Source organism: Plectropomus leopardus, chromosome 12 (genome assembly GCF_008729295.1).
Source record: "Plectropomus leopardus isolate mb chromosome 12, YSFRI_Pleo_2.0, whole genome shotgun sequence".
Classification (NCBI taxonomy): domain Eukaryota; kingdom Metazoa; phylum Chordata; class Actinopteri; order Perciformes; family Serranidae; genus Plectropomus; species Plectropomus leopardus.
Window position 1 is genome coordinate 16,875,512 of NC_056474.1, and position 72,089 is coordinate 16,947,600.

The window sequence follows — 72,089 nt, forward strand, 5'->3', positions numbered from 1 at the left end:
CTTGAGTTGAATTAGCAGCAGCATAAGATGATTTAATTTAATGATATTTGACACGCAGTCAAAGGGCTCAATTAGTGTGATGCTTGAGCATATTTGACACAATGACTAGCGAAAGTAAAAGCGCAGTAGTTTGCAAAGAAGTCACGTCCACCCCTCCCTCTGTCCCTCACTCCTTTCTCTCTCCCTCTCTCTTCTTCTCCTCTCCATCTCCCCTCTGACTCTGATTGGTTTTCTCCAAAGATAATTGGAGGCAAAATTTGATATGCTCAATGTCATGGACAGGAATGAGGTTTCACCGGCGTCTGCTGCCACCATGAAAAAGAAGGCGGTGGGCGGCAGCGGACGCAGCCACATCGGCGCACAAAAGGCTGCCGCGTCCAAATGCACGAGAAGCAACAGCAGCCAGAACTGCCTGGACTCTGGTTCTCCCGGCACACCGAGCGGTAAGCAGCCCGGTGCGGCCTGCAACGTCGTGATGGACGAGACGGAGGACGGAGAAGAGGAGTCTAAGTTTCAGCATCCGCGGTTGCGCCGAGCCGGGGGGAGCGGCAGCGGCGGAGGTGGAGGAGGAGGCGGCAGTATCAGGATGAAGAACTTTACGCCAGGAGGGGGAGCCGCGTCCTCGGGTTCCAGGAGAAACTCTAACAAGGATCCCTGCCACACGCTCACAGAAGACGCTCCAGCCGCTCCACGGCCCACTGCTTCCTCCAGAGCTACCGAGACCCAGACACCCTGTCCGGGCGATGCTGCCCAGCGCGGCGAGACCAGCAGAGCATCTGGGGCGGAGGCGTCGGAATCAGCGGTCGCGGTAGAGGTTTTAAACGCGACAGCGGGTGATGGTTGCAAAAGCGTCGCTCCAATTTCCAGCATGAAATGCAACAAAAACGGAGAATGCAGGAGGGACTCGGGTACCGGGAGCCTGCGCTCAATCATCTCCAAGCAGGAGAAGCAGACAGGAGGGTCGGGGAGGGCCGAGGACGGAGGGAGCGCCAAGCGAGGTGCCTGTAACTCGACCACCGCCAGCATGGACGGCTCGATCACACCAGGCGGGTCCCTGACCGGGGGGCAAGGAGGAGAGAGCGCAAACCCAGGCGCTACCCCCGTGTCCAGTGGTGTCCCCGAGAAAAAGGACTCCAAGGTGTCCTTCTCCAACGCACCGAGCCGGAAAGCCTCGTCCTCGCTGCACGGCCCGACTCAGACTCAGACCCAGCAGCCCAGGAACTCTGTCACTTTCCAGAAGCCGGAGGATGGACCGCCAATTGTGCCCGCCGAGGATGCGGAGCCTCGGGGCAGCCAAGCCAGCTTCATGCAGCGGCAGTTTAGTAGTATGCTGCAGCCTGGAGTTAACAAATTCTCTTTACGCATGTATGGTAGTCAAAAAGCAGTGGAGAGAGAGCAGGAGAGGGTAAAATCAGCTGGAAATTGGATTATCCACCCTTACAGCGATTTCAGGTAAGAGCTGGGGCTGCCATTGGTTGCACGTTGAAAGTCATGAGGGGCCGTATGGGTCCTCATTGCCATCTACAACTTACTTTATAGTGAGTAACCACTGCGACTCCATGGGAACACATGCATGCTTATTGTGCAAGACTACGGGCTGCTGAATTGTCATTTCATCCAACATGATTGAATCTGTAGAGATTTGAATCGATGCATTGCAACGAGCTGCCATTAATCCCCCAAACAACCTGTTGTCAGGCAAATGGACACGAGCAAAGAGTGTCCTCTCAAGGTTGTAAACAAATCCTATTCCAGTCTGCATGTACAGTAGCATGTCTGGGATGCTCAACAATCCCGGCCTGCTAACACATCTCCACTTTTCGTTGCAGCACGCTCACATTTAACAAAGAGGACAGCGTTATGACGCTAATTCAGGCTCATTTAAGATAACGTTATTTCTCAAAACTGGTTAATATTCGCCGTAGTGTAGGCTAAGCTCTGCGACAAGAGCCGTGCTGGCAGGATGTAGGCTATGCGTGTGTGTATGTGTGCATGCGATGCACTCAGTAATGGAATGTCACCTTGAGCCAAGTGTGCGAAAACCTCAAGCATGCTCACTGGAGACATATCCGCCTGTACGACTCCCCGGATCCTGCATTTTAATGACGGATGCGCTCTGTTTATCTCGGCTCAAACACCGATAACCCAGCTGGACATCCAGCAGCTATTTTGTCAGACAAAATATTTAGAGAGCCAAGAAGGCTCCTCGTGACTCTGGCTTGATGAATTAGCCTTTCCCCCCCGACATGTATTAGTCCCCGAATTGCATTTGGGTCAGAAAATCAGCAGGCTTTCCTCTCGGCTGGGCTGTTTGGTTTCAGCACCACACGGAGTGGACAGCTCCCGTCTAACACGTTTGAGCGCCTCCTTCAGCCCCCCCATTCACAGCCAGTCATGTTTGGCCCACATGTATCACATAACGCCGAGACACTGGACCACTAAAGCCTAAACTTGAGAGATGTCTTCAACAGCAGAGATGTAATTTGACGACAGGACACCTCTCTTTACCATGCAAATACCCCCACACGGTGTGAAGCTGCGCCTGCCCCCTCCGTTGATTCTTATGCTAATTAATGCATAGTTAAAGCAGCAAAGTTGCCTCAAACATTACCATCGGGGCGGTTATTGTTGTTGCCGTGAAGTGGAGGAGTCTGAGCTTGTTGCGTAAGTCGCAGTGTAATGACTCAGCGCTGCACCTGTCCTGCAGAGCCTCCTGTGACGGGCTCAAACCTCACTACCCTTACTCTGTCTGTCCCACTCACCACACTGCCACATCACCACTGCCACTAAAAAGCAAGACATTCTTGGTGTCCATATGTGCTGCAAGGTCAATAAGAGCTCCAAATGCAGTTCTGTTTGGGGTCCTGGAGACATTAGGGCCTTCTTTAACAGCTTGAGAAACACACCTAACATATTTTTTTTTATCAGTTTAATACTTAAGGGCTTTTCCTAATTTGATGAGAGTACGGACCTAGTTTAGTCTGCTACAGTAAATGACTTCTGTTTGGGGTCTCAGAGACCCTGGCTTCAGTGGGCATGCTAAATATAAATTGACATCTTTATTGTCCAATTATGTCGGAATTTGTCTTCGGCTCCACATTTTGTCAACTTTATTAAATGCCAGCTTAGTTGCAAAGGGAAGAATTATTGCTTTAATACTTTTTTACATATTGGGTTTTGATACGATCAGGAGGAATAGAAAAAGAGAAGCATTTGGTAAATATTTTCCAATCATATTTCCCCATACTTATTCTTTTTTTTCAAGCCAATGTCAATAAAACAGAAAGGTTAAGACAGGAAGTCGAAGGTTGCTTCCATCTTTTCTCTCATCACCTTTAAATTGTGACTTGAAGAGCACATTTACTTTGCAAGTATTAAGATCCTTTACTGATGAACATACCAACACCACGCTGTAAAAATACTCCACTAAAGGTTAAAGTCCTGCATTCAAAACTTTTTTCAAGAGTGTTAAAGGCAAAATGTACTTACAGTGTCAATCGCAAAAATATTGACTGTGCAGTAAAATGTTCTCTGTCAGTGTTTTACTGCTGCATTAATGTGTGTTGCATTTTACTGCTGGAGATGTTCAAGGTTGTGCTTGCTTATTTTAACTGCTTTATCTACTGTTGGGTAGCTTCATTTACAGCAATGCATTATATTCTATAAGATCACCATGCTTGAAGCATCTGTTTTGTAAGAACCACCAGTTAACTTTCATAGTGTCAGGAAAACAGTCGTTTTCAGCTTTGTGACAATTCATTTTCCAGCAGATCCAAGAAGGTTTTTAAATACTTTATTTATTTTAAAATGTAGGAGAATTTTCTCAACACATAATGGAATACTTCATCAATGTGTCAGCACATCTGGAGATACATGGTTTTCAGGGGATGAAAGATTGAAATCTTAACCCTTTGAAACCTGGAGTGACATCACTTTCCCTGTGCTGCTTTCAGTTGCCCTTTCACAAGTATTTTAACATTTAAACCCTGAGCAAATTGGTGCAATTTAAAAAAAAACACGGAATAAAAGGCAATTAGCAACTTAGTAAGAAATGTTCCAAGAAGTGCAAGAAATAAGTAGATTTAGAACAGGATTTTTTAAAAAAAAAAATCAGGGAAAATTGTCTAGGGGAAAAAGCTTGGGGAAACACTATATATTCATGGTTCTATAACAATAATCATTTATAAAATTATGTTACAGAATAATTATACATACTTAATTGACATATTTAGTTTTCTTTTTAAAAGAATTTTCAGGTAATTTATTTGTCCTTTTTTACTGATTTCTTGCTAATTTTGGGTCATTTCTTCTTTCATTGTTCATTGCCGTCTTCCCATTTAAAAAAATAAAATAAATCAAGCCCATTGGCTCAGGTGTTATAGGTTTAAAATGAGCCAAAGCTTTCAGACATATGTAAAAGGTACAATATTTACCTATGTGATGTAGTAGAGTAGAAGTATAAAGTTGCATAAAAAGGAAATACTCTGATTTTTACTTAAGCTTTAGTTATATTCCACCACTGTATTTTAGTCAGTCACAGACTAGAAAACCTACCATATACGTAAAAAACATCATCATTATGTTTAAAAAAAAAATTGTTGTTACTCTATGAGCAGAGACAGTCATATGACTAATTTTCTTACATTATAAGAATACAGAATGCATGAAAAGTACATTCTGGCCAGCTGATTTTACTCAAAAAAATCTGGAAAACTGATTGCTTTGAAGAATGTAAGTAAATGTAACTGTTTACTAAGTATAATTCTTAATTCCTATTTTCTTTATATCTAATTGTTAAGTTTTCTTAAAATAAAGTTATATTTACTTAATTGTGTGAAGATGTTGCAACCTAAAAATGACAAGTTTAATTTAATCTTAGTCTTTCTAATTGTAAGTAACTTCAGTTAATCAAGTTTACTTTGCTATGAATCTGTTTTTTGCTGGCCGCGAACTATTCAATCATATTTGTATTTTTTTTTAAACATGTTATCAAAACAGAACTCCCAGATTTCCTAACTTCATCACTGGCAAATCCTCTGTCCTGATCAAGTTAAGTCAGACTAACTTGGTTTACTGAAGTTGCTAACACTTAGAAAGAACAAGGTAGTTTCACTTGTCATTTTTAAGTTACAACAACTTAACAACAACAACTAAAATTAAGTAAATACAGCTAAATTTTGAGTAAACCTAACAATTAGATATAAAGTAAACAAATTAAAATTACTATTTGTTTTTCAAGGCAATTGGTTCACAAGACTATTTTAAGTAAGATCAACTTGTCAGATTTTGCAGTGTGGGGAAATTGTTCATGTCTCTTTATTATAGTATCTTGGAAAAATTAAGTTCAGCATCTCATTACTTTCAGCATGCTCAGGCAGGCAAAGTGCAGCTCCTGCACTTGGTTTACACTTTCCCATCTTGACTTAAGAAGTCTCTTGTGCCTATTGGCTTTCCACAGCAACTCCCTTTTCTTATCTGACTCTATTTTTGTCTTTTTTCCCTCCCCCTTCTTCCCCCCTCCCGTACTCCACACTTAACACACTTAACACACTTAACACACTTTCATGTGCACACCACAACTAAACACACACACACACACACGCACATATGCCTGCTAGGTTCTACTGGGATTTCACAATGCTGCTGTTTATGGTGGGCAACCTGATCATCATCCCCGTGGGCATCACCTTCTTCAAGGACGAGACCACGACGCCCTGGATCATCTTCAACGTGGTCTCCGACACCTTCTTCCTCATGGATCTGGTGCTTAACTTTCGCACTGGAATCATCATTGAGGACAACTCGGACATCATTTTGGACCCTAAAACCATTAAGAAGAAGTACTTAAAAACATGGTTCATTGTTGACTTTATCTCCTCCATCCCAGTGGATTACATATTCCTCATAGTGGAGAAAGGGATCGACTCGGAGGTTTACAAGACGGCCCGGGCCCTGAGGATCGTCCGCTTCACCAAGATCCTAAGTCTCCTGAGGCTGCTGAGGCTCTCCAGATTAATACGCTACATTCACCAATGGGAAGAGGTAAGAGCATACGTTTCATGACTGCCCCTCTGCAAATACTACATCAACTCTAATCACACAACTCTGAGCCACAGAGGAAGAAACACCCAATCTAGACTCTGTGATAAAAGGTCACTGATTTGCCTCCAATATGCTGATGTTGGCTCATGACCAAACCTACAATCTGCCTCTCTGTCTGCTCCGAGCGGCCTGCTCTCCTCCGCCTGGAGGCTTCATATTAATGTTCTCACCTGCCACCTGGTGAGAAATGTATAATGTCAACAAGATGTTTGAGCTTTAACAAACTTTGCATTCTAATTACTGTTATTGTCACACAAGCCCCCCTACCCCTCTGTCTGCCTGTCTGACCTGGTAGTCCCACAAGCGGCGTCAGGCAGTCTAATAAGCAGCCTATTACCAGGGTAAACACAGTTAATCAATTAAGATGCCAGAGGAAGAGCAGGTGGGGTAGAGGGTGAGGATAATATGCAGCACTAGAGGGCTGTTGACTGTGATTATATATGTCATTAATTGTTCATTTAAAGGGATCGCAGAGGTTAGAGAAGCTGGCGTTTCCCCCACAGACCCGACTTTGAGGGTGGGAGCTGTTGCTAGGTAGAGTCCCCTGCTTTTGGTAGACTGAACTCATCGACCCCGTCCTGCCCTTCCTGGCCTCTCAGCTTTTATTTGCTCTGTGAGGGATGCACTTTGTCGGCACGCTGCTCCAGCCTCTCAATCGGACTCATTCTTCAAATGGAAGGGGAGCAGCATAGGAGACAGGAGGTCCAGCGATGTCACAAGATCACTCGACTTCTCGTTTATGCCAGTATTGGCAGCCTGGTGTTGGCATTTTGCAGTGGTGAGAGCAGCGCAGTGGGGCTCGGCTGCTAACTTGACCTTTGGATAATTGGATTTCTGAAGATATGATGTGATACGCACACACACACACACTAGTGCATGATGGGAAGTGATACTTGGCATGCATGGAGAATGAGAGTGGTGGAGAGTGAGATACTGATGCAAGGAAAATGCCCAGTTTCAAAAGCCCAATCAGCTTGACTTTATCAGTCATAGTTTATTTTGATAAAATCCAAGAATCCCAACCCTAAACACACCGAACCAATATCAAAGAACTAGTGGTGACAAAGGCCAACTGGTGCTTCACTTCACATCATCTGTGTTTCAACCAAAATGTTACAAATGACACAGCACAAAGACCTCAGCCAACAGCCAACAAGCATGTTCATTCTGCACCTTCATGAGAGGAAATAACTGCATTCTCTCTGTACTCGCCACTCAGAAAGGGAAACTGGAACAATAATGCAAATAATCACAATCAGTTTCTTCTAAAGTTCCCAATGGCTAAAAACATAATCTTAACTTATGACAAGTTTGTATTGATCTCATGCCCTTTTGACTTTAGGCGTTTGCTTACTTCCCCACTTCTGGTTTTCTTTTCAAACACTGAGCTTAACAGCCAATCACAGTGATTTCACACATCGATGGGCTCAACACCGATTTAACATGCTGAACCAGCCAACAAGGGCCACGTTGTGCCAAAGATGCGGGACACACTGCCAAAACTAGGGCGACAGACACTCACCGACAGCACGACATTGACCAACAACTGACCATCGGATAAGGCCAAGACACCCCAAACTGACATCAGAGAACTAGTGGTGTAAAAAAGCCGACTGTTGTCACCACAAATCACGTTGCACTTGAAAACACCACAAAGCCTAAAGCCAACAGCCAACTAGCACGTACGTTTTGCGCTTGTGTGAGATGAAATAATTCTCCATAACAGCCGGTGGCAACGGTCTGTATTCGTCATTCAAAAACGGTAAACCAAAAGACTGGAAGGATGGATTCAAGACACTAGTTAGCCAGTTAGCACACTGAAAACACAACCTGATGTTGAAAGTACAAAGCATATTCACCATGCGCTAATGAACAAGAACACAAATAATTACAAACCATTTTTTCTAAAAATCTCAATAGAAAAAAAAAACGTACCTGATAGAGAATCTCAGTAATGAGTCCTAAACTCTTGAAATGAATTAGCATTTCAGCACCTTCAGTTCCCTCGTCTCAAAGTCAGTGGGTTTTTGGAAAGGGTTTTTGGTTTGATGCTTGAAATAAGGCACAAGCTTGAGAGACTTCCATGTTTTGTTCTCTGACATAAAATACTTAAATATGAATATGTATATATATTTATATATGTGTGTGTGTAAATATCCCACTCACAAACTTTGAAGCAGTTGTGTGTTTTAAGAAAGTATGTTTTAAAAAAGTTGCTAACGTGGCTAAATGAGACTACAGAATGTCACCATAGTGAACCACGCCGAACACGGCTTAACAACCTCATAGTGATAGCGATGCGTCTGTAGTGTGTATCGCTTTAGCATAGCAATAACATTTGACTTTGGGCGATTTCGTTTAGGCTTCAAAAATCGTGAAAGTGGTGTTCATTTGTGGAGATTATCTTGCTGAACAAAAAATATTAGTATCATAAATGTTTGTGTACTACAGAGCTTATTTCCTGCAATCCAAAATCCAATGGAAAAAGTCTCATAAGCTTTCTGTCAAGGGAACCAGTGCATCACAAAAACGTCATCCCTGGGTGGGCACTCTATATATAACAAGTTTCTTTCAATGTCACACCCTCTTGACTTTAGCCATTTGCTTGCTTTCCTCACTGCTGTTTCCCTTCTTGTGCATTGAGTTGAACTGCCAATCAGAGTGATTTCATTCACAGACAGGCTTCGCCAGCTCCTGCTGAATCGGCTAAAAAAAGGCGAACAAGGGCCAACAGGGCAGGACACACCGTAAAACTAGGGCAACTGATGCTCTTTAGCTGCCTGACATTGACCACCAGCCACTCGTTGGCTTGGTGTGTCAGGGCCCTTATTTCTTGTAACTATCTTGGAGCTGTCTATGGTGCTGAACATCCGCATTAGCCAGCACAACACGGCAATGTACAGTACAGTTTTCCCTCATCCATCCTCAGTGAAAACGATATGACAAATTACTCTATTTTGTCAGTTGCTGATTGATAAAAACTGACAGTGAAAACCCCATAAAGGTTAAAGCGGCATTTAGAAAGATCAGCACATGTGATTCATGTCCAGTCTCATTCCTCATCACTCCCATCACGGAGCATCACTTCTCCCTCAGCTGCACTGAGTAAGAAATGACCCATTTATTGGACCTCGCTACACGTCTTACTATAAAAAGTTTTTTCTACAGATTTAGACCTTATAAGGATTGTTGTGATATTAAATGCAGCTATTAAGCATCAACAAAGGTTGGCTTCACCAGGTCAGTCAGGTGATAGATGATTGGCCTAAGTGACTGTCCAGTGACTCAAAATGATTGATGTGTGAGACGACATGGACTACCAGTTGTTAAGGATCATGATGGTCCCTGTCCATCACTCTGTGGGTTTGAATTTGTGTATGTGTTGGCATGCCTGTCTGTCTTGTTAGTGTCTCTGTGCGCCTGCAGGCTTGCGTGAGTGTGTTGTATGTGTGACTGAACACTGTGTGCATGTTTGAGCCCATGACTGATATCATGTGTCCCTGTGTGACAAATCTCTTGCCTGCTCCTGCTGTGTTTGATGTGGGACTGATGGGAACCTGCCCCCCCTCTTATTCATTAATCAAACTTGGTATAATCCAAAGGAGACTGTGGAGCAGAGTGAGAAGTCAGTCCTGCAACTTAGACGTAAATTCAAGGTCTTAAAAGTGCTTGCACTCCGTGGCCTCAAGCGGGCGCCTGGGCATCAGCCAAAACAGTGACAAACACAAGGCTGAAGGTGATTGACTGCCATCATGTTGACAGAGCGCTGAAAAATAAATGTCAATCATATTTGGATCTTCAAAGTTTCTTTATTTCATTTGGACCACCATGATACTAACTAGCTTGCAAAATTACAAGCAACCAAACAGAATAAGTAAGTCATGGCTAGCTGACTAACCTTAGCTTAGATTACAGTTAGCTCTTTAGCCACAACTGCATTGCTCTTATAGTAGAAAGTGCTTTGTATCCTTGGGGACTATTTTTTATTTATTGGGGGAGGGGAATGGCTTGGTTGTGACTTATTTTTTCATTCTGACCCTCCCTGAAGCTACAAATATTTCTCCTTGAGCCGCCCTGAATGACATGAGGAAAATGCACGAACCTCCTTTAACTATAAATGAGCTGTTTGCTTTAAAACGTACCCTTTGATGTTCGAAAGTCAAAAGTTAAAAATGAAATCCTAGAGTTGAAAAAAGCTTTGGATTTAACTCTTGGCTCTTGTCATGCATGCTGGTTAGTTTTTGCAAATGGTAAATATTTGACAAAATTTTAATGGAGACATGTTGGATAAAGGGATTTAGATTAAATATCACTATTTTAAGCTCATTTGGTCAGTTTTTCTTCTGAAGGATGCATTCATGGCATATGATGTGTCCAAGGATCTTTGGAAAATGTAAAAAATCAAATGATAATTTATGTTTTTACAGTTGTAGGCTATGATAAATGGTGTAATTTTGGCAATTTTTAAAGAAAATGCAGGTTTGGAATGTATGTTTTCTCACAAAATTGGCTGTAAAATAAATACAAAATATATTTAAATTTATATGTCCCTCTTCTAAGCCAAAATAAAGTAACATAGATCCCTCGCTACAACTGTGCATAAAAAATTGTCCTCCTTTTTTTACGACATTGTTGACATTAGTGGACTCCATTTCTTAGATGACATGAGCTAATGTTGCCCACAGTTTGCACTGTAGAGGAGCATCAGACTGACTGTTATAGCCAACAGAGAACATTGGGGAAAGTCTCAGTTTTTAAGTGACTTACAACATGTAAAAAATGATTACTACTGATAAAAGTCACCTACAGCATCTTTAAGTGTTTGACAATACTATGAGAGCTACTGAGTAAACATCCAACATGTTCTCTATCTCCACATGTCTCAGCCCAGTTTAAACTCCCCTCTCTGTCGTTTCATCTTGCTCCAGATCTTCCATATGACCTACGACCTGGCCAGTGCGGTGATGCGGATCTTTAACCTGATAGGTATGATGCTGCTGCTGTGTCATTGGGACGGCTGCCTACAGTTCCTGGTTCCCATGCTGCAGGACTTCCCCTCAGATTGCTGGGTGTCCCTCAACAAGATGGAGGTATGTGACAAGGAATCATGTCTGCACATAAGATGCACACATCACTGCTGAACTAGATTTGCATCTTTTATTCTGAGTTGATTGGGAAAGAGCTAACGGTGGTCACAGAATATTGATTGAAGTTTCTGACTGCCGTCACAAAATATTGGCTGAATGATGATAAACTCTGCCTTGTTTTTACTAAAATAGGAAGCTTGGTGCTCTTGTAAGGAAAGAGGAATGACTTGATTCTGCATTTTAACTTTTGCATGTAAAACACCTTTATTTTAATTCCAAGGCCAGAAATGGGTTTATCATCCTGTCAATTTATCTTTGTTGCCACAAAATTAAATATGTTGCTATATTAGTCTCTTGTGCTATTGGTGGAACATGGGTCATTCAACATGGATGGAAATTTGTTAAAGATTGAGTAATCCCATTTCTTATTGTTACCCCGACTCATGTTTCTGCTCAAAACAGAGTTACAAATGGTAGTGGTTGAAATCTTTCCCTATGAAATGGGACAACCCTCTAAGAGCCTGATGCGTCTATGCTGGCGTTTACGCTTTAGTCTGTGGTGGCGGCGGGTATACAAAAATGAGGAAGTGCCATCTGTAGTCCGAGCAACATCCCAAGAGCCAGTGAAGTTTAACCTAGTTCATATACACATACTACATAGATTGTTATGATAAGGGCAGGTTGAAAATAGTCAAAGTATCCCTTTCAGATATTTCAATATGAACCAAAGTGGTGGGCCGACATTTCTATGCTGCTGGCGTGGCAAAAAATGAAGGGTCCTCTGGGTTAGTAGCGATAGTTACATGTACTGCAATTTGGCTCAGTATGGTCCACTTTGAAAACAGTGCACTGCACCGTTCAGGGAGCCATTATTATCCTAAGTAATGTTTGTTACAATTATGCTATTACTGATTCAAGAGGAAAAGTCAGCATTTTTTCCGACAAAGAAAATTACTCATATCACTGCCCTCTGTAGCAGCATTCAGCCAGTGTGCCAGACAAAACAACCGTAGGATACCAATGAAGAAGCTGTGAAAAAGAGACCAGAGAGATTGAAGCACACCTCCAGATCCTTCTGTGCCTCCTCTTCAGCGTGGTGGGGTGATGACAGGAAAGATAAAAGGGGAAAACAGAGGGATGGGGGGATATGGCCTGGCAGCTGGGCTCTTTGTTGCCATGTCTCTCTCAGAAAGATAAAAGCTGGTTGTTTATAGGTCCTGTCTGTGAGCCCAGCCTTTTACTGAGTGAGGGGAGACCACACTAACCCAGACATGAGGCACAGGTCCAAATGGGGCTTTAAACAAATTAGGTCCCGCTCCCCGACATGGTCAGGGCCTGCCAGGACTACTTCTAAATTTAAAAGTTGAAGTATTGACAGTAGTTGCTGTTATTTTTCATTGTTTTACAAAGTAAAACAAGTTAATGTCTTGAGGAGAATGAATGTCCTCTCTTTCATGTCACTGAAATAGAATAATTTCCTTTTTTTGTTTAACATGCCAGACTGCAGTTTTACTGGCTCTGTTTTGTAGAGCTGGACTGGATCGACAAGGTCATATATTACGATATTGACTCAAGATCTCAGTGTCAATAATGTGGGGTATTTGGGGTTTGATGAATGCCACTTCCATGTGATATTTAATCAAAATTAGCGGATGGTGGCATCATTGAGAAAAGTTCAGAGTGTAGATTCACATCACTGCAGTGCAACCTCAAAGTAATAAAAAAAAGAAAACATTTAAGCTGCATGTACGTCAGTGTGTAACCAGAGTACAGACAGTGAGAGACTTAAGTCAGAGCAGGTGTGTCCATGAACCCTGAGGCTGATGCTCCACCACAAGTGAACCTAGTCTTTGATGTTGTAAACTATCAAAAACTCCATCATGCATCGCCTTCAACTACATCCTTTAACTCAGACACCCACGAGCAACTCTGTATGTGACAAAACAAAGCAAATACTTAGTCCTTGTATTCATCTATTAACTTGAATATCTAGTGTGTAGGATTTCGAAAAATATATTGGCAGAAATAAAATTGATAAGAATTTATATACATATATTTTTTTGTGTATACCAAATCACCTGAAATAAGAATTGTTGCGTTTTCGTTACCGTAGAGTGAACCGTTTATATCTACATAGCAAGCGGTCCTTGTTTGCGGAGATCACCATGTTACACCGCAATATCTACAGTAGCCCATAATGGACAAACTAAACACTGACTCTAGAGAGGAGTATTTGCATTTTCATGCCAGCCACTGTTGTTAACAGCTCCTCTATGAGAACAGCGGCGGAAAATACAGATTCGTTTTTACATGATACAGCTTTATTCAGTGTCTTTATCAGTTTAAAGCACCTGCTCCATTTGTTTTGTAGAAGAGGAACACTTGTTCAGACTTTGTAAATGTTTTAATATGGTGGAGTATGAATGATGAATGAGTTAATGGAGAATGGAAAAAGTGGTCTTTGGATGTGTTTTGTTTGAAAGCAATGGAAAAAAATATTCACAATTTGATCCACATAGACTTCTGTTTCACTGACTGTGTGAAGACTTTTAACAATGTGACTTTATTTTGACCAGTGTATATTCGCAATTGAAAAATAAACATATGTTGACAGGGCTTGCCCTAAACTTTCGTGGGCCCTAAGCTGATTTGGTCCAGAGGCCTCCCTCATAGTCGCATTTTCACAGCTGAATGATGAAGCATATTTTGGTGTTAGTCTGATTGAAAAGGGCTGAATCTCACCTCTCTTAATGCACAAGAAGTCCGAATGAAGGTTATAGAAAAAGGAATATCATACACAAAGAAACCATTTGTTGATTGATAATGAAGTCTCGCAGATTTTTTCCGCATGACGCACACGACTTTTCGCAAAAATAAACAGTAAAAAAACTATTTATTTGTAAGTATATTAACTCTGTCCCAACTTTTACTACAGTTTCAATGTCTTTAACTGTCACAGATTCCTCACAGAGGAAATAAAAATATATCTGTTTTACTCAAGCTTTTTTGTTTATGTTTTAAAATAAAAGCCCTCTGACAACATTTCTGACGACAGAATCCCTTCAGTTGTTGAAACAAGACATATTACTGTGAAACATTTGCAGGATCGTGTTGTTGACAATGCAGTAACTTGTACAGCTGTCATAAATAAGTGGAGTATGCGCTATTAATTGTGGAAGTACAGTAGTAATTACAATGGCGAGCTCTGCAGCAGTGCTGCAAAAACAGACGCTGCCAATGTGAACACACACATTGCTCACGCATATGCAGTGTTGCCGGGCGCAACCTCCAGGGCACATGATGTACACTGCATGCAAAACATTGTCAATACAGCCTCTCCAGTATGAAGTTAATAGAAAGATGACGGTCGGTGTTTTTGAGGGTACTTAAAATAACACCATTGGGATTTCTAAATGCCCTGGTATACCATACCGTGACACCGCACATGCCTAATGTATAATGTAATTATGACAATGCCGAGCTTCGTTATGAAGCACTCCAAATACGACAGCCTCAACTTCAAGAAAACTTGAATATGTCTGCTTTCATAAAGTAATAAGGCACACACAAGAACAACCTTGTGCTGTGTGCGTTGCAGAGTTTGAACTCAAGGATGATGAAGTTTGGGGCTGACAGGCCGCTGACTCCTCCATTGCTCTCTATCTCTGCACAATCAAAGACAGTCAGTCTCCAGAGAGCCGTCACTCTCAAACTAAAGGGGCCACACTGGCATGGTACACGCTGCCTACAGCCACCTGAGACCACCCCCCTATTGAGTGGCTGACAACTTGTAACATTAGCCATTGTGTTGCAGCAGGCCATCCATCATGCCTCGCACCCTACAGTGGCACTGGTGGTGTCGGGCCCAGAGGCAGGACCCATGGAGGGCGTTGAGAACACTCTGTAACTCTGGATGACATCCACCAAACAGTAATTGGACTCAGCCGAACTTGTAATACCTCAGGGAACGTAGGTTGTTTTTGCAGCGCACCCCAACTTCCATCCATTAATTCCGCTCAGTTTATATTTAGCATTATGCAGCCTTGTCAGCCACATTTTTAATCTCCATGGTCGAGTGCGGTTTGGTGGCAGAGCGTCGCTGCATCAGTGGAAGCGACTGGGTAATAATAGTGACAGCAGCGCTAACTGACAGACACGGGGTGTGTAGTTTCAACTCTGTAATTACAACCGTGTGTGTACCCATCCCTTACTGTATCCACATCACAGAGATGTCTCTTTCTTATTATCCCCCACTGCCATCAGCGGGGGGGGTCTTTGCAGTACAGTGGTCCGCTCCCTCTGAGAAGATAAGCCGGTAATTACTACATATGGTGTTAAATCACTTTATTTACTCACAGCACCTAGTTTGACCAAATGGTATTACAGGTCTGCTGCTGGACGTTGCAAATTGGATTTAAACTCCTCAGTAGGCCTGTAACAGCATGTAAACATGAAAAGTGAAAGCCGCTGTCTAACCTCTGTAAATGGACTAGAAATTAGGTGGTGTTTGTTTCCTGGGCGAGGAGAGAAAGGATGTGATTATCTCAGTCCCAGAGAAACTCAGGTGTTTTTGTTCTAAAGCATCTCATTGTGCTGAGGACAAGCAGAGCTACAGGATCCTACTCAAGCAGGAGGCACTGTTACTGCACTTAACCATTACTTAAGCATCGGTAAGCTTATTGTGTTGAAAACTACTCAAGCAGCACTGTTGTTGTTTTGAAGACAGTCACGTATGGACACTGTGAAAGTCATTTCCTGATAGGAATCATTTCAAAATCAACACATCTCATCCTCATCCAAGCTCTCTCCAGTTAAGTGACACTCGAGCAGTCATCGTGACATTCCAGTAAGACATTTTCTTCAGATATGGCCTTATGAGAAAAAAAGATGTTCAAAGTAAACTAAGTGGATCCCCAGACTGCCACAACAACACTGCCACACAACTGGACACTTAAATGTCTGCTATGCAGGAATTGCTCCAGGCAACTCCAGATCCACTTGGCTTTCTCCTCCTTGCTTCGCTTGCTTTTTTGTGTGTGTGTTTTTTTTAAGTGCTGTGTCTGCAGTTGTTGAGTCTGGTTAGGTTAAATTTAGGTAAATAATTATGGATGGGCATCATCCCATTATATACTTAATGTCATGCGATGAAGTGATGTGACCACGTGAGGTTATGTTGTTATGTAACTTAAAATAACTTTTGGTTTTGTGTTTCAAAACTTGTGTTTCCATACACTCATCCTGGCCTTCTTCAAAATATTCTTGTCTTGCTGTCTTATGTTGTGACAGCAGTGGGATTAAGGGCCTGATTAGGTTTAGGCCAGTGGTTTCCAACCTTTTACCTTAAGCAATACGTTATCTATCATTGCTTAACAATCAAAGTACAGAACAAGTGATAAACTGCACAACTAATCCAAATCAGGAAGGCCATAACTGCTGGAGGTTTGTGTAAAACGAGCTATTTTGATGAAATTGGAGATTATTTCCTGTGAATATTGTTTTCTTTTTCTTTTTAGGGACTTTTTCATACGATTTTCTGTCTTATATATATTTTTACTTGAAAAATAGTCCAAACTTTTAAAATAGCAGTTTCATGGTTAAGGTTTGGGAAAGTTGAAGGTTTAGTTAAAACTGATCTTGTAAATCTGGGGTTATCATCCAGACACAACTAGCTGTCGTTTTTTTCCACATGACCCGACCTTTTTCTTCTGTTCTGCATAAGAAAAAAGACAGCGTGGGTAATAGAGGAATTATAATGCATAAATTTTTCATTGAAGTACAACCAGTAGATGAGAACAGCCTGGTTTAATCCATACACAAACAGACATGTAAAAATGACAAATTGTGCTGGAAGTAGTCAGGCAAGCTGTGTCTTTCAGCTTCCAGTCTTGCTAAGCTGAGCAAGCTGGCTAGCTCCATACTTATCGCACAGACATGTGGTATCAATCCACCCATGTCGGCAAGAAATCTAATAAACGTATTTCCCAAAATGTTGCATGAATTAGGGCTGAAATTAATAAAAACATCTCCACTAGTCTGGGCAGACATCACACAGTGTTCATGTTGACAGACAGAATACCGAGTGCCATTTTTCTTTTGGCCTTCGAATGAACTGTCAGGGGACGGAGGACGCCTCGCCTTCTACATTCACAAGCTACATATTTCACTGCCCACCCCACGCACACACTCGCCGAGGCAGACCAGAAGAAAGAGACAGAGAGTGAGAGGAAGCGGGAGACAGAGCTGACTGTACAATAAACTCAGATAAGCCATTGTAAACTAAACCTGGTGGGTGTGTGACAGGGCCAAGGCAGAGGCTTTGTTACATGTGTGTCGATTATCTTTTGATATTTGTCCAGCTTATCCTGCGTCGGACACACACAGCGATTGGTCATTCAGTCTGATGTAACTCCATTTTCCATTATCTGCGTCTTACCCTGTCTCTGTCATTTCTTCCATCCCTGCACCTATCAGTCCTGCAGAGCTTCTGTCCTTCAGCCAGGGAGGTGGGAGCTGATGAGACTGGTAATGGGACAAAAGTTCATTTTCTTTAGCTCTCTGGGTGCACTTTTTGCCATTTTTAGCTCCAGAGATGGAAGTGATGGTCCACCACTTGATCCAGACTGAAATATCTCAAAAACTATGAAATGGTTTGATATAAAACTTTGTGCGGACAATCACTGGTTTCCAGAGGCTGAATCAGAAAGATGTTGGTAATCCTCTGACCTTTCCTTTAGCGCCACCACAAGACTGACATTTGTGGTTCAGAGTGAAATGTCATGATACTGTGCAATTTGGAGCAGCTGTCCTCTTTAAACACTCTCATCAGACTCATTGTGCTTTATTTAGTAAATGTTAGTATGGGAAAAAATGTACAAAAACTGATGATTTTGAACACACTTTTTGCATACTGGGTCAGGGAGAATAAAGACTCACATCTTTACTTTATCCAAAACAAACTATGATCTCATGAAATCTCACCTTTTTGCTTTCTATACTTTGTAATACTTCCATGCAACTGCTATGCTTTTCCTTTTCTTCTTTTTCTCCTTGTGTTATCATTTGTGAAAAACCACACATTTATATATTTTTACATCTCCATACTTCATCTTTTATTCTAACTAAATGATCACAACTCAAGACTTAGTAAAAAAGTAAATTAAAAACAACATGAAAAGAAGATAAAAAAGACAGAAAGAAATGCAGAAAGAGAAAGAAAATTTGGTGGGTGTAAGGGGGGATTCGTGGGGGGGGGGGGTCAACTTTTTTTAAAACTTTTTTTTAATGGCGTAAATGGGATAGAGCGGTTACAGAGGCACCAGTGTACTTACAGATCAAGTTAAGCACAGATTAAACAGCTTCTCCGTATATTTTTATTATTTATTGTAACAATGTCAGATGCTTACATTAAATGTGTCCAAAGTCTCAAATAATGAGGTTATTTTCATATGGTCATCTACTCCAGCTACATGCTAGCATCAGGGGAACCTGTAAAGTGGTTGCCAGTTTTACTAATTTCTCCCGAATATTAAATCATATTCCTGCAGGAACATGTCTGTTTGTGAAAATTTTGTTTGAAATTTTGCTTAAATCAGTCCCTCCAGGATGTTGCAGGCTTTTTTTTTTTAGATTGTTGCAGCATAAAGTGCGAGATTTCACAGCAGCTTTTCTTTTAAAAAAAATCCAATGCATTTTGTAATGTTTTGAAGTTTTTTTACAACGATATTGTGGGAGCAAATAACAATTGCAAATAACAATTGCAAACATAGTTGCGATTTTTAATTGAAAATTGAAAGCAACTTGTTCTAGTGACATGAAAACTAACCTGTCTTGAAATTTTGACTTATACCACTCTAACGTGACCACTAACCCTGCATGTTTAATTTAACTCACCTACACTGTTTCCGCACGCGCAGCTGATTTGAATGACACAGCAGTCGTCATGCTGATTTGTCTTACAGGTTTTAGCCATTGTTTGGGTGTGTTTTGGGGTAGAAAAGTATTTCTCAGTCATTGACATTGTACATGGTTCAAAACATTTTACCGCTTTCATGCAGAACATCAGGGACTTGTCTTGCACATTCTTTAGTTATCATTTTTGTCTGTAAATGTGAGATGTCCGTTACACACACACCAGAAACAAGGAAGTGAGTTTGGTGAAGTTATGCACTTAGAAACTCACAGGAAACTATGATGATTTGCAGAAAAGTTGCAGTGGTTATAGAAAAATGCAAGGCTGTGCAGAATTCATGGCGACTGGTTGAAATTGCCGTAATTGTCATGATTGAAACATAGCAACATCCTAAAGGGGCTCTTGGTGATCTTTTGTGGTAGAAATTGCCACGATACTTCATTACAGTCATTCCCTTGCTGCAATGACAGTGCAGAGACGCAGAGGTGCAGAGCTGGAAGATTCGGAGGAACCATAAATGCTGACCAGTCAGAGCAGACTGGGCTTTTTAGGGCGGTGGGCTTAAAGAGAAATGAAAGCATGTAAACATGTTTCAGCAGAAATTTACAATTCAAGTATGAGTCAGAAAATGAGCATAATAGGTAATTTTTAACACATTAATATTCCTGAAAAACATTTGAACCTGTCTGATATATATAACCAAACACCTTTATTCTGAAATCACCCTTGTCCAATTATTAAATTTATTTAACTGCAACTGCTAAACATGAAAAATACTATTTTTTTTGTCTGGCAGTGCCAGACGCTGCCAGCGTGGATATACACTCTCTTTCCCTGAAGTTAACATATAACCTAAGACAAATGATAGTACACTTTGTCACTCCTAGAAGGCACATGAAGAACATCTGGTCATTTGATTTGGCAGGCGGAGTTTATGTTTGGTTATATACTGTATGTCAGATATATATGAGGCCTGCTGCACAGCAAGGTCGCAGCACATACAAAGAGACATTTTAGGACACTAGAAGATAAATTTAAAGCCCTTTGCACTATCAGCCGACTTCAAACAGACTATCTACGGCTAATGGAGATGGTGATTACCAACAAAGCAACGGATAGTTCCCAAACTGGAATCTCTGGGGACGGCTGCTGAGACTTATAAGGATATGGAGTCTCTCTCTCCCTCTCTCTTGCCTGTGCTATTTCAGAATCAAAGTGCTCATCGTTCATCTATTATTCAATCTGTTTCACTCCACTGTTTCTCTTTCTGTTTGCACATATACACCATTTAGCCTTAGCCCACTTGGTGGAGCTGTATTTATTTTTGGAGTCTTCATTTTCTCCCCGCCGGAGAAGTCCTTCTGTCACTGTGTGGCCCTTTAATGTCCTGTCTCTGAGAACAGACCTTTGCACATAAGACACATGCTGTTGTATTGTACATTTGTATGTGTTTACGTCTTTAGGGTTGCAACTAATGATTAATTTAATTTGTAATGAATTAATCCTTTGTATTTTTTATATATATATATATATATTTTCATCATTTAATCAAAGAAACATCAAAAAATTGTCAGGAATGACTGGTGTAATTTTTCAGAGGCCAAGATGATTGAAAGACTAACACTTTAAGAAGTGCATTCCCCAAAGGATCATTCTCATATCAATTATCCACCCTCTGTTACATTTAATTTGTCAAGAAAACTGTTTTTTCTCGCATGCTCCATGATGAGCCAAAAATCCAAAAACAGAGAAAATTGCTACTGAATTAGTTTAACAGGTCTGTGTTTTACACTAGCAAAACTATATCAAAACATCCATTAACAAACTCAACATCTTGTGCAGTATAATCCAAAGCTCTATTTATCCTGTTGTATGCTCAGTACTTCCCCAAACCTTGTATTTTACTATTTAAGACTGAACTGAAAGTACGTTATCTGTGCTCTCTTCAAAGACAGACTCCACTGACAAAAACATCATTTGACCTCACTGAACATGTGAGCTGCTGGTCTACTGCTGCCTCGATCAGTTAGTTTGTGTTACTGCGAGATTTTAGTGTTTTAAAAGGTTAGTTCACAAACAAACAAGTGATCGAGGCAGCAGTAGACCAGCGTGAGAATTAATTTTTAATGCACAAGTTTTGCGAGAGTTTGTAAACAGATGTTTTGATATAGTTTTGATGTTATTAAACATGGACACACTTTAATTCATCAAAAACTTTCTCTGTATTTAGTTTCTTTGTTCACCACCATTATATATTGAAATACAAATAGTATGAAGTTTTCCTATAATTTAAAATGGTTAAACAAATTTTCTTAGACATTTTGGAGCTACATAGATTCAACAGGACACTCAGGAGGCTAACATATTTATCTGACAGAAGCCATTAAAGAAAAACATGTTTACAAAGTGATGACACATGCACTAATAGACTGCTAATGCACCTCTATAAGTTATAAGAGAGGATATAGTTGATTGCCCTGCTAAGTGCAGACTGTTACCTCCATGTAGCCTGCTACAAATTTATAAAAGGAAAGTGTGCTTGTGCGCGCATGTGTGTGTATGTGTGTGTGTGTGTGTGTGTGTGTATATACTGGGAGCCATGATAGAAACATTTTTTTGTGTCCTTGAAGCCAGGCTCTAAGAGGTTTTCAGGAGGCTGATTTTAACTTCATTTTTCCATGGACAGAAGCTCTGCTTTAATAATACAGTTTCATTACAAAGGATACCAGTTCCCTTAGTAGACTGATTTAAATTTAACAAAAAAAAAAAAAAAGAAACAAAACAAAACTGGGCTTCAATCCCTGCTTTTTACCTTGAATTAATTGGCATCAGCAGTGTGTTCTGGTCGAGGCCACCACAGTCACCACTCAGACCTAATGAAAGAAAAAAGGCAAACAAAGGTAGCCGGTGGACAAAAGTATCAGATCAATGAGGCTTGTTGGGGTTGCTCAATCACTCCTCTCTTTTGTGACAAAGGGAGTTTGGGCATAAAGCTACAGTGGAGAAAGACATAGCCACTATTTACATTTAGGAAAGCTTACTAAGGGTTGATCAGATGTTCTCAAAGTGATCTGACAACATGACTAATGCCCCATGATGTTTTTGTAACTCACGACCCGAGGTTCAGCCCTTCATGAACACAGGCAGCCGGGTGGCCGCTGCCTGGCTGTCACCGCCTGTAGTACATTCCTACTCACACAGCTCTGAAAGGGCATATTTAATGACCTCTCATTATCATTCCTCTCTGAGGAAATAATTTCCAAACTGTCTCTACTTTACTGATTAGGCCTCGAAGGATTCCCCTGATGTCGTTTCCACTTCCTCCCTCTTCCTTTCTAATGCAACTCCGTCCCTGGAGTTCTCATTTGTATAAGTGCTATTCCAACGACCCCGCTGTCCCCAAAGCTTTTCTTCTGGTTCCCTTCTCTCTGCCAACACTCTCTCTCAAAACATCTGTATTTATGTAACACGGATGTCTTTAACTGTTTGCTTATCTCCCTTCTCTCTCTCTCTCTCTCCGCAGAATGACACCTGGTCAGAGCTCTACTCGTTTGCCGTATTCAAGGCAATGAGCCACATGCTGTGCATCGGTTATGGCCGGCAAGCCCCGGAGAGTCTATCTGATATCTGGCTCACCATGCTGAGTATGATTGTAGGAGCTACTTGCTATGCTGTTTTCATTGGCCATGCGACAGCTCTCATCCAGTCCCTGGACTCCTCTAGACGGCAGTATCAGGAAAAGGTGAGGAGCTTCATTAAATCACCTCTGGTCCATGTTTTCAACACTTTTTCTGTTTCTATTACCACCCAGTCCTCCCCTTAAAGTAAAAGTTTGACATCATGGGAAATATTTGCATCCTTGCTGAGAGCTAGATGAGAAACTTTGTAAAACTCTCACGTCTGTCCATTAAATATGAAGCTACCATCACCAGCCGGCTAACCTAGCTTAGCATGAAGACTGGAAATCCACCTGACAACACTTCTAAAACTCTTTAATTACCATGTTATACCTACCCACCAACGTGTATGTACTGAACCATATCTGTGACAGGACCAGTGACATGCATGGTAATTGAATGTTCCCAAACAAATCCATACAGTATTAGATTTAGTTGCAAGAAACAATTTATTACATGTTTAACAAAGCTGCATCAAGGAGAGAGGCTCAGCAAAACAAGGCCTCAGGTTTATTGTTAATGATTAACAACAATAAGCCCACAAACATCATAAATAGCCTAGTTAAGAGCTGATATATAGCTACAGCCTCACATTACTGAACATATCGAAGAATTTTACACATTTGAAATTTATGAAAAGACGATTACTGGTGTCAGGTCATTTCTGCCTTCAGTTTGAGTGTCTGTCAGGGCAAAAAAATTGTTTCAACCATGTCTGGCTACCACAGACTAAAAATAATCAATGAAGCCATTATCAACCACTGTTTTTTGGAGTCCTGTGTGGATTTTTGGAGCAAGAAGTGATCATATTTGGATGAGAGGATGGAGCTGCAGAGGAGCGAGCGGTGGATTTGCATTTGAACCGCCAGTGCTTAAGTGATGTAAGGTTGCTGGCAGCTGGTATAGTAAGTCACTTTTGCTTTGACAAGTCAATATCGCGTTGAGCAACAGTTTTATGATCTGTAAAGCCGGGAGTGGCTCCATTTTTTTCTGGTATGAGCTGTTGTTTTGGTTTTGTGTTGTCTGTTGTTTGCACAGCTAACAGGTGTTCAAAAATCTCGGTTGCTGCACTGGTTATTTTGGACCAATCATCATACACTTGCATCACTCAAGGTTCCTCTTTTGCTAAAAGGACACCCACTCTAAAATAAGTAGGGATGTCTCAATCTGATCTCAAAGATCCATGTCAGGTCCAATCAGTGCATTTTTTAAATGATGGGGATCAGCCATATTGAGTTATATTGAGCTGATCATCTCTTCCATTTCACTGTGTTCTCTGCAATCAGTGTTTAACCGCAGGTGGAGGACAGACAGTGGTCTGTCCCACTCATGACGCCACTGCAAGTGCAACAAAATCTCAGCAAGCAAAGAGCCAATAAGAGTTATTTATTAATGTTGTTGCGTAAAAAAAAAATGTACAGACAACAAAAACAAACATCCAATGTTCATTTAGGCAACAAAGGCTTCACCAAAGTGACGTACACTGGAGAGTAACCTACTCTCTTTTAAACGTATGTACTTGAAGTGCACTGCACAGCTGTAAATACAAGTATCGGAATTGGGACTTGTATCAGCTGATACTCGATATAAAATGACTTGGATCAAAATCAGGGGCAAAAGTCTTTATTGGGATGTCCATAGAAATTGTAGCTAACAAAATCGCTCAGTGGTGTAAGAACTATGATTGTTTAGTGCAGACACAAATAAAATGGAGTGTTCTTCGAATTGAAGCTCCTCCGGTCCAAAAATTCCTTATATGAAGGTAGCCTGTCAATCAAAGTGACTACGTCCTTTACTTTGCGTAACTTTAAGCAAAAATAAAATGTAAATGGACAAGCTATAAAAAAATTCACCCTCAAATAGCCAAAGAGACTAAGACTTTTCTTTGTACCAGGCAGTAAACATGTTTATTTCTGCTGTAAAGTTGGGCATTTTAACTCAGTGTCTATGGGGATTGACTATGCTCTGGAGCCAGCCTCAAGTGGCCGTTGGAGGAACTACTGTTTTTGGCTCCTCCATGTTGGTTTCATTCTTCAGCCCTGGATGTTTCCACTTGGTGGCTGCACATTGTGAGCTCTGCACTGATTAACCCTCTGGTTTATCAGTGCGATTGAAGAACTTCCTCAGTGGTCCATTTTAAAAATTCTCTTAGTTGATCAAAACAATGGCACTGCTCATTTTTTTTTCTCTTTCTCCTCCTGTCTCTTTGTTGGCTGCAGCTGATTTTAAATTGTTGAATATTTGCTCCTGATTATACTGTAGCCTCACCCATGAATTTATTTATAATGCAGAATTTGATTACCATAAATAAAAAAAAATGTTCTAGCTGTATTGTGGTGCAACAGCATCAGGTTGCACCTCTTTTCTGTAGGAAATAAAGGTAATCACACGTTATCAGATACTCATACTGTCAATAGGTGATATTTTTCTTTGCCTATCAGACATCTTTTGAAACCAGGATGGGGATCAGAGCTGAACAGTGCTGCAGCAGTGGCCTGTAGTGGTAACGGTGCAGCCTCTCTGTTTCCAAGCAGAGTCTCGCTGGCTGGGGAGCAGGGGGAGTGTTGCTGCCTTTCAGCAGCCAATCAGAGGCTGCGGGTGTGTTCGGCCAGGTAGAGCCACGTCGCCAGGGGCTGGGCGTCTGTGTGTGCGTGTTTGGGAGGGGGCTGATGTGGGAGAGAGAGAATGAGACATAGAGAAAGAAAGAGTGTGTGTGTGTGTGTGTGTGTGTGTGTGTGTGAGAGTGATATGATGTCCCCTTGGGCAGCAGTAGAATTGATGAGGCAGCAGACCTGTGTGTCCTGCCAATGTCATCCTGAAGGTGACGTAAGCAACCATGGCCGCCTCCCTCTCCCTCTCCTCCTGATCACTCACTCATTGGCTCTCACTCCACCTGCACTCTGTATCGTCTGTTATGCACCTTTAACTAGCCCTCTTTACATCCCTTCTTTTCTTACCCTGCGCCTTTTACGTGGCTCCACCTGATTTTCTGCTTTGTCTCCCATCTCCCTGTTATCTTTATCTTTCTCCTCCTGATCTGAATCTCTCTCTCTTTCTTTCTCTCCTCCTCTCTATCCTCTCTGGTGGTGTGTCCTTGAGAGGTGCAGTGCTACTGCTAACTGTCTGCTACAGGGAGCAAGGCGAGGGAGGGGGAGGGGAAACCTGTGGGAGACGGTAGGGCCTTGTTGTTGACATAAGTCCTGGTGCACTGCAAGATATTTGAACACTGTTTCAAGCATTTACAGTGCTTTGTCTGCTTTTTTGTCTGGCTAGCATTGTGTTGAAGTCCCCAAAGGCTTTTTTCAGCCATGTGGCTGGACGCTTGGGTATAAATCATTTCCAATAAATGCTTTAGAAGACAGCAACTCAGCAAGTTGAGTGCTTACTGTTGCTCTTGTCTTTACTGTATGTCTTGGATGATCAGTGTTAAAAGGCTGCAGAGAAATCTTTTGTGTTATAGCTGTAAGGAATCGTTTCTTCCACAGTGGTGGTCACATAAATGAGCAACCTGTCCAAGGAAAAGACCATTACTCTGCCTCCTGTTCCTGTTGCTGATGGTTTTTAAAGCAACAGTTCACCCCAAAATCAAAAATACATATTTTTCCACTTTTCCACTGTAGTGCTATTTATCAAGTTAGATTTTCTTGGCATGAGTTGACAAGTGTTTGAGATATCAGCCATAGAGATGTCTGCCTTCTTTCCACTACAATGGAACTAGATGCTACTTGTGGGGATTAAAGGGACAAAAATGAATTTAAAAAACTCAACAGCAATGTGTCTTTCCAGAAATCATGACACGGTTACTCAAGATAATCAACAGATTTTGTTGTGAGCAGTTTCATGTACTTTCTATCTACAAATGTGTCACTGCAGAGAAGGAAGCATATATCTACTCCTCGCTCACAGACTACCTCCGAGCTGGCTAAAATTACAGCTCTGTCTAGCAGGATGACATTAATATTTACATTTCACGTGGTCAAAAGCCTCTTCTCCATGAGGAGATGCACACTTCCTTCTGTGCCGTGATACAATTGGTGGGTGTAGTTTGGTCGAAAGAAAATAGTTCCCACATGAAGCCGCTCATAACAAGGTCTGTGGAATATCTTAAGTAAACTGGTCATGATTTCTGGATAGAGACGTTGCTGTTGAGTTTTTTCAAATGTATTTATTTTAGTGCTTTGAGCACCAAAAGTCGAGAACCATCTAGTTCCATTGTGTTGGAGAAAAGGCAGACATCTCTGTGGCTGATAACTCCAACAATCAGCAACTCACACATAACAGTCTAGAGTGATTCATAGCACTACAGGTGAGAGGAAAATTTTAATTTTTGATTTTGGGGTGAACTGTCTCTTTAAGTTTTTACTTCACTTTTAAATATACAGTTAAATTTGCACTACAAGCAGTAGTGTCTTATGTATTTAAGAGCTGTGATGAGTTGTATAAGTGTGTATAATCCTCAAACAGCCTGTATTTTTACTCAGGATATTCAAGGATAAATTGAGAAGTAAGTAGTAAATGTAGTAAACTACATGTTTTCAAATAGGAAATGTGCTCATAATGCTGTGTGGTCTGTGCATCCATATTTAGACATTTTTTAATGCATCATCACCCCATCTCAGAATATATGTTGGTTTTTTTTGGGGTTTTTTTTGCTGAGGGCAGTAAAGTGCCCTTCCCCAGAACCCTTTTTCTGACCAGTTGTCAGATTTTCATTTTCCTGCTGCTACGTTTTTTTCCCTGCTGCTCTGTGAGGATTAATATTTGAGCTGAAGACGTTTTTATTTGAGAAAAAAAATGCATATAGTGCCAGCCATGCCAGTAAAGCTGATGCCGATGCTGCTGGGCGAATTTGCCACGCCTCCGGATAGGACTGTGAGTGACATTTTTATCATTTGGAGAGTGTTAGCAAAACAAGTCTGCTGGCAGTCTGTTACAGCCCCAGTGAGGCTCGAGCCAGCATTGTGTGGAGGTTTCCATTTCAGCCCGGCCGTAATGTCAGACTCACAATGCACGCTGGTTGAATTTAGGGAGAATTTGGCTTGGTGGCTTTGGTGCAGAGACCTATGAGTTATTTATACATAGTAACAGTGCACACTGACACAGCAGAGGGACACAGACCTAGAAAGAAGCCGTCTCACTTGTGCCACTTTTAATGCACCTTTTAAAACAATGCAAATTCAGCATGTGTCTCTGGTGATTACAGTTCTCGTAAACTTGCAGAGTTCATGTTAATTGATATCTGACCGACCGGTAGACAATTTTTTTGGTGCATTATATTATGTGGTCCTGACTGTGATTCTGACATTACACTGTTTTATGTAATCTGGTGTGAGGTCACTGGAAAATGCAGCGTAAAAGGCCTTTCACACTCCACAGTGCACCCACACAGGTGTTTTCACTTATTTTGCCAGACTGTCTCATGCTGCATTCAAGCACTGCCGCCATCATTAAATAACATGCACAACCTCCCATTAGTCTGACCTGAGTGTTCATATAGTAAATCAAGAAGGTTAGTTATGCTACTCTCCTGGTGTTATGTATTTGATAAGTGAAATCAGGTACAAAGAAACTGTGAGTAGCTCCTTTTAAATCAGGTGAATCTATTATATTTGTGACAATATTGGATTTTATTTTGGTACAATACCGAGGGGTGGTGGTTTTGCAGACAGTTTTGTTAGCAGTTTGCTGACACTTGTGCAGTTCTTTTCACCAAACGGGACATATTGTCACTATCAGAAACTTAACAAAATAGGTCCAACTCAGAGGCTGAAGTTTGTGGTTTTTTGGAGTCTGCTATTTGAAATTATGATCAAACAAAATTATCTGAATGCAGCATGAGGCCTGTATGGGCATGTAGCACTGTGCTTCATTGACGCATGTGTTAGTTTTGTTGACCCTGTTTAGGCGCGGAGAGGATGCATCTTTAATTCTTATTGCTTCATGAGGTTTGGTCTAATAAGCCAGAATAAGTTAAAAGACCAGGGTCTTTAACAGTTTATATATCTGAGTGTTTATTTTTATTTAAAAAGGGACAATGCACATTAATTGACATAAGCACTTGAGTCCATCATGTCAGTGTGCCAAAGGGGTACGTTCAAACATGAGCGAATTCAGGCGAGTAACTATCGGATGCATCCGATGCGAATATGCAAATTTGCTTTGTCACCGGAAGCGAATGTGTTAAATCGCCCGTTCGCTCACACTGAATGGCAGTGAACAAGAGGCGAATATTCACCAGAGCGAATATTCTGCTCCTTATACATTTTGTGGGAAGGGATGTCACACATACGCTTGCAGTTGTAAACAGACCCGCCTCCTTCACTTTGCTCTGAGTTCAGTCTGGTTGACAGTGGGGCAAACATCCCACCATTTTGAAAGAGATTTCAGAAATAAATATCGCAGCCTGAACATTGGCCCTCAGCTTCTGTCACTGATGCAAAAGGCACTCTGCCTTGTCTATATGAGACACATCAGGCTGTCAACTAACTCCAGTGTAATCCCATCCCTGCAATAGCAAGAGCCGAAATACAAGTAGGGCAGGATGGTGAATGAGTCAAACACATGCATGACTTTCACCCAGGAGACCGGTGTTTGTGTGTTGCACACGAGACATGAACAGTTTTTTCACTACATAATGTGTTCATTTTATAATTTTTTTTATATAGCAGACAGACACATATGCATGAGATACAATACATTTCTCATAGATAAAAGAGAGAAAGAAAATCACACAAACAAAAGTAAAACAAATTAAAACACAAACCAGTCCATAGATCCAGACACTCCCCACCCCAATTTGATCCTCATGGGAGACAGAATAAAGAATAAAGTCAGTCTTTCATATAATCTATTACATGTCATCATACATTTGTCCTTTCACCAAAAATATGCAACAAAAATGGCAGAAGAAAAACAAAAAGAAGCAAAAATAGCATTAGACAGAGATTTCTTTCTTATTTTTTCATTTTCCCCCCATTTCTGTTCCCTTCCTTCCTTCCCCTTTACCCTCCTTCTCCCTTCTTCTTCCTCTTTTTTTTCAAGAATTATTTTTTCCATATGCAATATTTCATAAAATAGTTGTTTATTTTTATAATGATATCAGGTAATTTTCCAGTGACGCCCATGTTTTACGGTATTCTGCCATAACGTGTTAATTGATGTACTTAATGCGCCAACATTGTCACATGACATAATTGTCAATTGAAATATTCATTAAGTTACTATCACAAATGTAGTTGTTTTAACCAAAACCATGATTGTTTTTCTAAACCTAACAAAGAAGCTTTGTTACCTAAACCTACATGAAGACTTGAAGATGTAGGTTTTGTATTTAAGTCATTTAGTACGTTTACATGCACAAATTAGTGTGGTTGCACCCTTATTCCGAAAAATACAATATTCCTACTAAGCTGTTTACATTTCTCATGAAAATGGACTCCAGTTTACATGTCGTTTATCTCGTAGAACAGCTGGAGCCGCTTGTCATGTTGCTTCTTTGCATGAAATTAGGATTTCTTTCACAGTTTACTAACAGTGGTGGACATGTTGGACGCTCTCCTTCCTCCACCTTCTGGAAAAGGTCAGCGCTGCAGTATTTGTGCACATCTAATAACCTTTTGATATTCAAGTCTTTCATAAAGCTTAAAACAGGTGTGTTTCTCCTTCCGACCAGAAATGTGGGATTTTCTTTTCTCCTCTCTATACCAAAGCTTTGCAAACTGTTGGTGAGTTGCTTTGTGTACAACATCCATGACAACTCACAGCACTGACTGTAAACAGACACAGGCCACATGTTGCAAACTGTGGTGAAAACCCCAGCTGAGATGCATATTCCGAATTGGCTGTATACATGCCCAAATAATGCTCCTAAAACCTGAATAATACTGACATATCCCACGTCTTCACCGGAAAATGCTAAATTCGGAAAACAGTCAGACAGTCTGAGTTGGAATATTTAACTTTTAAAAATATATTTTTGGGGCTTTTTCAATGCCTTTATTTGATAGGACAGATATAGCGTGAAAGTGGGAGAGAGAGAAGGGATGACATGCAGCAAAGGGCTGAAGCCGGACTCAAACCCACGGCCGCTGCAGCAAGGACACAGCTTCTAGACATGGGGTTCCTGCTCTACCAACTGAGCCACCAAGTACCCCAGGAATATTTAACTTTAATATGCTGTTTATATGACCATATCAAATTCAGAAAGTTGTCATATTCGGAATTATAGGGGAATAGTGGTGTGCATGTGACTGTAGCCAGTGTAGCATGTAATGAACGGAAATTGACAGAGAAAAGGACACTTCTAAAACTGACACTAGAGAGATACCCCAAGGGTCATAGTTTGAAGCCTAGGGCCCCTGATCATGCTGCCATAGTTGACAAAATGGGTAAGAGAAGGTTTTCGCTTTTCCTACTTTGTTTATCAAAATGTCTTCTCTGGAAAAGTCCTATTGGCATATATATATATATATGCCAATAGGAATTTTCCAGAGAAGACATTTTGATAATGCATTTGAGATTAAAGCTCCCCTTTACATCACAGATTGTGCCTTTAAGTCATGCTGCAGACCGTAGACTAGTCATCTATCTCCACATCCACCTTTTGCATCAATAATCAGCTCTTAATGGCCTCGCAGGGGGTTTTACATTGAATCAGCTCTCCTCTCTTGTAGTCACAGAGACTAATCTCAGTCAGCAAGACAGAGAGCAGACATAAGTCTGAGCTCCCTGCCATGATGTGGCACAAGACAGGATGCAAGATTGTTTTCCACCTTCTCCCCCCTCCTCCTCCGCTCCCTCTTCGTGCCGCTGCCACCATCAACAACAGTCATCTGTCTTCTCTTAGCCAGGCTGCATGCCACTGATCGCTCCAATTATTCAGAGCCAGGCTGACTTTGCAAAGATAGTGGCCAAAGAGATTCCTACGCCAACGTCTACAACAAAAAAACAGTGTCCCTTTAGTCGTGCCAAATGATATTCAGTGCTCTAGTAAAAAGTGTGTCTGATGAACAAACCCTTATCAGCCTCCTTTGGTCGTCGCTCCCTTTGACTGAACTGTACGATTTTCAGTGTTTCCTCAGAAGCCTCATTTCATTTAATGAGACTTTGTACTGTGTGAGACCCCACAGTGTGTTGTTCCTCCCTGTGTACACATCTCTGAATTGAAGAAAGACAAGACGAGCTCTGACTTACCCGCTATCTGATTTTCTTCTCTTTGGTGAATGTGCTGCATAATATAATGAGGCGATTTAGCAGGGAATTAAGTGAATGAATTATACATCCACATGGCCGTTTGGGATGAACCCGAATTAGAATTTCCAAAGGAGGGATGAATGAGGAGAGGAGAGGAGAGGAGAGGAGAGGAGAGGAGAGGAGAGGAGAGGAGAAAGAAAGAGGAGATTAGAGGACAGAAGTGATGAGAAGAAATGGTAAAGAGAGGAGAGGAGATAAGAAAAGAAAAAATACAAAAGGGGAGAAGATAGAGAAAAGGAAAGAAGAGAGGAGGAGAGGAGAGAAGCAAGAAGGGAAGATAAGATATGGGAAAGAAGAGGAGAGAGGAGATAAGAGAGGAGAAAGGGGAGGAGAGGAAAGGAAAGGAGTTGAGAGGAAAGAAGAAGAGGGTAGGAAACAGATGAGTGAAAACAGGAGAGGGATTGGGAGAGGAGATGGGAAAGGAGAGAAGTATGGAAAGAAAATGAGTGGAGAGATGGGATAGGAGAGGAGTTAGGAAAGGTGAGAAGAGAGGAAAGGATAAGAGTGGAGGAGATAGGAGAGAAAAGAAGAATGGGGAGGAGAGCAAAGGAAAGAGGAGAGGAAGAGAGGAAAGAGGAGAAACGATATATAAAAAAGGGGGAAGGGGAGAGAAGAGAGTGAAAGGGAAGAGGAGAGGAGATAGGAGAGGAAAGAGGATAAGAGAGGAAAGAAGAGAGAAAAGAGAAAATGATAGAAGAGGAGAAATAAGATAAGAAAAAGAAAAATGTAAAGGAAACTAAACAAAAAGAGAGGAAAATAATCAAAAGCTCAGTTATATTGGGTCAGTTATTATAGGGGCTTTAATAATGGAAAATATTTAATCAGAGAAAAAACTCTCCAGAAATTTTAATATGAATAACAAATCACAAAACGTAGAGTTCCCAAAAGCTGCAGTTTAGATGACAAAATGTCAGTGAAGCGTTTTGCTGCCGCACACACTGTCATCAAAGTGACACAGAAAATGGATGTCATTTTCACTCTCATTTGGGTGTTTGTCAGTCCCCTGTGGGCGCTGCGACGCACCGGCCAAGCGCCCGCTCGCTCTCCTCGGTGACACAGGAGAGATTTCAGGTTGGCCTGGTGGCGATCGATACATCGCACTGTGTCATGGCTCTCAAAGTCACGCCATTAAATGCCACCGTCTAAGTTCAATCAGATAGGCTTTTGCTGCCTCATTCATTCAGACTTTAGTCGAGTCACAATCTGAGCACAGCTGCTCGGGCGCTGCGTCTCCACGGGGGGAGAGTGAGGTTTTCCCTCGCTGCCAGACCGCCCCGCACCTACACTTTGTTCACAATCAGCACTTCTAATCCATGAAAGGCTCACCAGCTGCAGTGTTAGCTCGGACACGTCGGGTAAAGAGTTGTGACACGGGGTCATTTCTCCAGGCCGCTCTCCATCTGCAGATGTCAGGATGCAGAGTCACTCATGCAGGTGAGACTTTGTGTTGTGTAACTCCATCAGAGGAGCTGTGCAGCTGCCCCCCCCCCCCCACCCCAAGCTCAGGAGACTCTACCTCACATACAGGCTGAATAATTCAAATGTTGCATGTTTGGTTTATTTATGTTTATGTTATGTGGCAGAAGGAGGAATCGTGGGTGACGGTATCAGTCAGAAACATGCATTGGTTTTTCTGGGCAGAGTGACAATACTCTTCATGCCTCGCAACGTGGGGTCATTTTATATCAACATCCCCTGTGCAGAAACAGTCTGTGGTAGCATTAAGCCTACAGTCCAGGAAGTATTTGTTTTGGTTCTGTAATCTAGCACGGTGGATTTGGGACAATTAGGTTTTAAGATTTTACCACCTACTGTTCCCCATGTGAGAGGCAAGCATAAGAAGTTTTACAGACTGCTAGTATTATGACAACTTTTTGTGGATTAAACTCTTGGCTTTTCGGTTACACACAGCTGAGGCAATGCTCGCTGTGTGAGGCTTTACAGCACAGTGGTGCCTTGAACTAAATGGTCACCATGACAAATCTATTTATTTATTTTTATTTGCACAATAAAACCACAACAAAAATGCAACAGCTGATTGAAACAGATTTTGCAGTTGAGATAAAAAAAACACATAAAGGCATAAAGGGTTATAAAGATGTCTCACCTAAATATACAATGCAAACAGCAAGGAAGACAAAACACAAAAGAAAAATATCAGATTTTAAAAACTGTTGTCTCTATCAGTCACTTGTACCCCGTTTCCACTAAAATTAGTGCATATATGTTTTTTTAAAATATGACTACAAAACTACCAGTTGTGAATGCTTTTTGTTACCTTTCCAATTACATTAAAAAGCCAGATGTTAGCTGGTGTTAGTGGGTTTTTTGTGAAGTGGAAAAGGGACATGACACACAATAATATGGAAAAATAGGGTCTAGGTTGAACAATACTAAAGTTACCCTTTAAAATACCTGTCAACCTTAGAAGCACAAAAGCATTTCAATTGGCAGTTCAATACAGTATTTATTCCAAATTCATTTTGTCCAAATTCATCACAAGGCTCTAATGATCAAAAACAGTCTATTTGTTTTGATTAAGGCAGGTGGCTTTAACTGCGGTGTTTTGTGTGTGTTCACATCTATAACGGATGAGCAATGTTGGACTTGCAGCCCATTATAGTCCCCCAATTTTAAGGTAAAACACTAGGACAATATTCCCACTCAAACCTCAGTCTAGCCGAGTACATGTTTCTTTTGCTGAAGCCCAGACTGAACCTAAAAATGCCTAAAATAAGCAAGAACTGAGGAGTACAGACCTGGCAGAGCATCAGCAGGAGCATGCCAAGTGTCTGCTGAAGGCTTCGGGTCATAGAGTCCAACCAGCCACTGACAGCAAAAGATTTGCACCCAAATATGAAATACAAAGATTTTATTCAAGTGAACTTACCATCTCTCTCCGAAAATGGAATGACTATGTATAAAAATAAAAAAAACACCACAAATCCTTCACAGTTCATCTGATGTGGAGACAGTCACAATGAAAGCTGAGTCAGCACTTTAACCTTGACATATTCTTTAATATCAAATCAATGCAACACGATTTTACACTTTCTGACTGCACTGCAAATACAGTAAGTCATCTCTATTCAGGATTAAGTAGAACATTACCTAAATGTTTATAAAATATAGTTGCCAATTGTTTTTTCTTTGTCAGTCAGCTAATTAATTAATCAACTAATTATTTCAGCTGTACTTTAAATGTTAGGTATTTTTAATTTAACACAAAACATGATATTTTATAAAGTCTCATGCTTTTTATATAAAAATCATAATTTGTAAAGTAGCTAGTAACTAAAGCTTTCAGATAATGTATTGAAGTAAAAAGTACAGTATTTCCCTCTGAAATGTAGTGGAGTAGAAGTATAATGTGACATGAAAAGAACAGATTCAAGTAAAGTCTAGTAGCCTAAGTAGCCTACAGTACTTGAGAAAATGTACATGGTTGCGTTCCCCCACCACACACTAGTCACATGAAATGGTTCAGGTCTGTTTAGTTTGATGTTTCGGGTGCAAAGACAAAATAGCGTTATAGTAGGGTGCTTTTGAGCTTTGCGTTTGCGTGCTGCTGTCAGGAAAATGAGGATTTCATCGCCCTGTACTGCAGGATTCTTCCTGTGTACACAAGTATTCTGTTATATACAACCAGAAATCTTTGTTTGCCAAATATGTCTCTCTTTTGGAAACAGGGAGCCAGTCTGTCTGTCTCACAGTACAAACAATTTCCAATAAAGCCATTTATCTGATGTTGTTGAGGATCCAGAGCTTTTAGTGTGTGTGAGCAGGTGGACCTGGTTGTTTTGCTCGGGGCCTCAGGGAGGACATATGATGTAATATCACCAGAGGTGAACCTGGGACCTGCCAGTTGTGGGTCTGCTCTCAAGCAAACCTGCTGAAGACATTTTCAGGGGATGTCACTTGATGCCATCTGACAGTTTTTTTGTGCCGTTCATCCACCGCACAGTTTTAGGACCGATGGGGTAGAGGCTGTTTGGACGATGACTTCCTCGGTCCCTGAAAGTTGTGAGTACACACACAGCACGTGCCCGCCCGCCTGCCCGCTGAGCTGTCACTGCCTCTCAAACTTGTGTTTTGGACAGCTTTATAGGTGCAGGGTGGAGCTGTTATGAGGCTTTCCATTTGTGCTTGGTTGAAGTGCACATGGTCTGACAGCAAAGTACGAGGAGAAATCTCCTTCTGTCAACAGTTTACTGTCTGTTCTGTTCACCGCCACGTCCATCACTCCCTACTCTGCTACCCCGCCGCAGTTTTTGGGCTCTCAGTGGTCACTTTGGATGGATTGTGATTAGCATATCTCAACAACAGGAGCTGATTGTTTGTGTTGTTGCCGTGTTGGACCCTTTACTTTCTATTGATCTGGCATTGATTCACTTCTAGGCAGCATTGATCAGAGGGTGAGTGTGTTCATTTCGGCTGACAGCTGAAGGGTATGTGTGTGCTAGCACTGTTTTGTGTGGTTGTTTGTGTTGTGTTTGTTGACTCACTTTAAGAAATATGTGTAAAAGCATCATCCTCAGAGAGATTTCTTATGTATTCACATTGATGAGCTGCATCCCCTTTAAACCCTGTAGTTTCCATTCTCTAAGTCTGATCTGAATTATTTTCTCTCCTGTGTTTTTGATTTCTGAACAGGTAATAAAGATTAGCCTGCTAGCTAGAGATTAAAATAGAAACATATTGTTCATGCCAATCACACTGCTAAAACCTAGGTTCAGTAGACTGCATGACTAACATTATTTTACTATAATGTTAGTCATGGTAATAGGGATATTTCATCCTTTGACAAAGTTGTTTTTTAGGCCCCCACGAAGGACACTGAGCTTTGAAGCCAACTTAACATAGTGACCAAACAACTGTATAACTTCCAAGTCCATCATGTTATGCAATTGGGCCAAAAAACTACTAGACTTTACTCGACTTACTTTTAGAAAGAGGGGTCTGTAAATCAGCGGATAGATTTTGTGAAGCATTGGTACTTCCACGTAATGAATCATCCCGCTATGAGTTTTGATCATTTGGTCCGATACCATTTCAGAAATCTGACATGATTTCATTTTATACCCAGTCAAGTTAGTGTGTCTGTTCTATGTGCCAAATGATGCAAAAAAAATCATGGTAATTTTACTCCGGGGAAGGATGGGCCCCCGCCTCTAATGCTGTTTCCTCTTCTCTTTCTCATCCATGATCAGAATAGCTAATGGAGGATTAGCACTTATTAATAATATAACATAATTTCTGAGCACAGAATATATGTACCTTGTGTTTTCAGTGGATGGAGACATTTAAACTCACCTGGAAGAAGACATGAATGTTTTTAGTCATTTTAGAACATCTGGTAGTGTTTCACTGCACCCTCTTGTGGCCAAAATGTGTAACAACAAACACAAAAATTGTCATCTAACTTTTTTTTTTCTCACTAACTGCTTTTACAGATAACAAAAAATAGCTCAGAAAAATTATTCAGCCAAAACTTTTTTCCCTAACTGTTTTTGCACATGACAAAAAACTGCTAAGAAAAATGGTACAATCTTGTCTTTTCTCACCTAACAAAACTTTTCCTTCCCACCTGTTTCACAGATGGAAAAAAATGCATCAAGGAACTCAGAAAGATCATCCTGACAACCCCCTTTGTTCACCTGATCTAAGTCGAACAGAAGAGAAAACTGTTAAGATCAGCCTTAAAAAAAGGCATCAACAGAATTATTTTCCTGCCTCTCTGAGCTTCTGTAGTATTGCTTTATAGCAATAGGTGTTTATACTGCAATATGTCATTCACCGAAAAATAAAATAGAAAAACCTCTGAGGAAATTGCAATGCAATTCAACAGCACCATGAACTACAGCCTCCAAAATGGCCATATATTTGAATCAGGCACCTCTCTAAAACACTTCCAATATAAACTGAACATTATAACCTTCATGAAGGAAAGATTTACTGACAAGCTGATGCATTAGACTGCCAACTGAGTGTAAGTATGAGTGTAGTTCTAAAAACAAATGTGTAAGTGCTTTCTAAATGTCACACTCAATAACATATTTTGCTGTGCTTTTGAATTGGATACAAGCAAACATATCCAAAGATCTCTGCATGCTTATATGTGAATTGTGATCCCTGCTGTCCGTAAAGTGTATGTAAATCCCTTGTACTTCATATTATGTTGAATCATACCCTTTAACCATTTTTTCAACAAGGTTGGTGGGCAACTTTGTCCTCTGCTCATAGCTTTTTATATTTTTTGTTTATTTGTTAGTTTACTTAAAGGATAAAGCAGACAATAGTCTTTTAAGTATTTGTTGTTGTCAACAAATTCCATTCAAAGGCCAAAACCACCAATAGGCATTTTCAGACTAAACAGTTTTGGCGACTCCTTGGGAGTAACTGTCTGCGTGGGAGCTCCTAAAAGGACTACATACCTTCGAGGGCTTTTTTTTCTGTTTGCATTTGTACTGCTAATAGAAACACTGAAATGACGTAAGGAGGAAGGGGTCTGTTTTGGGGACCTTAGAATTGCATCCTTCTATTTTGCAGATGATGTGGTTCTGTTGGCTTCATCACATCGCCACCTCCAGCATGCACTGGGGCGGTTTGCAGCCGAGTGTGAAGCGGTCGGGATGAGAGTCAGCACTTCCAAATCTGAGGCCATGGTTCTCTGCCGGAAAACGGTGGACTGTCCCTTCTGGACGGGGATAGAGTTGCTGCCCCAAGCAAAGGAGTTCAAGTATCGCGGTGTCATGTTTACGAGTGAGGGTAAAATGGAGCGTGAGATGGACAGACGGTTTGGTGCAGTGTCTGCAGTGATGCAGGAATTTCGCTGGACTGACTTGGTGAAGAAGGAGCTCAGTCGGAAGCTTTTGATTTAACAGTCAATCTATGTTCTGAACCTCACCTATGGTTGTGGGCTTTGAGTAGTGACCAAAAGAATGAGATCGCAGCCAAAATGAGTTTTCTCTGGAGGTCAGCTGGGCTCAGCCTCAGATATAGGGTGAGGAGCTCAGAAATCTGGAGGCAGCTCAGAGTAGAGCCGCTGCTCCTTCGAGTTGAAACAGACCAACTGAGATGGTCCAGAACATGCTGTAGGGATTATGCAATTCATCCGGTCTGGGAACGCCTCAGGGTCCACCAGGAGGAGCTGGAAAGTGCTGATGAGGAGGGGGAGATCTGGAGTGCTTTGCTTGGCCTGCTGACCCTGCAATAAACGGATAAACGGATGAAAATGGATGGATGGAGTCAAAATCACATTGTATTTCCACTGATGCATATATACTCAGTAAAGCCTGGACTTCACTATTGGGCTATTTGTCCATGTCTTCTTCCATTTTTTCATGACAAGCTGTCGTTTGTTTTTAAAAATGGAAGTTGCCAGTGCTACATCGGATGTGTTTGACCAGTCAATGTACACTGATGTCTTCTAATGTTCCTCTTGTGCTGGGAGAGTACCTACTCTGAAATAGGAGCTAAAAAATCCCACAAATGGTATTCAAAGAATTACAATCGTTCCTAGTTCTTGCGGTGTGTACACAACAAAAACAGGGGTTCTTAAAACAGGAAATAGTCTAATGTGTCTGTTTCTCAATATTTTCTTTTACTTCTTTACCCTATAGCTCTTAGCTGATATAGATAAAAGGCTAAATAATAACCCTAAATGGCGGGTCACTGTAGTTTTTGCCACGTTAGTCAAACAGGAAAAAATCGTCCATTAATTGGGGACTGTTTTTCAGCACATTTTGTTATTTAGTATTTAACAGCAGCAGGATGCTGTTTGTGTGACTAACATGAAATGAACTACAGTGCTCATTTTCATCATAATGAAGGAACATGTCACCCAAAGCAACAGTTTGGCTCATTGATGTGTTTTTAATATTTTTTGGACAACAGCTGAGCTCTCTGGCACAGACAAGCAAGCTGTATCAGGCTTTGGCAAAACAGACAGCACTTGTTGGTTGGATCAATGCATTGTTGGTTTTGGATCCTCTTCATGGGATTTTTATGACAATAAGAAAAATACAAAATATCACCAGACTTCCCCTTCAACAGGGACAATACAACTGAACAATGTTACAGTGGAAACAGTATACGCGATGCTGTCAGGACTATTATGTGCAGTGTATTAACAGAACATTATCTCTGTCATCCCTCTCAGTACAAACAAGTGGAGCAGTATATGTCCTTCCACAAGCTGCCTGCCGACTTCCGACAGAAAATCCATGACTACTATGAGCACAGATACCAGGGCAAGATGTTTGATGAGGAGAGCATTTTGGGAGAACTCAGCGAGCCCCTCAGAGAGGTGAAACACAAACGCACAATAAGACACATAATTTCCATTTTTGAAGTTGTACTTCTAGATTATTTTTGTGTTTGAGATGCTTACAGTTATTTACTGTTCATTGTGATCTTCCATTCAATGATTTATATGTTTGATATTGAAAATACAGAAAATCACAGTTGCGCTTATTTTGTCACACATACTGTACTCACAAGATGCACTTCAGCTGTACATTTGACAAGTATTTTTAATGTGTCTTTTCTTAGGAAATTGTAAACTTCAACTGCCGCAAGCTGGTTGCATCTATGCCGCTGTTTGCCAACGCAGAACCGAACTTTGTTACGGCCATGTTGACTAAGCTGCGGTTTGAGGTATTCCAGCCACATGATTACATCATAAGGGAAGGAACCATTGGGAAGAAAATGTACTTCATTCAGCACGGCGTCTGCAGCGTCATCACTAAGGGAACTCTGGCGATGAAACTTTCTGATGGCTCTTATTTTGGAGGTACGATACAATTTGTGACTCACACAAATACACAGATTTTCTGTTAGTGTCATCTTTAGCTTCTTTGTTTTTTAAAGCTGATGCACCTTCTCCTTCCTTGTTTCAGAGATCTGTTTATTGACGAGGGGTCGGCGAACAGCCAGTGTGCGAGCAGAGACTTACTGTCGACTCTACTCTTTATCTGTTGACCACTTTAATGAGGTGCTGGAAGAATATCCAATGATGAGACGCGCCTTCGAGACTGTTGCCATCGATCGTCTTGACCGCATAGGTAAAAATTTCCTGCAGTGCACACATATGTAAGATTAGGGGATGAAACATGGGTACACTCATGCAGTCAACAGGCTGTCCTCATGCACTGTTTGTTTGTATACCTGCAAAAAGTAACACACCAGAATTCAATATATAACCCACGTTACCAAAAGCTTGTAATTTGTATATAAGCCACATAATCAGGCTGCAATTGAGTGAAGAATGAAGTATAAAGAACAAAAGTCTGTGTAAGGTGGATGGGATGATTGATGGGTCAAACAAACAAAGAGGCTGGTGTTCTCGCCACGTTACATTAAGTACATACCTTTAATTTGACTACTTGATGTGACAACACTCAGCCATGATTCTTTTCCAAAACCTAACTTACAAAGCTTTGCGTTACTTATGTAGCTTTTACATTAAGTACATAATATTATGTCAGCCAACAGTGTTTCTTATCCTTAACGTAGCCTACATAACTTTCTATTAAGTAAGTAACTTTACATTAAGTAGCATGTAGCATTACAATGTCCAACCATGACTCTTTTCCTAAGCCTAACCTACGTCCCTTCACATTAAGTACGTAACTTTATGTCAAGTAAGTATTGTAACAACACTCAACCATGACTCTTTACCTAAACCTAACTTACATAACTTTGCCGGAAATTATTTTTGCTGGAATTATGAGACTTTACATTAAGTACACATACCATTACAACGCCCAACAAGGATTCTTTTCCTAGACCTAATTTTACATTGAATATGAGACTTTACTTCAAGTGTGCAACACTACGATTCTTCTCCCAAATGTTAGTTACATAACTTTGCATTAGTTAAGTCACTTTATGTTAAGTATGTAATTTCACAACATCAATCATGATTCTTTTCCTAAAGCTTACCAATGTAAGCTTGCGTTAAGTAAGTAATGTGATGACCCTCAACCATGACTCTTTTCCTAAACCTAGCTTATATAACTTAAGTATGGAACTTTACATCAATTACATAACATTATGATGCCCAGCAATTATTCTTTTCCTAAAACTAACCTATTTAACTTTGCATTAAGTACATAACTTTATGTGAAGTACAGAGTATGCAAATGCCAAACCATGATTCTTTTCCTAAACGAAGCCTACATAACTTTAAGTACATAACTCTAGATTAAATGCATAATGTGACGACATCCAGCAATGTGTCTTTTCCTAACCTAACCGGCTGAGGTGGCAATACTTTGCTGGTAATACATTCAATACCATATGAACTCTTGCATGAGGATAGGTTGTAGTCAAACATATGACTTGCTATTCAAATGCACGTACCATCTGTTTTTTTGTAAGTCTCTGCTTACATCTCTTTTTTAAAATATAAAAAAACATCTTTTAAATCAACCCCATGTAGAGAGAACAAAATAATATTGTGCTTAGGAAATGTTTCCAGAATATTAATGTTGAATCAGGCAGTAAAATGAGCCGTGCAGTTCCCTCAGAATGACACAGGACACTGTAACAGAAGATGAGAGTACAGGGTGACACATCCATTTTCCTCGGGGCTTGTCCTGCTAGAGGATGTACCTGGTGTAAAGGACATCACATGCTATATCTAACTCATACTGTTCTTCCTTTTCCAATCCTTTTGTTTCTGTATATTTCCACTTTGTTCTTCTTTTTGCCCTCTCTACCTCGTCCTTTCTCATCTTTTTTTGTAGCTCTTGAATAATCAATCCATTTATTTCATTCTGCAGGTAAAAAGAACTCCATCCTGATGCACAAGGTTCAGCACGATCTCAACTCGGGTGTCTTCAACAACCAGGAGAACGAGATGATCCAAGAGATTGTCAAGTATGACCGTGAGATGGTGAAGCTGGTGGACCTGCAGCGACCACGGGCCATGTCTATGACCCCCTCCATCGGCGGTATCTTTGCCCCCCCTGGTCAGCCGCAGTCAGGCTCCGCTATTGCCACTCTCCAGCAGGCTGTGGCGATGAGCTTTTGTCCCCAAATGGCAAGTCCCCTGGTGGGTCCAGGAACTCTGCAGTCTCCCCGTATGGTCCGAAGGTTCCAAGTGATGCAGAACCTGGCCAGCCCAGTCTCCATGTCTCCGCTTCAGTCTCAACCCCCCCAGACGTTCGGAGGGGCGTTTGGATCTGCAATCTCCAGCCCGCCTGTCCAAAGCCCTCTCGCAGCTTCAGGACGGACTTTCCAGTACATGACGAGCGCAGGACCCTCTGGTTCCCAGTTGTCCCTAGTACAGCACCATGCACCCAGCCCCACACAGACCCAGCAGAGGCCTGCCTCACACAAGAGCACCCACTCCCTTCATGCAGGTAGCTTGAGCCAGGATACCCGGGCCCTGTCTGCCTCCCAGCTTTCACTCCCCCAGGAGGGAACACAACAAGCTGCCTCTGCAGCCCCCAGCCCTCCACAATCCACCCGCACCTCCAACAACTCCATTGGTCCCGCTCAGGCTACTCACCCCAGCCTGCCAGGGCCCTCAGGGGTGGGGAGATCAGCGGGAGCTCAACAGAGGGTGGCCTTTGCCTCCACACCCCCTCCCGGTGGACCTGCTGGAATGGGGGCAGTAGCAGCAGCTGCTGGATCAGGACCTCCAGACTCTGGAGTTCCCAAGAAAGATTCAATTGTCAGCCTTCCAGAGCTAGACTCTGCCAGATCCCGGCTGTCTTCCAACTTGTGACCCTGGTAGAGTTCAGGAAAGAGGCCTTTTTTGTAGGAGAATCTGTTTGTTTTAGGTCAGTCCAGCTGATCTGTCAGTCTGCTATATGACCAATCAGCTACCGCCGGCGCCACCAGTCATTCGACCTGGATGCACTGTGTGCTGGTGTCAGCAGAAGGAAAAGAGCAACTCAAAGTCTTGAGACACTTTGGCTAGGAGGAGTCTATACAATTAAACTAGTATAACTTAAGGTTGAACTGGCCTAGTCTACTGTGCCAGCACCTTTAGTCTTAGTATCACCCCTTACACTCTGCTTCCAAACACCTACTGTATATCGCTGTCTTTACTGTAAAGATATGAAGAAAAGTATGATTCATGTAACTATTGCATACTGTGTAGAATCCATGCAATGCAATCTAGCAGGAGCTGGACTTAAAAATGAAAATCAGGGACTTGAGATCAAATGACAATGACATTTTAAGCGTTCAAAAAGTGTTTTGAGTGTAATTTTTCCGTATACGCTGTCGTAGCAAAAGAACACATTGCTCTTCATATTGTTTAAAATAGTAGTGAAAATAGTGTTTTAGACCGCTGGTCGATCTTACATCGATGTGTAAATAGTTGACGAAAAAAGTACGGAGGGATATTATATATTCATTGTATCTACCCAAACCAAAGTTGAGCTTGAACACAAAGTCTGGTTGTGTCTGTATCAACTAAAAAAGAAACATAGAAGAAAATGCCATTTATTTAACTGCCTTGATTCAACGTTAGAAGCCATATATTTGGTTTGTGTGTATGTATATATGTGGGTGTAAGTTTGTGCGCGTGAGTTTGTTGGTACGTTTCGGTTCAATTTTCAGAGAATGGACTCACACACTCTCTACACTTGCTTTGTCAAACGTGATTGGTTTCGACATGCTGACGGTGGCACTGACCTGTTTTCAAGAAACACCTGGGAGGCGGTCAGCTGTTTGGTCAGCGCGCTGATTGTAACCCTGAAGGCAAAGGTGGTTAAATAATCTGAGCTTTATTGAAAGGAAACATTTGTGAACAACCCATACTGTATACTTGCTTGTTTTTGTCTAGGTTTATTGATTAACACATGCAATATAATTCTGCAATACTCTACCCCGCCTATATATAAATATATATGAATATAAATATCTATACATATGCTGTACAGGAAAAGTTTTCCTTTTTGTTTTCTTTTTAATGTGAAATCTTAAAGAATCCAGCAGCTATTGTGGCTTCACTTGAAGTATTGTAATCCAGTGACCATGTTGTTACCTTAACCAAAAATGCTGGGAGGGAATGAGAGGACGTGCAGTGTCATTTTTCGTAAAAAACGTTGAGACAAACTGCTCAAAACTGGTTTAGAGATGCAGGAGGAGCCCACGTTTTGAGTTCAGAGAGTCAGATCCTCAAAAACGTCACTTTAAAGCCCATTTGAAGGTGTAATATTGTACAATGAACGGGGGTGGGCAATATGGGGCAACGCCTCACTTGTAAAAAGTCTTTGCTCCATATCGAAGTCTCTTTGTGCCCACGAATGTCTCAACATTTCGATTGGAAACAGTCCTATTGTTCAAATTTAGGTGTTGGGTTGCGGCTTTGGTTTGTTCTGAATATTCTGATCCTGTTGAACCTAAAAGCCTTCTCTTGCTGAATGTATGCCATACGAGAAGGAAGACAGCTAATCAGATATAAACTGCCATGTAAATAAAGGGACAAAGATTTAAAGAGGCTTTTATGATGCAAGGGGGTTGTGGGCATTGCTGTATGTGTTGCTGAGTGTCTGTGCGATCTTTTTAGGTTCGATGATGCTTCTCTGGGTAGAACGTTGCTATATTTAACCTGTATGTTACCCCTCTACATCCCCAAATCGTCACAAGAGAGGATCCATTATTTTTTAGTTAATTTATTAAGGCGGGCGTGAACGAGAGCGAGTTGTAACCACTTTAAACTCCTTGGTCCAAAGCAAGCACCGAGGACATTCAGTTTAAGCACCTTGTGTTGCACTTCGACCTTGTAATCAAAATGAAAATCGATGCTCTATTCTTTTAAAATGCTTGCGGTACTCATCCTGGACCCATTATCTGGTTAAAGGACGAAAAGTGAATCCAATCGCGGGTGGAGAGAAAACAGGCAGCTGATTCAACATGTTAAATAAACACCGCGTCCAAGTTTTTCAGCTCCGAGCATCGATCCAGAGCCAAACTGTAAAATCAATGCGATGGACATTTCACTCAGGTTTGCTACCTTTCCAGAGAGATGTATTGATCGCCACAGCGTGGCTGTCCATTGATTTATGTAGACTTGCCCATCCTCCTATAATCAACTTGTTGATTCAACCACGCTGAAAGATTCCCCTTGAATTTTGATTGGCTGACAAAAACAAGGATCTATTGAGAGGTGTCATGACTCCTCAGATTGTTATTAACAAAACTTGCTGCCGTCCTGTTTTGATCACTTGAGAGCTGTTTCAAACAAGGTATAAGTGATTGTTTTTTATCCAAGGGCTTCATTATACGGCTGTAAACCCCTGGCTCATTGTCACTGTAGAGCAGTCACTTTCCATTTGATCAGCAACGTGCACTAAACCTCGTTCTCTGTCATACCCGAGTCACAGTTCTGCAGCCCGCTCCATCAGCAACACGGGATCCTTGTTTTGCTTTTTGTTTTCCTATGGGAAAGGTACATGCCAAAATGCCAATACGATTGTGAATGAATCGAGTCCATTCGAGCTGTTGTGTGCTTCAGTACTGTTCCAGTGCAATCAATTGGTCCTCTTCCCTATTCCTTTGTGCTAATACCAGAGTTTGCCCTATTAAGCTGCTATCAGGACTGTGCTGATATTATTTGAATGAGTCCACAGTCAGTGAGAGCAAAGACGGAAGGAGAGTTAAAGAGCTAATGTTTCAGGCAATATCAGACACCGTCTCTGTTTCATTGCATCCATCCAGTAAGATACTGTAGTGTGTAATTCACTCCCACTCAAAGGATGGCATCCCAGACACTTTGATCAGTACCACTCTGTTTCAACCCTCAGCCATGAGGCCGATACAGCTCTGGCCAAGCACATACTTCTGTCAGTTATCTGTTTTGTGTCTGTGTCACAAGTGTGCTCAGTCAGCTGGCGTCCAGCCACCGTCGAACTGTGTGTGTGTGTGATATAGCGCTGTATTTGCCTGATGACGGGGGGTTCAAAGTGCGATTGTTTAACGGTTCTTCTTCTGGACCTTGCTGTGAAGTGGGATTGAAATCCCTCATACATGTTTGACACTGACTGACAATTATTGAGAGTTTCTAAGTTTCAAACCTCTCATTCTTGCTGTACCAGATATTAAGGGTACTGAATGCCTTGGTGTTGATATGTTAGCAAATCAGGGTATTCTTTTTGTTTGTAAAAGTGTCTTTGATTTATTGGTATACTTTGTTTGTTTTTGTTTTTGCAATGTGCCCCATGCACACGGACTGTATATACCTTGTGCCTAGTATATCTAGTTTCCACATAGTCTATTTTTGTGGTATGTATGTGCCTGTAAAAATGCAAATATGTGTTTTTATTTTCAACTTGCAATATATGTAAAAAAAAAAAACAAACAAAAAAAAAACATTAGATGAAGACTAGTATTGCTGAATGAAAATGACAATGTCAGTATATATAATTTTCCCTGATTTGGGAAACACAAAATTGCACATTTTTGTTGGTTTGAGCCTTCCAACACCATGCGCGCTGTACTCTGTACTTTCATGTTCTGTACATATGGTATACACAGAGATGTGGGGCACATTGTTGTGTTTTGCCACAACCTGCTGTATAAGAAACATTTTCTACAGTGAGAGGGTGAGCTCTGACAGGCTTTCTGGTGGATATCGGCAGTCTAGACGTTAGCTTAGATGACCTGCTTGCTGCGCAGAGCCAAAACAATAAGAATTCTGGATTTGCCTGCACAATTTTAAAACAGGAACAAAAACTGTGCACATGCCGGAAAATCTTTCTCGAACCGAAATGTTGCGCAGGTCTTTAAACTCAGATGGTGGTTGCACACTGACCTGGTTTGCCATCAAAAACAAAATGATCTCTCCAAGGCTGAATGTGGCTCAGCAGTCACGAGCTCGACTCTCGGGTTGAGCTACCTTGACATATAACAGCAGAGTGCATGCGTATTTTTCTTATCAAAGCAGTGTACGATTCTTAGTGGGACCTTCAAATCTAGACATTGTCGTGTACCAACTACTGTACAATGATTTTATTTAGTCTTAACAGTTAAACCTTTGTGTCGTAGCTACTGTAGCCTGCTTAGCTTACCTAAGCCTTCTCTCTGCTTCAGGACTCTGTGTATTGTGTGCTTGAGTTTGTGTGTGTGTGTGTGTGTTCCTGTGCCTTTCCTTCTATAATGTTGGTCCCACTTGAGAATATGATGCCATTTAGGGGGTTTGAAACCCATGTGAGGCTGAGAGACGCCAGGACAAGCCGGAAAAGTGTTAACACGGTCACGACTCCACTTGTTCTAAAAAAACGACACTGTAATAATGCTCCTAGAAAAGACTTTAGCACACCACTAGACTTAGTAGCATTCCACAGCCTGCACGAGCAGCTCGGTGTGGGCATCCAGACACACTTTACCAGCACCATGTAGACGACAGCACAGATATCTGACACAGCATGTGTCCTCCCTCTCTTTCTCTCTGGAGGCCAATCTGCAACCATCTCAGGCTGTGCTCTGCTTCTGCTCTTAACGAAAAAGGTTCAAGTATTTCAGAACTCCAGCTCTGTCTAAGTTGATGTCTACAGTCCAGGGGCAAATCAGCTCCCAGCCCGAGCCGCAGCACTTCCAAATCGATCTCAAAGGATCAGGGGGGGATACTGTACTTGGGATGCTGGCGATGTTTTTTCGCCGTCCAGTCCTTTCAGACTGAGATGCACAGCTAGTGGCGGAGGGTGCGGGGGCTGATTTGAGCTTGCGTCCAAAAGGCTGTCTTGTCCACCACCTCTGCTGGCCGAGAACACAGAGCCACACCCTGGTCTCTCTCAATAAGCTGGTCTGTCAGTCAGTGGCAATGTCGTTTAAGCGTTCGTAAAAAGACGATACATTGTTGTGCAATAAAAAGATGAGCGCATTGGCATACTTACCTCTGTGTGTGGACTTTAATTCATTGGTGGGTCTTTGTTGGTCGGCATGCTGCGTTGGATGCGGTGCATGTGAACATTTAACATAATATTGGTAGCTGCACACACACACCCGCACAAACACACACACCTCAACCTTGTAAATCAGCCAGCAACCCCTCCACCCTCGTTCTACCCCACATCAGATGAGATCTCTCTCTCTCTCTCTCTCTGCAGACAGGGGCTCTGCTGCATCCCTGATGAGATGTCTGAGCTCAGTCTAAGAGCTTTCCACAATGTGTGTGTGTGTGCGTGCGTGAACACACAGCATGGCACAGCAGCAAGTGTATTTATTCCTTTACCTAAGCGCTTGCATGCACACATGCCAGCCCTAGTTTTGTATAAGTGTAGGTGTGTGTGTGTGTGTGTGTGTGTGTGTGTGTGTGTGAAAGGGTGGGTGGGTGTGTGCGTCAGAGATGAGGGCAGTCCAAGGACACACTCCTCTGGCAGCCTGGGAGCAGCTCCCACCGTTCCCTCTCCGTCTATTTCCTCTCCCTGCATACACACACCAACACACACTCACACACACACACACACACACACACACAAACACACACACACACTGCTGTCTGGATCCTCAGTGATTATGCATGGCACACTGAGATAGAAAGATTAAAATTACATGCAAGGTGAGGTTTCGACACAGAGCTTTACACCATTCATGTTGCCTCCTCAGATCTACATGCAGCTGGTACAAATGTGGGTGAGGCCATCCGCAGTGCGTGTACATAGTTTTACCTTGACGTGACATAATGTCCTCTCTCTCGTCCGCTCTATTGACACACACACACACACACACTCCCTCTCTCTATCCATTTCATTGTAATTCAATGAGGAAGCAATGTACTGATAGTGGCTGCAGGCAGATACTACACCAAGTTGTGAAGCTGTATGTAGTCTGGGTATATAGTTTCATCCTGTATGTGGCCGAGGATTGTCCTCTACCTAGTTTCCTCTGCAGTGCCGGTCCTCTACTGTGTCCTGGCTGTCCTACTTCAATTAATCATATCAGCATCTCCCGCACTACCCCCCAGGCTGTTTACCTCCAGAGGGCAATTTGCTTATTTAGCTGCTTACTGGTATCCTCGTCCCCCTCCCATCCATCTCCTTCCACTTCCCTTGCACTGCTCTTTGACTGGATGCAAACTTCCTGTTTGGCCTGTTTTTAGAGGCTAAAACATTTGTGTCCCTCTGGGTTTTCCAAGCCAAATCAGCATTTTCAGCAACTGCAAGTCATGAGGACAGGTGTGGTTTGTTTTTGCTGTAATTTTTCCCACTGCACAAAAACCCCACTGACATCCACTAACAGCTGGCTTTTGTATTTAATGGTAAATGTTACAGTTACCATATACAGTATTAATTGGCTCCATCTCCGATTGGATCCAATCAATAGTGATTGAACTACAACACCTGGCTGGATGTGCTAATTTTAGCCCCTTTGCTAGTGCCGTGTGTCATGACTCGGCTCATGACTCATAACAATACCATAATGGCAAGTTACTCTTCAGGGTTCCCGTGGTCAAGGAAATCCTTGAAAAGTCATTGAAATACACAATCTCATATTCCAGGCTTGGAAAGGTCAAATGATATGTAAAACCACTGAAATTTGAGGAAACTCAATTTTGAACATTTAATTAAAAAGTATGCTTTGCAGTTATTCATATTGTATATTGGAAATGGTCATAGACAATGTGTCATGGGTCCTTGAAAATATGTAACAAAGTTTTGAGATTTAGTCTATGATAATGTGTGGGAACCCTGAATTGACATAAGATCATTTCAAAAGCACAGCAAAGTCATGAGGTGTGTAATCATTGTGATCAGGGTGTCAGAAGATCCTGGAGAGAGTGAGAGATGGATGTAGGGTGTTGTGGAGTATTAACTGAATCTAACAGGGTCAAAGCCAACCTAACATGCTGTCACTGAGAGACAGGCCAGGTGCTTGCTTTTGCACCTATTACCTGACTCCGCCTACCAGGACCTACAAGACAACAGAGGAGCCAGCAGACCAGAGGTGTCCTCAAGCATTTAAATTGGCTGTCCAACATGGAAAAAGAGCAGGTGGGATGAGTTTTAGACGATTATCTGTGGCTGTCAACTGTAGTAAAGTGCTTGCTTTGTATCACGGCACACTGTCCTTTTTTGGCTGTCCTGCAGGCTGTAGGTGGGTTGGGTTTACCTAAAGGTAGAGTCTGTGTTAGAGACAATTCAGACCAGGTGTGGAGCCCCAGTGAAGACGTTTCTGAGTGCTGTGAGGAAACAGACGGTGGGGTTGTCTCTTTTCCACATTAAGTTTTGTTTTCCATTATTGTCCACATGTTTTAATGTTATACAAATGAACTATCAACAGAGTGCTGAAGCAAAGCAACATTGGATCACTGAGAGCAAGCAGACCAAATGATGACCAATGGCGTAGGGCTGCAACAGCAAGGTAACAGGTAGACCCACATCCCTTACCATTAGCCTGGCAGCCAAACACTCGCTCTCAGGTTATATATGTACAGGCAGCCAGGCTCTGGAGACCTAGATGAGTGTTTATAGAGAGTAATAGTGTCAAGTACCCGGGGCTGTGTTTGCTGTGACACTTTGCATCAAGTAATGCGGCTCGACCTGTGGCTCGTGTTACTAACCCTTTGAAACCCGAGCAAATTGGCTTAATTTTCTTCACCTTAACAAGATGAGCAACTTAACAAGAAATTGCCCACAGATTAGCAAGAAATCAGTAATACAAAAAAGTTACAGTAAAACTACTTGAAAATAAGTTGAAAAGTTAAAAAAAATTCAATAAATAATAACAACAAAATGACCTCAAGAAAATACTCAAAAATTATATGAATTAAATATTTGTAAGGGCACTTTTTGATAAATGTTTCTCTGTTTTTAAGATTTTTTGATTTTACTATTGATGAGTTACTGCACTGCTTACTTTATTTATCTGTTTATTAATTTACTGATTTGCTAACCCATTGTTTTAGTCATTATTATTTTATTATTTAACAATCACCAAGACCTGAATACTTAATTTCATTCTTCTCATGGCTGGCATGACAATAAAGGATCCTTGATCCTTGGAAGCCCCAAAAATTGTATCCTGGACAGCCCTTAAGGGCCACCACACAATATAAGATAATATATACAAGTAGTTCTTGAAGTCTTTCAAAAATTAGTCTGCACAATGTTATGAAAAACATAAAGATATAAAGAAAAGAAGTAACCACAGTAACATTTATCACTGGCCTCCATGCTGCTTTCTGTTGTTTACTAGCCTGTTTTCTGGTCCCTCTATGAAGTCAAACATGAAACACCATAAAGGTTTTCATGCATTTAAATAGATCTGCATAAATGAGTTTATTTTGGTGGGGAAACGGTAAATGTGTGTGTGTGTGTGTGTGTGGCAAGAAGGCATAGGCATAATAGTCGCCCTTCTGCTCTAACATTTCCTCCCCGCCGAAGCTGCTTCAGCCACGTCTCTCTGCACTGGGGAGCGTCTAGAGAACACAGCTAAAATCTGAATGCCAGGATTAGCATTTGGTCCAAGCTCTGAGTCCATGAATGAATAACTGAGCAAGACAGAGAGAGAGAGAGAGAGAGAGAGAGAGAGAGAGAGAGAGAAAGACAGTAAATCATCTTACATCCGCAGGCATCCTCACTAACATCACAGTTGCTGGACAGTGGGCTGTGGAGGGAGTGAGCAGTGCGTCAAGCTGAAATGATCAAGGGAAAAACACACAGTAGGCGACAGGAGGGGATGGTCACATGTTTCTCTACAAGCTATGTCATCTTTTTTTAAATTTAATATGATGGTCCTCTTATCGTTGGTGCCTTAGAGGGTTTGTTTGACTTTATTGCTCATTTAGACAAAAGAAAGATGTTCCTCCAACTGATCAATGTAGCCTTCATCCAAGGACACATACCCCATAAATCACATGACCCTTATCCCAACTGTAATTCAGTCTGCCATTCAATGGCATACTTATTGCACACATACATCAAAACACAGTAAGTGACAAAGAGCCCAGTAATTCAAGAATTTATGATTAGCATGCATATCAATATGCAACCTCTGGGCAAAAATGATTCATTTTCTCATGAGATGGTTTTTCATATTGGAGCCACAAACAACTCATTAAAAAAAATTAAAACCAGCTATTAAAATGTGGCCAAGCTCCGTTGTAATTAACCATTTGACATGATTATGGCTAGTTTCTCATCAATATTGCATTACGCACAACTGTATATTTCAATCTATAAAATACATTAAAGGAGCTCTATAGGCTATTCAGAGCAATAACATAGCAGCAAACAACAATTTGCTATGTCAAGATCAATTGGGCAACAGCCATACTGCTTAAGGACTGAAAAATAGGGAGGCTTCCTCTCCAGAAAAAAATGTGCATTTCAGATACTTTTTTTCATCATTCTGTTGACTTTTAAACAGTAGTGTAATGTAACTAATTACACTATTCAAGTACTGTAATACAGATTTGAGGTACTTGTACTTTACCCGAATATTTTCTTTTCATGTCCGTTATATTTTTACTCCACTACATTTCAATGGGAAATATTGTACTTTTTACTTCTCTACATTTATCCCCAAACTTTACTTACTTTATCGATTAATATTTTTGCTTAAAAACATAAGAGTTTGGGGCGCCCAGTGGCTCAGGTGGTAGAGCAGGCGCCCCATGTACAGAGGCTGTGTGCTTGCGGCTGCGGGTTTGAGTCCAGCTTTGGCCCTTTGCTGCATGTAATCCCTTCTCTCTCTCCCCCTTTTGCGCTATATATGTCCTATTATATAAAAGCACTGAAAAAGCCACAAATATTTAAAAAAAAACCAAAAAAAAAAAACATAAGAGTTTATAAAAAATGCTGTTTTGTTATTTCATTAAATTACCTAACAGTTTATACAAGTACATCTGCAAACATTTTTGGTGATTTTGGTGATTTTTTTTTAAATAATTTTGAGTTTTGGTGTTTCCTTTTCTTTTCTTTTAATAATTTGTCATCTTTAGGGAGGGAGTGTTTCCCTGCACTGTTTTTCAATAATCTTGAGTTTTGGGGTTGCTTTTATTTTATTTTATTTGGATAATTTGTATTTTTTTTTAATTGTGTCTTCTTTATTGTTTAAAAATAATTTGGGGTTTTTAAAAAAACTTATTTTTTATATCTTGCTAATTTTTGGGTCACTTCCTTTTTTGTTGCTCATTGGCCTCTTCCTATGTTGCTGACAGGTAAAAAGCAAATTTGCTCAGGTTTCAAGGGTTAAAAGAATTTAAAATTCAGGCACCTTAGATTTACACAATCCATTATGCAATATCCCCCCCGAATAGTGTATTCAGACCTGTGATGTAAAATTGGCAGCTGAAGTCGAGAATTTAACACTGTTTTTTATCAAGTACTGTATATGTGCTCACAGCAACAAATTATGTAATGAGCAGTTTATCTCTTGGGGTAGAGGAGGAGGAGGAGGAGGAGGAAGAGGGCAACAGCAGTAACAAGGGCACATCCTGCATGCAGCTCATACATACAATGTTTTATGCAAATTATGAGCTGTTTAAATGTGGCTTCCTGAGAAAGTCCCTGAATACTGTTTTCAAAGTAAAATGATAATTCAGCAACAATTTCTTCTGAACTTAACACTCTTACGGCTTTTGTTAAAAATGAGAGAAGCAGCAGAGGAAAGAGGAGGAGGAGCTGAAAGGTTGTTGGCTGCTGGGCTCTGTGTGAGCAGCTGGTCTGAGCAGCGCTCCATGCATCTGCTCCGCTAAACACTTCCCATTACAGACGACCCAGAAACATCCATGAACCCTGTAGCCAAAAGAACAGGGGAGAAAAAGAGAGGATGAAGTGAAAACATAAAGGTTGCAGAGAGGAAAGCAGTGATAAGTGAGCAATATGAAGAGGAAATATGATTCATGGAGTTAAAAAAAAAAAACTCCAGGCAGATATTATTACCTTTTTTCTCTCCAAGCACTTTGTTTCGTTTGCAAAACATTTAATCTCCTCCAGGTCTTGAGGCTGTTTTAGTTGTGATTGTTTTGCGACAGGAAACAAAGGCCCCCGCAAAGCGATTTCATTCCATCATCCACATCCACCGATAATATTTGCTCTGGGCCGCCAACTGAAGTGATGAGAGCCAGGACAATGCTTTGGCTTCTGAATCATCTCATCTGTTCTGCTCTGTCAAGGTCTGTACTCAGTGACACTGTGGCTATTCATCAGAGTAGACACGCTCACACATTCACACACTGTGTCTCTCTCACACACACACACACACACACACACACACTCAGTGAAAGACAAAAATTTTCACCATCCGAGTGTGCCCCTTATCACAAAGCTTTTATTAACTAATCAGACATTCAGAGGGAAACAGCACACATTAAAGTCACAACACTGTCTTTTATGTGTGTTATGTCATTGCAGACAGTATGTCTGTTACATTTAAACGTGCAGTTTTAGCAGCCCGGGTCGAGCAAAATTTTCATGATACTTTCGAAATGTTGATAAAACACAATTGCAAGATGACTGTGTATATGTACTTCTCCTCTCGCGATAGCATTCCAAGAAGTATGGCGATGGATATTCAAAACATTAGCCACCACACTGGCTGTCATTATTTCCAATCGAAGGCAACGTAAGCCTGTTATGTGAGCAATAATGGAAAGGCAAGCCGCTTATACGTGGGAGCGGCCACGTATGAGGGATTTCTGGTGGGTGATAGTCCATGATTTCACAGAGGAAATGTAGCACCTGCTGCGTCATGCCTGAGGGAGCCAGGTCCTACCGACAAGCACATAGCCATAGCATCATGTGACCTATAAAAGCCAAAAAACAGTGTTTCCATTGCAGTTTTGCAAAATATGGCTTTTTCAAATTGCCTGAGATAACACCGCATGTGAGCGCAACAACTTTTTTGGGATAAATGGGAGTTTTTTCTAAATTGACATGTTTTGATTAGGCATATTTTATATTCACAGTTCCAATTTGTGTAATTTGAGGATTAATGAAAACCATGGAAATGGAAAATGAGAGTGAAGCGTTGCTGGTTTTGCATTGCTGAGCCCCTTGTGTTTTTCTGTATCTGCCTCACGTTTTTGCAGGAGCATCCTGATCACCTCAACTTGAGGAAAAACTTCAACTCAGAGCAGAAAACTACCCAAAGTCATGGCGCTTTTTCCAAGAGTCCAATCAGGTAAGCTGTCTTCTGTGGTAGCATATAAAGTTTGTTGTTAATTTAAAGTAAGTTCAATATCATTGTCACTCCTGACAAGATGCAAGAAAAAAACTGAAGCTAGTATTTCCAGTATCTCTAGAATAAAGGGAGATTCAGATAAAAAAAAATTCCAGACCCTTTCTTGAATGCATGCAAATTTGAGGTGAAAACGCTCATTTATTTTTAAGAAATTTTCAAATTCATTTCTCTCATTTTTGCTTACTTGCATAAATAGCAACAAAAGAGTGACTTTGCTCAAATCACAGGGCCATTTTGCTTGTTTTTGAACTGGTGCAGATTCATGTGTGTGTGAAAACAATTAACTAACAGATAATGTGTGGGGAGGCAGATAGGAAGTGACAGAAAACAGAGAAAAACTATAAACAAGATAGACCATTTGTTGTTTTGACCCTTGAACAGAGCTATTTAATTCTGGCTGTGCAGGGCTTTTAGTTGTTGTCGAGCATTAGCCCAGGGGCCAGTTTGTTCTGCTCCGTCACTGTGTTGTGACCATAATCACTAATATACGAATGTAGGGTCGTTGCATTTTCTGGTGGGATCCGGCTCTCTGCGCAGAAAAATAATCTCTGATAGTGATTTTAAGTGGCCTTAGTAAAGATTGATGACTGTGTGCTGAGGCATCTCAAGCAGGCCATTGTTTCTGGGTGTGAGGGGGGACCAGCAGTGACGGTCTAATTGTCAGGAGGATAGAGAAACCCCACAGCATCCATCACATTCACACAGAGCACCCCTGGGTCCTGACAGCACCCTCGTCTCTCTGTCTCACCTGGGAACAAACAGACCTTGGGTATGTCCTGCTTAGACAAACAAATGCAATAGAAACATACTGAAAGGCTCTGTGCTCGGCAGTGTTTCTAATGAGCCTGGGCTCTTTGCCATATGGTGTATGTGTTTGTTTCTCACCCTGACATGTTTATCTTTATGCATTTCCAGAAAGCTTTGTCCCTTTTGTTAAGGTTTAACCAACCCAGTCACCAGAATAAATGTTGTTATTGTTCGCCTCTGCAAACCACAGATATGTGGCATGTATGCATATGTTATGTATTATTTGTACATTTCATATGTTAAGTTTGTGTGTTCCATACGTAGCACACATTATTCATATGACATATGAAGCTTACTGTTTCTTTACGTTTCAGTGGTGTAGTTAACATGTGATAAGGTTTAGGCCCGAAAACCACTTGGTTAGGATTAGAAAATTGTCATGTTTTGGCTTAAATTCCCAGTTTTGTTGCCATAGACACAGCAGGAAATGTCCTGCTGTCTTGTTAAAAATGCACAGTTTTGTCACCCCAAACATGAAACTGAAAATGTCCTGGTCTAATTAAAGATACTCACCGCAGAAATTATTTAAAAAAAATATCCTGCCATCTTGTCAAAAATACACAGTGTCATCATCACAAAAATGTTTGGAAATTTCCTGATGTGTCTTTAAAAAATATACCTGGATTTGTCACCACAAGAGGCCTTGTTAGAAAATGTTGGATTTTGTTGGCATAAACATGACTGGAAATGTCTCAGATAGATGTTTCAGATAGTGGTTTGCTGCTGTCTACTGCTTGGCATCTGTCTCACCTCGGTGTTACGCAATCCATCATCCGCTCCTCCTCCCGATGAAAAACTCAGCTCATTTTAATCTGAACTATGTCACTTTAAAAATGTAGATGTGATAAATATGAATTGCAAAAATGTAACATATTCATGATTTACTGAAACATACAATACCAACATTTTGTTTTGGTGACTGGGCTGGTCTAGCATCAAAACAATCTCGATAAAGAGCACTACAGGCAAGACAATATGATAACTCAAACCAGTATGAATAAGTGGTGAGTAATGGTAAAGAGTGGGAGTGAATCCTTGGCATGATGAGCTTTGAGGAAAAGTCAGACACAGTCATGGTGACCCTTTGTTTTATCTGACGTGGCTGATGCGAGTAACCCACAGATTTTGGAAATGCAGAGAGACATTATTTCCAACCTGAGGATGCTGGGTGGGCGTGTGCGCCTGACCGACTGCTGTTGCCATGTCAAGACACAACTGTGGTCATTAAGAGTTCCTGCGTAACATTAGCCTGGCTCCAAACCTCAGGACAGCTGTCTGAATTTAAAACTTTTTCATTTTGTGTGCTCTTTGACGACTGTCTTGAAGGTAACTTTTGTACCCACAATTCAGACTGAGGACGTCGTCTTCACGATCCAGAGTCAAGACAATGCCTTAAAAAAAGAATGCTCCAGGGATGACATTTTTTATAGGCCAACCCAGAAGTTAATGTCACTGTGGTTCCCTGATCAAAAAGCCTATGGGATTTTTCCACTGGATTTTGGATTATTCCGGAAAAAAAAGGCTTTGTGGTGAACAAACATTAATGATACTTACACATTTTGTTCAGAACGATAAACTTCACATATAAACACCACTTTCAGGATTTTTGAAAACTAAAAGCAGTCACCAGAAGTAAAAGAACGAATTACATGGTCACATTTCCACCAGACTGTTTGGTCTGGTTTGGTGCGGTGGCAGTGGCTGAAATACTGTCAGTATGTGACTAAGCACATTTTTATAAACTAGGTAAATTATGCAAAATGCCCAACATATGCAAGTTAGCATCTGACAGTTTCCTAATGTTGAGGACCTATACTAGGCATTTATAACATAAAACTTTGGGGTACTCAACATTTCCAGGTTGACTTTGCTGGCAAGTAGACTACATGTGCTCTCTTTCTTCACAGACGTTCTCCAGTGATTCTTGAAGACTCTTCCTAATCTAATTGGAAGCTCATTTAATTTTCCCTTCCTCTCTGTCTTCCATCAGACCACCGCTGCTGCGACCACCTCATGGCTCTCGCTCTCTCTCTCTCTCACACACACACACACACTCACCAGCACATGACCCAGTGCACACTCATGCTCCTCATTGTCTCTCCACCCCACCATGCCGGAGAGTCGGTGTTATCTAGGATGGCAGAATACCCAGGGCCTCTCCCCTCTCCTCCTCTCCTCAGATATCCCAGTATGGTCTATTTCTGTCCCTGCGTCTCTCGGCTCTCAGCAAAGTGCCACTGACGTCTCTCTGCACTAAACAGATGAGTGCTGTCAGTGACGGGTGTTCATCTGAAGATCCCACCGCAAACCAACAGAATTTAAATAATGACTTTGCCTTTTTTTATTTCACCAGATTATGTTTCCCACCTCAACCGCTGCTCTAGAAAAGAAGCAATAATTAGACAATGGATGTGTAATGATGAGTTTTTAAATTTGCTGCCCCTCTTTTCTCTAATCGAGAGTCATTACAGTGATGAGATGTTATTTTTATGTACAAAAGCTATTAAGTAATGAGATGTAAATGATTACTGGGAGTGAGGAAGGAATAGGTGATGGAGTGCAAAAAGGGCAAAGTGGATAAGGAGTGAAGGGAGCAGAAATGAGAAGAGGGGATTATTTACAAAAAAAAAATCATCTCTGAAAGTGCTGAGTCACTGAAAGGGTAAAGCTGCAGCCCAGCTCTCTTCCTCCTGTTGTCTCTTCCTCACCCACAAGCCCCGCACCAAGACACAGCTTGTCCCCACCCCACCGCCATCACCGTCACCACCAAACACACTTACGCACACTCACAACCCCCTCACAAGAGAGCAAGGGGCGCAGGAGGGAGGATGAGGCATATTGTTACTCCATATCCTGCCGTATCATTAGTTTCTGTGCTTTCATCATAAACGCAAACCACTAAGCAGGACAACAAAAATATTTATTCAAAACTGAAGCAGCACATCGGAGGCCTTGCAGATGACATGTGTCTAACATGCTTTTCTTGATTACACATCAGCTTTACATTGTTGCAAGTTCACCATAAAAAAGATGCATTGTCATTTTAATATCACAGCCTCTTTTCACTGACGGCATTTTGTGAATCTGACCACATCTTTGTTGTATATGGCGTCTGACTCGTATCAGCGTATCTTTCCTTTATGTTGTGCTGTTGCCATAAAACCTCTGACTTGGTACAAAAATCAAACTCACACGCTCCACTTACTGGAAAGCTCGCAGCCCTCCGGAGCAGAAATTAGTGTGTGCAAATCAGTGATCGGCAAAGCTTGATAATCTTATCTATTACACTGCTCAGTGGGCAGAAAGCATTTATTTGATTGGTCAGGATTGATTATATTTATAGTAGTATGTGTGTGTATATGTAACAGCAGCAGTATGTTAGGAAGAAAAGAAACAACTAAAGTTCAAACAACCCTGTCTCTCTCCCAACTCATCAAATACCGAAACTTGGTCAGTGACTCTAGTCGTCATATATCTATGTACTAAGACACACTTTCGTGGTGGTCGATGAGATATACTGGACGGCAGCATTTTTTGATGCTCTGAGAAACTATTGTTGTATAAAAAGTGAAAAACTCCACATTGGGCCAGTAGTATAGAGCAATTGGATGGGTTAAACAAACTCCAGACTTCCACCTGGGAGACCGTTGTTCTTGTCCTCTGTCAAACCAAAAGTCAATCAAGTTATTTTGTAGTGTGCTAGTGTCTGTAACGTATGATGTTAGTGTGTTACATTATGTTAATGTACTTATTTGAAGCCAAACAATGATGTTTTTTTTCAAAATCTAACCACATGCTTTTGTTGCCTAAACCTAACAAATCTTGACTCGACTTTTAAGGGGATAATTTAACAGTTGTGGAAAGTAAATAAGCACATATACTCATGTGCTGCTCTTAAATGAATACTTGGCCCTTTACATTTATGTATCAATTACTCACTCCGTGTTATGTTGAATTTTTGAGTAAAACTTTGTTTGACTCGCATGCCTCCATTGAATGAGAAAACAAATTCTTGATGAATTGAATTACAATTGATCCACATTTAACAATGGCACAACAACATGTATTAAAACATCTGTTGACAAACTTTCGCACAACTCGTGTAGTATAATTCAAGTCTCATTTATCCGGTCTGAACACAGGAGCTGCTGGTCTACTGCTGCCTCCATCAGTTAGTTAGTTTGTTATTGTGTGACTTTACTGCTTTAAACGGTTAGTTCAGATTCACCAAAATCACACAAAAACTCTAACTAACTGATCACGGCAGCGGTAGACCAGCAGCTCCAGTGTCCAGCGATGGATTACTGTTTTTGTTGATGGAGTCTGGCTTTTGAAGAGAGCATAGAAGTTTCAGTTTTAGTTTAATTCCCCGTTTCAAAAAGGCTGTCTGTTTGGGAAGTAATGAGCATACAACTGGATAAATGAGACTCTGAGTTGTGTGAGAATTTATGAACAGATGTTTGATAAAGTTTTGCTAATGTTACACATGGACCTCTATGACTTCAATTCGGTGAGAATTTACCCTGTTTTGGTTCTCTTTGTCCACCTTGGGGACATGTGAGAAAAAGTAAGTACAACTTAACACAGGGTGAGTAATTGTCGTACATATGGTCAATTGGGAGTTGAAGTATTATTTTAAGTACACATTTTAAGGTACTTTAAGGTGCTATGTTATTCTTCTATGGCACAGATGAAAGATTCAAGACTCAAAAAATGTTGTTGTCTCACCTAGTGACAGAAAATAACCTTCAGTTGGGGGCTCAAACAACATGAAAAGCATCCACAGCCACGGCACTAACATAAAATCACACAGCTGTTCCATAGATCAATAAAAACAGCAAAGCTCCTTTAAAAAAGCAATGACTATCTTGCCTCGTTTAAAAAGTATACTGCGGTGAGAAATAAAAGAGTTCTTGTAAGTTTTCCTTTTGACCAGGGCTTCTCTGAAACGTTTGGCTGAAGGTAGTCGCTGAAACAAATGGTGAAGGGGATGTAAACGGTCCTCAGTGATGCAGTCTGCTTTTCGTTTTACTGCCCGACTGTACCGTTCTAAGAGCTGAAATGTTGTACTTTTGTGTATTTATTTTGTTGTGTATACAGCTTTTAGATTTGCTCCTATAAAATAAGCAAATAACATTCACAATCATTTGACACAGCAGCACCCCCTGCTGTTTGTGTAACAGTGACAGGAAGACAACACACATCTTGAAAACACAAACATATACTGTGAGGAGAGGAGAGGAGAGGAGAGGAGACTCTGATGTAATACAGTATGACTCAGGGCTATGAAGTCAGAGTGGGTTTATACAGAGATTAAAGGATTGAAGAACAAGGGAGAGAAAGCGTAGGCAGACACAGAGAGAGTCCACTAAGTCCAGTGGCCCGCTGGAGAGACTGCAGAGAGGAACACAGTGCTGTTACTCATCTTAATAAACTGTAATCAACATTAGATGCATTAACACCTCTGGAGGATGAAGTGATCAATACATTCAGCTGTGTTTATTATCTCGGCAAGTGTGAGGAGGAAAGGGGTAGACGTCCATCTGTGTCCTCTGAGGTGGCTGCCTCATGGTGAATGAGGCTGTCCCGTAAGCAGACGGTGTCAGATTACATCTCCACCACAGCTACTCCGTCCATCAATAACACAGAATCCTGTCGAAGTGTCCTTGAGCAAGACACTAAACCCCACCCGTTTACTTCAGTCACTTGGGAAAGCAGCAGCAAGTAAATTAACCTTCAAATCATTTTCAACAAGCAAAATTTCTCCAGGAAAAAAAACAACAAAATAAGAACGGCTGATACATTTGAATATTTTTCATTTTAATTTAATTGTTCAGCATTTCCAAACATAGTTCAGCTAAGTGGAAAAAATGGGAATTCTGATTTTGAAATGAAATAATTATGTATTCACATGTTTGTGTAGGAGGAAAGCAAACACAATTACAAATTGGTGCAATGGTTCTTACAAGTTTTTTTTTTTGTAATTTCTTGCAAAGTTTTTCTTGTTGAATTGCTCATCACCTTCTTCCCATGGCTCTGGGGAAAAATCAAGCCAATTTGCTCAAGTTTCAAAGGATTAAAATAGCTATAATAATTAATCAGTATGTCCATATTAACAGTGGATTGGTCATGATGTGTGGAGCAGGTGGACCCAAACACAAGTGACTGCAGGCAATACAAACTCTAATAGAGCTCTCTTTATTCAAAGTTTCAGGGCAAAAATAAACTGCAGCTCAAAGAACAAAAATCAAAGATTCAACAAAGGCTGAACTGAATGACTTAAATACACACTATTCTGACAAGGGATGAAGTGCAGGTGGAGAAAAGTGCGGAGAAGCTCAGGCGAGGGAAAAAGTGGAAAAGTGTGACAAAGCAGAAAAAGAGGCAGGCAGCTGATTGGCTGGAAAAACTCAGGAGCAGGGAAGGACTAATGAGGCCGATGCAGGACAGGTGTGCAGAGGGGTATGTGAGGGAGAGAACACAGTAAACAGAAACCTCAAAACACAATCCTCTTCATCATAAACCATCTGAGTAAAAACAAAGACCAACTAACTCATATATGCAACTTAAATGAGTCTATTACAGATACTCAGTCCAGTCTTCCCAAAAAGTCTGAAGGCACCGGGAAACATCAGACTGTGACAGGATCACATGACAACATGTAAGTGAAAAAATTTGCTCAAAGTGAGTTTTATATTGTCTTTTAACCCTCTGAAACCTGAGCATATTAGCTTGATTTCTTTCAAAACCGTGGGAGGGACACAGTGAGAACTTTAAGAATGCAAACATTACCTGAAAATTAGTTTAAAACATGAAAGAGGCAAAGAAAGTTTAAAAAAAAAAAAAAAAACAAAACAAGGAAAAGAAGACTTGTAAGAGTTCTCAAAAATTTGTAATTCTGACACATAATTATAAATATGTAATATGCATTATGTAGTTTTTCCTTGCTTTTTTCTTTTTTCCACAGACATTTTTCCTGAGTTTTTTAAAGGTAATTTTCTTAATAATTTTCCTACCAAGTTGCTTATTGCCTTTTTTCAGTGCTTTTGAAAGAAATTGCACCAATTTGCTCAGGGTTCAAATGTTTAAATACTTGCACAAGGCATCTAAAGGAAAAATGATGTTGCTCTAGATTTCAAAGGTTAACTAACCTGATCTCACAGAAATACCTGAAATGACCAGAAACCTCTTACCACTGCAATACGATGGCATGCAATGTGTTAAAATCACATGCCAGCATCAACAAGCAATGCCAATGGAAAGTCCTTTGTCGTGGTTGACACACTAATTCCCTGGTTCAAAAAGGTCATGCTATGCGTAGTCGTTAATGTTACAACCCCACAGATAGAATAAAGAGCAATAAAGTCCATGTAAGCAGGACATTGGGATGGTGGATTGGTTAAAAAAAACGCCCGGATTGCTGTCTGAGGAACGCAGTTTGGGTCACATGGGTCAAAGTTTTGAGTACTCAAGACTAAGACTTATGTCACCTTATGATGTACTTATGTCTAAATGTAAAAAACATAGTTATTTTAACCAAAAACACAATCTTTTTCCAAACCAACCCCCAACACCACTTAATGTTGTGGTATGAGGTCATTATACACAGACATATCACGTTTATTTTAACTCAATGTTTTTGAGGGAACTTTACTGTTGTGGTTCAGTTTTGCTCTTATCAGTATTATACTCTAAAATCTCTAAAACCCCTCTGCACACTACCTCAGGGTACAAAATTAACACCATTTACAAGCCAAATGCTAGTAAAATACACAAGTGGCTGTTTGCTTCACTCATTAGTCAAGAAAAAACAAATCAATGGTAATCTATTGAGTGTCTGGTAGAATTTAAAAATTCATTAGTCATTTGGACAGTGGCGAATGAATAGTGGACTTACATTTATCATGTGACTAAAAACATAGCTACAAATAAATGCTAAAGTTGCTTCGTATCTGCTGGATGTGCAAATAGGCAAATGTTCGCCATAACTTCTTAAAAGGTGCCAGCATGTTGGTATTGTGCCCCTTAAAAAGGTTACTGCTGGATTACATCTGCACAGGACAGACCTCAGTTTCTGATCATCCTGAGTCAGCTGTAACACATTGATATTAAATAATTCAATTAAGAGAATTCGAAAACCACTTAGCAAGTGAGCAGAAAAAGTCTTAATATTTAGTTAAAAGTAACAGCTGATATGTGCAGCTTCTGCCACACCAAAGGGTGATAACTATGACTATGTAAGTATGACTAAAGATACTGAGATAAAGTCAAAGAGACCAAATCATGATGATGTAAAGCATAAAGCCCTAAACATGTGGTACTAATACAGAATAATACAGCAGATACAAAACACATTTGCAAGTCTGAGTACAATGTTGACATAAAACCCAAATATTACAGGATGAAATATAAAGAGTGTATATTGTAGATAATGCTTCTGTCTCCATATGGTCCGACTTCGTTGATTGGGGTCAAAAGATTCTATGTCTCTCACACACACACACACACACACAAACACACACACAAACACACACACACACACACACACACACATACAGAGATGTATGCACACACAAACGTGTCCCTTTCTGGTTCTGGGGATGTTAATTAGACTTGTGCATAAATGAAGGCAGTTGTACTCCACCTCATTCTTGGGGTCAATTAGCTGTGACAGCAAGAGCTACACAATCCTAAGACCCAATTAATGAGAGGATTTACTTATTATCACACCGACTGGATATAATTACATTGAAACATTTAGTGTTATGGTTAAGTGCTGGATGGCAGATGCTTCGGCTACTTTCAGCCCTCAGAAAGGACTGTTGTTAATCATGTAGTTATTTCTGTGGCATTTTGCCATTGTTGTGTGTGTGTGTGTGTGTGTGTGTGTGTCTGAAATACTCTACAGCAGGGATAACTTGCTTTGCTTGGGGGGGCACTTTTGCAAAATTACAGGAGACCTGGAGCTGTTTGCAACAGCCCCATAATTGCCCCACATTGGATTTGAAGAGGGTTTTTTTAGGATTTCAGGAGGTTTTTTAAGGATTTAAGGACATTTCAAAGATTTAAAAATGTTTCTCGGATTTTAGGACAAATTTTTGGATGTATCTAGGATTTTGGGACATTTCAAGATTTTACAAAGTGTTGCATATTTAAGGACATTTCTAGGATACTTGGACATTTCTAGGATCTTAGGACATTAGGGGCTTAGCTAGGACCTCTGTCAGGGGATCCCCAACTGGCACTTTTTTGATAAACTATTTTGATGCTGTTTTATGCACTCTAGCACCTTATGTATACTAAAAGTACAAAAATAATTCCCAGTTTTGCCAGATTTGGCCTGTGGGCTGTAAGTTGAGTATCACTGCTCTACATACTAGACATGAAAACAAATGCTCTTTTGCTCCGGTCTCTTACAGATATCAACTTTCTCTCCTGCAAGAAATCCAGAATTGCTGACACGAATCTTACGACCAGCCAACAATCAGATCAGATAAATCACAAGGTGCAGGATAGAAACACCAACCACTACACTGTCCACAAGGTACAGGGCCCAATAAATCTTGCAAATTCAGGTTCACAGATTAGTGAGTTGAAGAATACCCACGTAATCCAGTGTTGCTTGTATAAATACTGCTCTACCTCACTGTAAACTCCAAATGAAAACTTCAACAACTTTGCAAACTGTTTTATGTATATCTAATATTTTGTTTATAGTACATTTGAATATTTTTTTTAGCATTGATCATGTTAGTATTTTTATCTATTATCTATTATCTTAGGATACTGAAGTGTATTATGGTGTAATTCTTGTACAGTATATGATGTAGATTTTCTGTAGACACGTCTTACTCTCAGAATATGCTAAGCTTTATTTCACATATCTCTATCCCTGTCTCTCTATCTCTCTTTCTCAGCAGGTCGGAGCGGTGGATGGGTCAAACACAAACAAGACTTTCCCCCAGGAGAGAGGTGTTCATGTCCCATAGTCAAACCAAATGAACATTGAGTTATTTAAAGGTATGTCATCACTGTGGTTTGTTTTTTTTCCCCGTAAATCTAACCTGCATAACTTTATACTGAGTGCAAAATATTCTTGGGGTGCTTCTTCGCAAGCCAAGTGTTGTGTGAGGTTACATCACAGAAGACTTGGCTCAAGACCAACAAACTAAGCCCTGAGCGTGGGTGTTTGTTGGTAACCTGTCGCTGTGTTTCCACCAGGAATATTGCCACAAAATGTGATATTTTAATCCAAAACATGATCTTTTCTTACCCATAACCTCGAGTTTCTTGTGCCTAAATCTAACCACACGTTAACCACAGTATTGTTAAAATGTAAAGTTTCAACATATCTGCTATATAATGAAGTACAACTGCAATGTATCCCCCAACATTTATTCTGGCAACTTATTTTCAGAAGGCAAAACTCTGTGAAAAGTCTTGAAAATGTATCTCTATACTTTTGTGTAGATAAAATTTCTCCAGGGACAGATAGATCTGTTTGAAATCTACTTTCAAAAATCAAACATGTGAAAAAGTCTCAGCACTGAAGGGGAACTACCTTTCATCTACACATGAAAGAAAACACAGGAATAGCCAGCAGTGCGCTGAGTACACATGCTCATGTGTTGTTCTGTATCTACTGTCCTCACTGTCTCTGGAAACTCTTCACAATCCGAACACTCGTGATACTGTTTTTGTGCATGCTTGGTCTTGATTTGGCTCACAGGTTTTTTTCCAGTGTGTTCATATTTGTGTTTGTGTTCAGAGAGGAGAGGTGAGCTATAAAGCAGACTGAGACAGAACTCTGCTAATTAATGTGGCTGAAAACAGTCGTTGGCAGCACACTTCTTCTTTTAGCTCCGACACCCTGCTACATACACACACACACACACACACACACACACACACACACACACACACACCGTCACAGTCAGGTTCGATTCACCCAGACGTTGTATGATGTAGCCATGATATGCCATCCCTTTAAAGCTACCATAGTTCAGGTTGCATAGGGATGTTGCTAATAATAGTGATATCTAATCAATGCACACACACACACACACACACACACACACACACTAACCTTGGGTTGACTTTACAAGTCTGCTATGCAATCTCCCTGCAATACTTGACAAAAACCATCACCAGCATCTCTCAGCTGGGTGCAAATCATCCCTATGCAGGTGTGAGTGTGTGTCCTCTAACCAGGAATGTGAATGGAAGCGACAGATACCTGGAAGAGCGGAAGAGTTGGAAGGAAAGGAGGAGACCTCTATTTTTGGAGACGGTATTCTCATGGTGTCCCAGGGGAGAAGGCCGCTGTGGGCTCCCCTTCTCAGATGGCAGCACTGGAGAAACCTGAAAGAGAGGAGCAGCAGAAGATGTCAAGAGTAAGGATTTATATTGTGGGGCCTTGAAACTGCACTACAGTCAGAATAAACCCACAAATTCAAGCAGAAGAAATGTAACGTCTGGTTTTGGCAATGTGCTGAGTTGCAGTCTACACACTTCCTTTTGCCCTGAAAACTGAATGACCTCCACTGATTTACTGAACGCCTGCAGTAGAGCATCATGGGACCAAATATTACAAAAAAAAAAGATCCAGCCCGTTCCTCCAACAGCCAGGCCTTTTCTGTTGCTGTGACAACAACAAGGACAAGAGGAGGCAACCTTGGACGCCGGACAGCTTTGTGTCGATACAACACTGGCTTTTCTCCCGAAGGCTGTCACATTTACAGAGCACCAACAGTGACTCACACCTCGCAGCGATTCCGTCTGTAGTGAACTGATCTGACATATCTGTGGTCAAACTGTTTTAATCCAGACTTTAATCATTAGAAAGAGCGAACTCAAGCTGTAACCATTCAGACCGCCATGGCTGCTAATGGCAGACAGCAAATTTCTCTCTGTGGGTACAATGATGTAATTAATAGAGCTAGTCAAACAGTTTCTAAAATGCCACTGTGGGCTTTAGACTCTGAGTAGTAGGTTTAGTCGAGGTTAACCTCAACAAACGTATATTTATCTGTTTGCTTTTGCAGAGATTTTACCCAACATTTAAGACAAACATGCGTCATGATCAGGGCTGAAGCTAAGACTTTAGTCCCCCCAGCATTCCTCCCATCCATCACAAAAATATGGACACTAATGAGGTCAAAATATTTGGTTTTCTCATATTTTATTCATTCTGCTAAGTGTTAAGTTTCAGTATATTTCTATCCCGACTGAAATTACAAATGTGAGTTAGACTGGAACCTCTCAGTTCTTCCTCCAAGGGGAGATATCAACATAAATGCCACTAGACACAATTAAATCGACCTACAACCAATCAGAGTAACATAAAATAAGATACATCACTGAGCCACAGACAGATATAAACAGTGTGCAGAGATGAGCTGTGACAGTGTAGCATTAATGTTTCTGCCAACATGTTGACATTTTTGCCATTACAATTTAGAAATTAGTACTTCAAATAAAAGTTCCTCATCAGCTGCAGCTAAAGGTGGTAACTTGTAGAACAAAATATTTTCACTGTGAAATTTTTGATAACTAATCAGCAGTTATATGGATATTATATCTAAATGGGTAAAGATAAATGATAGAACATCTAGAACTGTCAGAAAACGCAATCACTTTATTGTAATATGCTGCCTTTAACCCTTTGAAATATGGACTGACATCAGTTTTCTTGTGTTGCGTTCGGATGCCTTTCACAAGCAATTTGATCCTTTGAAAACTGAACAAATTGGTTTGATTTCTTTCTAAAACATGGGGGAAAAGGAAATGACCAACTTGGCAAGAGATGTCCACAAAATGCAATAAATTGATGAAGGGTGACAATTAAATTACCTAAAAACGTTTTTAAAAGTTTTTAATATACAGGGAAAATGTCCAGAAAAAATTATAACAATTTTATATTTAAAATCATTACTATAATAATTGTTAATATACATACATACATACATACATATATATATATATATATGTGTGTATATATGTGTGTGTGTGTGTGTGTGTGTGTGTGTGTGTGTGTGTATATATATATATATATATATATATATATATATATGTATATATGTATATATATATATATATATATATATATATATATATATATATATATATATATATATATATATATATATATACATATAATCTTAACTTCAAAGTACAAAGGCTTCGCAAGTTGTCAGTCATTGTCTGAAACACAGTCCATATAAGATAGATGGATGGCTGTGATTGACTCGCGCCACGCTGGCTCAAATCTTGCTGAACGGGAAGGGGACCAGACATATCTGCCAGAGCAAATAAAACAAGTCTGGTTCCCAGGCCAGTAAATTTCATTCCACAGCATTTAGGTCTAAATGGTGCTAGAAAGCTTACACACTGCCAGGAATAAGATTTGGAATTTTAGATTAAAGGTTTTCTATCATTTGAATATGATAATCTAAAAGTACTACAATCTGCCTTTAAAACACATCCACCATGAGTATTTTTTTTATTGTAAAATGTAAACTAACAAATTGCCAGGGACATGAGAACAGTGAGTCCTCAACTCTGTGGGCAAAATAATTATGATCACAATTACATAAATAAACCCTTTAAAACAAGCAAATTTGCTTGATTTCTCCAAAAAACATGAAAAGAGGGCACGAGCAACATAAAAACAGGAAATGACCAGTAAATAAGTGCTAAATTAAAATGAAAGTAAATATAAATATTTTTTTCTAAATACTTTTTCCCTGTTTTTCTGGGTTTTTTTTTTTTTTTTAAAGAAATCAAACCAATGTGCTCACATTTCAAAGGTTTAAAGACTTTTCAAAAGAGTTCTTGTTATTGTTTTTGGTTATAAAATGTGTACTATGCATAGTAAATTTGTGTACAAGTACTGTCATTTTACACTTAATATAAAATTATCAAGAGTTTCATTTTAAAGAATATGAACCACAATAATCTATTAATGTGTGTTATTACCACTGATTGCTTTCTGATTACCTGTAGCAGAAGGTTAAGGTTTAGGCAGTGTGTTTTTATGCACCTCCACATCACAGGTGAGTCATACACACACACACACACACACACACACACACACACACACACACACACACACACAGAGGCGGTTTGGCACAAGATAAAACCAAAAGCTTTCACCCTGAAAAAGCTGTCAGACAGGCACCCAAGGGTACTGCATCATTCACTCGCCACACTGGCCAGTCCATCATCTGAAGTCTGTTAACGGAGCCGCTGGTAGAGATTTTGTGTTTAGTATGACATCTTGTGGTGGATGTTCACATTTCAGCTACAAGAAAGGTCATTTTTTCCTCAGTAGGCTATTTCCTGATAGCACTCAGGTATCAAAGCACTTTTTGTGGGGGATTTTAAACTCATATGTAAAACATTTAACAAATAATCCAAACACCTTATGGTTGATTAACAGGCAATTAACCCTTTAAGACCCCGACATCAGTTTTCAGATGCCTTTTTTGTGCCATTTCTTTTCTTTTTCTTTAAAAAAAAAAAAAAAAAAAAAAACTTTTTGTATGGCCTATTTTCGGGGCATGTTCTTGTAACTTTTTACTAATTTCCTAGTAATTGTTAGGCCATATCTTGTTAAGTTGCTCATTTCCTTCTTCTTGTGGTTTTTGCAAGAAATCAATCTTAGGCTATTTGCTCAAGTTTCAAAGTGTTAAACAACACTTACACATTTTATTTATTTATTTATTTTTATTTTAATGATTGTAACACTCAAATTGTTGTATGTTACATGTTTTTCATTGCAGAAATTCGGGTAGCATGCAGTAGTTAAAACATTATAAATACTTGAATAATGTCCTTCTTTGCTATTTTGAATTCTAAATAATTAATAATAAATAAAATAATTGTTAGCAAATTGTTGCAAAGTTTTGGATCATTCGTTGATAAGCTGTTTATTTCCTTCCTTCCGTCTTTTCATAGAAGTCAAGTCAATTTGCTCAGGATTCAAAGGGTAAATTAACTCTGTCTTTGCATAGCCTACTTAAATCCCTTAAATAGTTTGTTTTTAAATGGTAAAGGATGTTAAATCTAGCGTTTGCGACTGGTATTGCTTTCTGTTAAGAAAACAGT

General features: G+C 40.6%; 1 protein-coding gene across 1 annotated transcript; it reads left to right on the forward strand.

Annotated features, from left to right (window-relative positions):
- Positions 1-262: 262 nt before the first annotated feature.
- Positions 263-43,764, forward strand: LOC121951614 (potassium/sodium hyperpolarization-activated cyclic nucleotide-gated channel 2-like). Its single transcript, XM_042498001.1, has 8 exons — positions 263-1,452; positions 5,619-6,042; positions 11,031-11,192; positions 22,622-22,840; positions 40,189-40,335; positions 40,581-40,821; positions 40,928-41,092; positions 42,815-43,764. The coding sequence occupies exons 1-8, from the start codon at positions 263-265 to the stop codon at positions 43,762-43,764; spliced, it is 3,498 nt and encodes a 1,165-aa protein (XP_042353935.1).
- The last annotated feature ends 28,325 nt before the right edge of the window (positions 43,765-72,089 follow it).

Excerpts from the sequence above, each read along its gene's own strand:
- LOC121951614 (XM_042498001.1), top strand. The coding sequence starts at position 263 with ATGCTCAATGTCATGGACAGGAATGAGGTTTCACCGGCGTCTGCTGCC. Across the intron at positions 1,453-5,618 it reads CACCCTTACAGCGATTTCAG|GTTCTACTGGGATTTCACAA; the intron begins GTAAGAGCTGGG and ends TATGCCTGCTAG. Across the intron at positions 40,822-40,927 it reads TGATGGCTCTTATTTTGGAG|AGATCTGTTTATTGACGAGG; the intron begins GTACGATACAAT and ends TCCTTGTTTCAG.